The following is a 68,031-nucleotide window of genomic DNA, read 5'->3' as shown; positions in this document are numbered from 1 at the left end:
CTTTAGCGATCATATCAGAGAGGTGAGCACACGATATGATTTTTTTGTTTTTTGATGCCTGATAACTGATCCCTTTGGTACCTCATGATCACGCAGGATGGTGTGATTCTTCCATGTGGGCTTTGTTGCTTCTGAGCTAGATGGCCGCTTGTTTACCTTCAAGCTTTTAAGACCCCAGACGCTATATCTTTTGAGAGCCGGGCACCATCAGCTTTCTTCACCTCATTTGCTTATTTACCTGCTTTGCCTTCAGTGATTGTGTCAGGAAGGTGAGTATCATAGAATGCCAATTTAATAGAACAAAGTGTTCTTGCATTGAGGGAGAACCTGAGTAGAGGCCCAATGTCCATCTGCTACCTTAATACTAAACCTATAAATATATGCACATAGATCTATTTCCCCATCCTCATATATAAATATAGTTACATATGTACATGCCTTTATTTAGACCTCTATCAATGCCCTTTACCTCCTAGTTCTTTCCTCTATTTCCTTGGACTTTCTTCTTGTCCCACTATCATGTTCAGTCTTCATTTGGGTTTCAGTAATTTCTCTCGGTTACATTACCCTAGATCACGCCCTACCAGGCCTCCTACACCCTCCTCACCACCGATTTGGATCACTTGTTGTTCCCTTGTCCCTGGGTTTGTTAACACCACTTCCTTCCCCGCCCCCACCTCCTCCTCTCCCATGTGCCTCCAGAGGTGTTGGTCCCTTGTTTTCTCCACCAGATTGTTCATCTGAGGCAACGCTCCCTGAATGGAGAAAAGGGAGTCTATCACTTGGAGAATCCAGGGAGCAGTGTGTCTGTGCTGTGGGAGGGACGGCCCGAGGCCAGAGAGAGAGAAGAGTGGGTCAGAGAAGCAATGGATCCCGCCAGAGGGCCTGGTCGACCATTACAAGGGCCCTGGCTTTCACTCTTAGGGAGATGAGACGCCTTTGGAATGCTGACCACAGAAGCTGGGGAAGGGGAGGGGCTTGCAGGTGCTCTAACTGCGAATGCTCCTCCCCCAAATCAATATGCGAGTGGCCTGTTCACCATTCTTGGGAGACGTGCTCAGGAGCAAAGTGGTGACACATTTGAGTTGTGTAATGTGTCCTCGTTCCCAACTGAGAGCAAACGAGGCCACTGGGGGAGGTGGTCACCATGCGCAGGAGAACAAAGAAAATGTTCAAGAAAGAAAGAAGGTTGTGGTGATGATTGTACAAGTCTTCGTGACATGATGAAACTATTCAATTGTGGGGAGCTGGAGGAGAGGGGAAAATGTGGAGCTGATGCCAGGGGCTTAAGTGGAGAGCAAATATTGTGAGAATGATGAAGGCAACGAATGTACAAATATGCTTGACACAATTGATGGATGTATGGATTGTGATAAGAGTTGTATGAGTCCCCAGTAAAATGATTAGAAAAAAAAGAAACTATTCAATTGCAGGATATGTGGATAATCTGCATATATATATATATATATATGTGATGCTCTGCCTTCTGGGCTCTTTAACCCTGTAAACAAGGGCCCTTTTCTTGATCTATTTTGAGTGACATTTTTCACGTTTTTGTGGGTTTCTTGCTGGTGACTGAGCTGTTTAAAATGGCCTCGCTGTTAAACTAGCCTTTGCGTGTGGTGAGAAGCTACAACGTGCTCAGAGAACATGATTCCAGGACAAAGGCGCAGATTCCAGCACTGCTGGCGGCGGAGTCATGTTCCTGAGTCAACACAATGGATTGGGTCACCCAAACCCAGCCCTGCATCATCGGCCAGGACAGACTCTAAGACTGGAACCCTTGGCAGGAACAGACAGCTTCCAAGCAGTGGCTGGTAGCTTTGAACCACCACCTTGGCAGCTAACAGCCCCGTGCCTAGACTGCCATGGCCCCAGGGCGCCTCTAGATGAGATGAAGGGTTTTTTTAAACACAGATGCACTGAAAACAAGGTTACGTCACAACCAGTCAGTGGAAATCCACAGGAGCAGACGCTTGCTGGACTCTAACCTGCATTTTCCCTGGGAGCAGCAAACAGTTCAGTCTCAGCGGATGTCGCGTCTGCCGTGACTTTGTAGAGGGGCCCTGGTGGGATAGTGGGTGACGATTGGGCCCGTCCCTGCAAGGGTCCTGGTTGAACCCACCAGCCTGCTCTGCGGGAGGAGGGGCTTCCTGCCCCTGTAAAAGCTGACAGCCTTGAAAAGCCAACTCAAAAAGCAGTTCTACTGGGTGCTGCGGGGCTGTAGGGTCACTGTGAGTCAGAACTGACTCAGACAGTGCATTTGTTTGTGTGTGTGTGTATTTGGGGTTTGTTTGTTTATTTGTTTGTTGGGGGGAAGGATACGGGAGTGACTTTGTAGACCACAGGGGAGAAACACAAGATCTTTCTACTCCCATAAGTGGTCACCTTCTCTGAAACTGACCCGGGCAGTTCTTCCCTGACCGACAGAGTTGCTGTGAGTCAGAATCGACTCAGTGGCCATGTGTTTGGGTTTGGGTTTTTGGTTGGTTTGGGGTTTTTTTTGAGAAGCTTTCATTTTCAATTTTTTTAAATCATTGTGATCGGGACTTGTTCCACTCTTATCACAATCCATACACACATCCACCGTGTCGAGCACATGTGTATGTTTGTTGCCATCATCGTTCTCAAAACATTTTCTTTCGACTTGAGCCCTTGGTATCAGCTCCTCATTTTCCCCCTCCCTCCTCAGGAACCCTTGATAATTTATAAATTATTATTATTTTGTCATGTCTTACACTGTCCGACATCTCCCTTCACCCACGTTTCTGTTTGTCCATCCCCCCAGGGAGGGGCTTATATGTAGATCATTGTGATCAATTCTGCCTTTCTACCCCACCTCTGCTCCACCCTTGGCTTATATGTAGATCATTGTGATCAATTCCGCCTTTCTACCCCACCTCTGCTCCACCCTTCCGGTATGGCCACTCTCACCACTGGTCCTGAAGGGATCATCTGTCCTGTACTCCCTGTGTTTCCAGTTCCTATCTGTACCAGAGTACATGCTCTGGTCTAGCCAGATTTGTAAGGTAGAATTGGGATCATGATAGTCAGGGGAGGAAGCATTAAAGAACTAGAGGAAAGTTGTATGTTTGATCTGTGCTATACTGAATCCTGACTGGCTCATCTTCTCCCCGAAACCCTTCTGTAAGGGGATGTCCAGGTGCCTACAGATGGGCTTTGTTCAGTTGCCTACAGATGGGCTTTGGGTCCCCACTCTGCACTCCCCCTCGTTGACAAGGATATGTTTGTTTGGGTTTTTTTGATGTCTGATACCTGATCCCTTCGACACCTCGTGATCACACAGGCTGGTGTGCTACTTCCATGTGAGCTTTGTTGTTTCTCAGCGAGATGGCCACTTGTTTATCTTCAGTCCTTTAAGACCCAAGACATTCTTTCTTTTGATAGCTGGGCACCATCAGCTCTCTTCACCACATTTGCTTATGAACCTGCTTTGTCTTCAGCGATCTTGTCGGGAAGGTGAGCATCATGGAATGCCAGTTTAATAGAACAAAGTGGTCTTTCATTGAGGGAGTACTTGAGTGGAGGTCCAATGTCCATCTGCTACCTTAATACTAAACCTATAAATATATGCACATGGATCTGTTTCCCCATTCTCATATATAAATATAGTTACATTTGTACATGACTGTATTTAGACCTCTATAAATGCCCTTTACCTCCTAGTGCTTTCCTCTATTTCCTTTTACTTTCCTCTTGTCCCATTATCATGCTCAGTTTTCATTTGGGTTTCAGTAATTCCTCTCAGTTACATTGTCCTTGATGAAACCCTACCAGGCTTCCTACACTCTCCTCACCACCGATTTTGCATCACTTGTTGTTCCTTTGTCCCTGGGTTTGTTAACACTCACTTCCTTTCCCCCACCTCCTCCTCTCCCATGTCCCCCATCAGTTCTGTTATTTTTGCCTCCAGATTGTTTATCCAGCCTATCTTATCTAGATAGACCTGAAGATAATAATATGCACAAAATCAAGATAGAGCAAAACAAAGCAACAAAACAGAACAACAAATCAATGACAAAGAAAGAAAAGCCTATAAATACTTCAAGGTCTGTTTGTTGACCTTTAGGAATGCTTGCAGTTGAGTCTGATGGGGTGCCATGTCCTGGTCCCAAAATCTATTTTTGGCATTCCCTCAGGACTTCCTTGCTCTGCTCCCCTTGCTGTTCTGTTGCACGCCCTTAATGTTTTGCCTTGAGGTGGTGGGATCAGATAGTGCGCAGTTCCCGCACCCTGTAGGACTATGGGTCAGTGAGGGACGTTGCGTTTCATAGTGGGACTGGCCATATGGTCCTCTGTGTATTGGCCGCTCTGAGCAGGGATATCATCCTCAAGGCTTAGTGGACCAGGATGTGCTCCACTCTCTCTTCCTCCCCTTCATTTGCTCCTGTGTGCTCTGATCAGACATGTCCTTCTCCCTGAGCTGTAGCTTCAGTGCTGTCCTCTGAAGTAAACTCTTTTGGGGGGAAGGGCGGCTGTCCATGTAGTTTGGATGGGGGCTGGTCCCTCTGGGTTTGGTTTTGTAGCACCTAAGTTCCGTGGTTAATGAGAATGGGCTCTCTGCTGTATGTATTCTTCTATCCAAATCAGATCGCGCACATACATGTAAGCAGTGTGTGTGTGTGTGTGTGTGTGTGTGTGTGTGTTGCTGGGTGTGTCCCATTCCTGAAAAGTAGCCTGTCCATCACCCGTGAATTCCATACACACAGGCAGGACCAGTGAGGGGCATGGTGGCTGAGGCCCCTGGATGCAGGCCGGGGAAGGGTCTCAGGAGCAGCTTGGGGCTGCTTGAGGTTCTGGTGTGTCTTCCCAGCCCATGCCCTCGATCTCCCAGGCCTCTACCATCCTGAGGCTTCTCCAGTCCTAGGCCCCCCTGGCCTTGCTCAGCATTGTTCTGGGGCTCAGCCAGGACCCGAATCCACTCTGAGTCCTCTTCACCGGGAGGCTGGAGAGGAGCCTATCAGAGACACTGGTTGTGATATACAGTGAGGGATTCTGAGCACAGGCGTCCCCTGGGGCAGAGCCCCATCCATCTGGCCTGGGAGCCATGCCCCCCCCTCCCAAGAGCCCCTTAGATCAGAGACTTCCCAGTCCCTGACCAGGGCAGGGGTCCCTTGGCTGCCTCCTTGAGATGTCTGCTTCTGGTTTGCATTCTACTCTGGTTCATGCTCACCAGGTCCCTCCACCTACGATCCTCTGTGCCCCCCACCCTAGCTCATGTATTCTTTCTCTACCTTCCCTCGGCTAGCCCATGTTTTCTGGCCAGCGGTAACCATCTCCCGTGCAGTTGTTCATGATAGCTAACGTTCTCTGAGCTTCCTGTGGGCCAGACACTGGACTGCTAAGAATAGCCAAACCATCGATTCTCACCACAAGCCGGGCCGGCGCTGCTGTACACAGCGTAGCTCGATGACTCCTCCAGCTGGCCTTTGAGGTTGTCCTAGTTTCATTGTTTTATGAAGTGTGAAGCCAGAACGCACAGAGAGAAGGACACAGCACCTCCATGGCTCAAAGCAAACTCACTGCCACCGAGTTGGGGCCGACTCATAGAACTATCGGTTGTCTGTGCACACTTCTGACCAGAGCCCTGGCTGACTGGTGTGAGGAGCGTTTCTACCTTGTGCATACAAGGAGCCCTGGTGGCATAGTGGTTTTGAGCTGAACTGCTAACCGCAAGGTCAGCAGTTTGAAACAACCAGCTGCTCCTCAGGAGAAAGAGGAGGCTTTCTACTCCCATAAAGAGTTACAGTCAAAAGAATTAATATTTTTAAAAAGAGTTATAGTCCCAGAAAGCGATCGAGGCAGTTTGATCTAAAGGGTCTCTACGAGTCGGGATTGACTAGATGGCAGTGAGTTTGGGTAGCGCTTAGATGGTGGCATAGTGGGTATGTTGGACTGCTCAACACAAGGTCGCCAGTTCAAAACCACCAGCCCCTCGCCGAGAGAAAGATGAGGCTTTCTAGTATCTTTATTTTTAACTTTTTTTGTTTCTAAAATAATAAATCGATATATTTTTTAATCATTTTATCAGGTGTTCTTACAAATCTTGTGACAAACCATACATCAACTGTATCCAACATATTTGTACATACATCCAACATATTTGTACACACATCCAACATATTTGTACATACATTCCCTTGTTCTTTTATACATTTACTTTCCATTGAGCCCTTGGGATCAGCTCCTCTTTTTTTCCCCTCCCTCCTCCCTGCCCCCCCGCCCCGCCCAGTATCTCTTTAAGGGGAGTAGAAACCAAGGCACAGAAGGACAAAGATGCAGCTACTCAGTGATCAATAACCAAACGCATTGCCACACAGTCTTGGAAACCCACAAGGGTGATTCTCTTCTGTTCTATAGGGTTGCTATGATTTGGAATTGACTAGATGACAGTGAGAGTGAGAGATGAGCCAAAGGCGCTCTGCTGGCATCGTGGTTACATGTTGGGCTGCTAATCAGATGAGCAGTTCAAAGGCACCAGCTGCTCCTAGGGAGAAAGATGAGGCTTTCTACTCCCATAAAGAATTAGAGCCTCGGAAACCCACAGGGGCAGTTCTACCCCATCCCATGGGGTGGCTGTGAGTCGGTGTGGACTCAACAGTAGTGAGCTGAGCTGAGCCACGCCCAGGCAGCTTCCGTGCGCCTTAACTGAAGTCCCACCGAGGCTGCCCGGGCAATCTCACTCTCGCTAGCCCCATGGGTGTCACATGAGAACCGTGTCCCTTGGAGTTTCCCGGGTTGAGATTGCCAGGCCTCACCTCCTAGAGGCCTCTGGGTGGCCTTGAATGTCCAACCTTTGGGTTAGGAGTCAAGCCCACCCACCTTTTGGGCCACCCAGGGACGCCGGACTGAAGTCCCCCAACTGCTGCGTGCTGGAGCCATGGACGGAGTGTGATTGGTCTGGCTCCCAACCTGGGCCATATGCCCCCCATCCACCCAAGTCTGTTTTCATTTCAGCTGAGCAGGGTGCGGGCCTGGGGTCACGGGCACACAAGGAAAGGTCAAAGTGCAGCCGGGACTTGAGCGGGGCTTTTTATGGCCAGCCTGGAGTTTTCCTCCACAACCCCTGCCTCCTAGCTGTGAACGCTTCCTCCCCCCCTCTACCCCCCCCACACACACATGGGGTTCCACTGCTCAGCCATCTGCTCTCTCGTGTCATTTACATAGGATGCCAGCCATGACCGTGCCGCCCCTTGCCCTCAACCCTCCCCAGACACCTGCCCTGCCTGTGAGAGTAACTCCAACACACAGCCCACCTCTGGGGGGACAAGAGGGGACGGGGAAGGAAGCCTAGTTCCCTTTGCCGCTTTCAATTCTAGGAGACGCTGCAGCTAGGGGACTGACACCCAAGGCCCTTATAACATGGCTCTGCACCATGGGGGCCCTGGGCCGCGGTGGGGTGTGGGGAGAAAGGCCCTTCAGTCAGGACTGGGAATTTGGGGCTCAACCCCTGTGCTCCCTTGGGACCAGGGGCGTGGCCCCCCCAGCCTCACCCCTGGGCTTGGGAGCCTCACCTGCCCCCCAGCTCCTGTCCTCTCCCTTCCCCACCTTCAGACACCTGGTTGGTTTCACTCAAGGGCTGGTTCCCGGCCAAGCTGACCTCACGGTTTCAGGGATTTCCCCCTCACCAGCCAAGCCCCAATGGCCCTGGAGTGGAGCTCCAGCCTCCAGCTCGTCACGGACTTGCTGTCTGACCTTGAACACGACTTCCCCTCTCGGATTCCATTCTGACGTCACCCCAATGCATGTATCGGACGGTGCCAGGTTCCCATCAGCCCTATGGAGTGCCCCGCAGGGCAGGGGAGGGGTGCACCTCGGAAAATCTGTTAGTTTTGTTTTGTTTTGCCATGTCACGGCATCATCTAGGTTTTTGCTGCTCGACCCGATGACAGTGCTGCGTTCGAAAACGGCTGTAGCTATTCCGGGGAGAAGGCGCCCCGGGCGCGTCCTGGTTACGCACTGGGCTGCGCACTGCAAGGTCCCCAGCTCAAAACCACCACCCGCTCCTCGGGAGAAAGGCGAGGTTTCCTACGTGGTAAAGGTGTATGGTCATGGACACTGACGGGGGCAGTCCTACCCGGTCCTGTGGGGTCGCTGTGAATTTGGTGACAGTGAGTTTGTTTTTGTTTGTTGATCATTCGCTCCAAAGTTGCAGGGCGGTTACAAGCAAGGTGTACTCGGCTGCGACCTGAATGGCGGGTTGGTTCATAGTTACCGGGATGTGCCGCAGAAGAAAGGCCTGGAAATCTACGTTGGAAAAATGACCATCGCAGCCACTGAGAGCACCCATGGGGCACAGGGCGCCCTGGCATACTGAGGACACTCTACGTGGGAATCCACTGGCCGGAGGCGAGGAGCGCCTGGGTGGGGCTCAGGTATGAGCCCACCCAGAGACCCGCAGAAGGAGGGCCCAGCGATTTACTTTAGGAAAACAAGTCATCAAAACCCAATGGATTGGGGCAGGGAATGTATGGATGTGCTTTATACAATTGATGTATGTATATGTATGGATTGTGATAAGAGTTGTATGAGTCCCTAATAAAATGTAAAAAAAGAAAAGAGGAGAAAAAATGATTAGGGCAAAGACTGTACAGATGTGCTTTATACAATTGATGTATGTATATGTATGAACTGTGATAAGAACTGTATGAGCCCCAATAAATTGTTAAAAAAAAAAAAACAAACCCAATGGAAACACACCAGCCTGTGTGATCATGGCCTGTAGAAGGGATCAGGCACCAGGTATTGGAAGATCAAAAACAAACACCTGTATCTATGCAAAAGAGCCCATCTGTAGACAATTGGATATGCCCCACAGAAGGCTTATAAGGAAGGGATGATTCAACCAAGGTGCAGTCTGGCACCAACACATCGTTCCTCTAGTTCCTCAAAGCCTCCTTCCCCCACCCGCACCCCACTACCATGTCCCAGTTCTATCTTACATATCTGGATAGCCCGGAGAACACGTATTGGTACAGATAAGAACTCTTGACACATGGAATTCAGAATAGATAAACCCCTCTGGAACAGTAATGGGAGCAGCGATATCATGAGGGTAGGGAGATGGCCAGGGCGGGGGGAGGGGGAGAAAGGGAGAATCCATCACAAGATTGGATATACAGCCCCCCACCCCAAAGGGATGACTAACATAAATGTGGGTAAAGGGAGGCAGGGGACAGTGTAAGATATGAAATCGCAAAAACAATATATAATTAATCAAGGATACACAAGGGTGGAAGGGTGATGGGGAGAGGGAGGCGGAAAATGAGGAGTTTATATCAAGGGATCATGTAGGAAATGTTTTGGAAACGATGACAACAAATATGCTTGATGTATGGAATGCTATAAGAGCTGAAAGAGCCCCCAATAAAATGATGTATTCAAAAAAACAAATAAAAGGAAGCCCCACAGAGCAGATTTTTATTCAGACACACGCGGAGTTGGAAGAGGCCTGACTCTTCTTGTGGCCTGGGGTTATGTCATACAAGACGAGGGAGCATCCCAGCCGTGCAGAATGCCGCCTCCGGCCTAGACAGGCCACACAGCCACAGAGTGTCACACGCTCAATCCCAACCGAGCTCACTGCCCTGCGATGGATTCTGGCTCACGGACACTGGAGGGCAGGACAGAACGGCCCCGAGACAGCGACTCTTTACAGCAGTACAAAGCCTCATCTTTCTCCCTCGGAGTGGCTGGTGGTTTCGAACAGTGCGGGCCTCGCAGGCAAAGGCCCGACACCAGACCCACGCAGCCACCAGAGCTCCACAGACTCAGGCCTCAAATAGCTCAGTGCCACGAAGGAAAGCAGGGGTGGGGGTGCCAGTGGCAGGATTGCATCTTTCTGTGGTGGTGGGGGGCAGTCAGGAAGGCCCCATTTGAGAAGGTGCCCCTTGTGCAGCGTTGCTCAGGGGAGAATGGGTGCTGAGACCGATATCCGGGAGAGCATTTTGGACAACCTCTCTGCCGCGGTCAGTCGAGGTGACTCTGACCCATGGCGAACCCAGAGGACCGAGTGGGTTTCCGAGACTGTGGACCTTCACGAAAGTGGAAAGTCTTTCTCCCTCAAGGGGCTGCTGCTTTCAATCGGCCCACTGCCTAGGGCTCCTTTCCACGTGGCAGCAAGTGCAAAGGCCCAGAGGCAACAGGGTGCCTGGCCCGTCCGGGAGCAGCAAGGAGGCCGGCGTACTGGAATAGGATGAATCAGAGTCAAGTGGAAAAAGACAGAACGAGCTAGCAGGAAAACCTTTCAGACAAGATGGGTGACTGCAGGGATACACTCCCCTCAAGGGGGACCCAGTGACGATGGGGTTCTGGGTGCAGAGAGGACTTCTTTGAAAGCCCACACACAAGCCGCTATTGAGTCAGAGCGACCAGAGAGGACACAGTGGAACGGCCCCGTTGGGTCTCCGAGACTGGAAATCTCCACGGAAGGATTTTGAAAGGAGACGCCGAGGGAACTGCTGGCAGAGGGAATGAGCTTTGCGGAGCCGAGGCAGTCTGTCCAACCATGGAGGGAAAGTTGCCGGAGCAGGAATAGGGTGGGAAGGAGGAAGCAGAGGAGCAGCAGGGGCAGGAGGCATCCCAGTCCCTGAAAAGATGCCAGGGGAGCAGGTAGATGATGCTGAAGGGCCAGGGGGATGGGGGTGGAGGGGATGGGCAGAAAGCAGGCTGAGCAGTTGGCACAGCAGTGTCAGGTGAGAGCGTGCTTGCGTGGCTGGGCAGAGGGTCACTGAAGGGACCGCTGTGGCTCCTCGCCAACCGTCTCAGAACGTACGGGGACCTCCCTCATGGGGTATCCCAGCTGTGGTATGATGTACTACCACCTGGACAGGTGGCCAGCTTCAGCCAGGGAGGCCCCAGCCCCCTCTCCTCCTCCTCTTCCTCGTCCTCCTCCCGCAACTCTCTGAGACAGTTCCCTGGCCAGATAGGGGTACTTCCCTAGGAGTGGGTCCCAGGCAGACTTGGTGGGCATTGCCCTGGCAGGGCTTGGCGGGGAGGGTCAGGGGGGAGGGCGGAGGACAGGAAGGGGAAGCCCCTTTGGTTTCTATATCACAGAAGGGAATCAATAGGGAAACCCCACAAGTCCAAGCAAAAGGAAAGTGGCCCCCTGGACGTCGGGGAAGACCGAGAAACCCCCATCCTTTCCCTGCAGATGGGAAATCCAGGGAGGGGCTTTGCCGGGAGCGAGGCAGCTCTGCAGCCCAGCCCTGACAGGGGTCTCTACAGAGCAGAAGCTTAGATCAGTGGCTCTCCGGGGTTAATCAGTGCCTGGACTGATCGCTGAGCCCGGACTCATGCAACCCGAATCTGGCTACAGGCTGAGCCCCACCGACTGGACTGCGCATCTCAGCATCACATCTGAGTCGTGACAGCTGGTCAGACTCGTGGTCACAGGCAAAGCCCCACCTGGACCCACCACCACGGAGAATGCAGGCCACCGACTAGCTCTTGCCCCAGACAGAGAGAGACATTGCAAGTCCAGCCCTAGAGCAAACCCTGAGCTGAGTTCTAACCCGGGCTCTGAAAGACCTCAGCCCTAGAGGGAGCTTAGACCCAGATTGAATTCTTCAAACCTCAGGCACGGCCTTGGACTTGATCCCATCCGGCCTCAGAGCCTAATCACAAACGAAGCTCCCGGTGCCTGATGCTATCGGGTTGAACCTTGACACCATGCAGGGGTCAGCGCAGGGGTCCCATCGCACCACTCACAGAGGAAAGGGGCCTCCTTCCTCGGGCCGTGGGGTGTACCAGAGGAGGACAGAGGTGACTCAAAACTCTTAGACCCTTTTGATGGTCAGCTCCCTGACCTGGCCGCCCACCTTTCCACCGAGCGCTCCAGGAAGACCCTAGGCTGGTGGTGAGAGGGCAAAGAGGTGAGAACTCCCATCTGGGGGGCAGACGACCCAGGGAAGAGAGTCCAGTCATTCATTCAGGAGAGCAGGGGAGGGAGGGAGGGAGGTCAGGGTGGGATCCTAGAGCTTCTCAGGGACTCAGGAATTTGGATTGCCCCAAACTCCAGCTTCCCGCTACCGCCCACCCCACCCCCTCTGGGAAGGGAAATTACATTTCCCCATTTCAGCAAGAGGGGTTACAGTGTGGAGGGAAGACTGAATGCAAAGCTGAAAGCGCAAGCAGGAGGGAAAGTGAAACCGGGCAGGCGCAGCCCCCAGTATAAGACGCCCCCACCCAGGAGATGGCTGGTCAAAGAGGCTGGGCCCCAGCATGGGCCAGATGACAGGAGACCTTGGCTGGCGTGAGTTTGAGACCAGGGCTGGAGGCAAAGGGGCGGGGGTGGGTGAACCTGGGCAGAGGATGGAAATGGTGATCTGAGGTAGATGGAAGAGGTCCGGGGCAAGGGCCAAGGATGAGACTACAGCTGAGTGGTGGACGGGAAACTTGGGCTGACATGAATGGGGTGGGATGCCTGGGGAGAAGAGTGGGTGGTTTGGCCAGAGCTGGGCCAAGGATGGGACCTTTTGACTGGCAGGGATGGGGAGGGAGGCACAGGGAAGTTAAAGCCAGAGCTGAGCAGATGAATCAAGAGTTTGGTTGGAATGAGTGACAGGGGGTCAGGCAGCCTGTCTGAGACTGAGCACGGGGGTGGGCTGGGGTGGGGTGGGGGGGTGCTGACTAGAGAAGAACAACCAGAGGAGTTGGCAGCCATGAGGGGCTGCTGTCAAGGAGTCCACAGCCAGACGAGGTTAACGGGCTGGGTGGACGGTCTCGGGCTAGAACCAGAGCTTGGGCAGAGGAACCAGTTGCAGGGCCAGGTGGAAGCCACAGGCAAGGGAACAGAGAGAGCCCTGGTGCGTGATGCTTAGCTTATGCGTTGGGCTGCTTAACCACAAGGTTAGCAGTTCGAACCTACCCGCCACTCCGGGGGAAAGAAGGATGGGGCTTTCTACTCCGGTAAAGAGCTGTCGTCTCGGAAACCCTGAGGGGCAGTTCTACTGTCCTCTAGACTCACTCTGGGTCAGAAACGACCTGATAGCAGTGAGAGAATAGATAGAGAACCTTCAAGGATCGGGAACAAGGCCCCAGAATGGACTGTTGTGCAGAGAAATGAGAAGAGCCCAGGGGCTACAGGGCTCAGGCGGGAAGGGAAGGGGCGGTAGATGGCTGGTGACACAACTCAGTCCTTGGTGGGCAACATCCACCAGGGGTTGAGAGCACCTGTCTAGTTCCTCCAAAGAATTAGGAAGAACCCTGCCCAGCCTGGAGTTTCTAGGAAGCCTCTGGGAGCTTGTGGGGAAGTAGAAGCCCGGAGAAGATTCCCTTAACCTTCACTGATAGGATGTTACAAGAAGCAGAGCCCAGGGCTTGGGGGCCGAGAATGGAGAGGAAAGAGGGAGAGCAGTTTTGGTTTGTGTTTCGAAGGAGGGTTATGTAACTGTTCTGTGGGAGAAACTGCTGGCCACAGGCTGCATCCAGAGCTTTCCCCCCTTCCATCCCCCCCCACCACCATCCCTTCCACCCTTGGCCCGCTTCCCTCTGTCCAAGAAACACAGGGCAGGAAGCTCCCTCAGGAACCAGACATGAAACTCCTCCGTTTTAGAGATGGGAGCCTGACTTGCTCGATGGAAGAAACACCTTCCTAGAAGCACCACCTCCCACCCCACCCCACCCCGTACACACACACCCATGCATGCTCTCACGGTGCTGGTGAGGGTCTGGTCTCACCAGGTTCCCCTCCAGAGGGAATCCACCTGCCTCGGTAGAGACTGGGCCAACCTGTCCTTTTGCCTATGTGGAGCCAGAGCCTCTGGCATGGCCAGCCCACCCCTGGCAGCCTCGTGGCCAGTCCAGCCCATTAGAGCCACCTGGCTGAGCCCAAGGAATCCTTGACGGAACAGAATGTTCCACTCTGGGGCCAGGTGGCTGCCTCCTCTGAGGTCCCCAGGGGAGGCCCACAGGCTCTGCATTTGACTCCTGGAATCCAGGCTCAGCCCTCCACCCTCTGGCTATACCACCTTGGGCGAGTCACCCTATTGAGCCTCACTCCCCTCAGCTGCAGAATGGGGACAATAAGTCATGCCCAGGTCACTGCACACAGCTACGCAGGTCGGTCGCTGAAAAGGGTACTCGGCTAGAGGAGTTTGTGTATCGTGGAGCTGCTTGGAAAGGGCAAAGGTAGGCGTCCCGGCCAGGCTGTGTCTGCCTGGGGTGGAAACGCCTTCCTCTCATTCATACTGAGACACCCCAGGACACCTGGTTCCACTGATGCTTTGCCGTGTCAGTGAGACCAGGCCTGCGAAGGTGCTGGCAAAATGCAACCTCAGAAGAGGTGCCTTTTATACCTCCACCTGAATCTCCCAGCCCCCCTCATCTGGCTCGCCCTCTCCCCACCTCTCCAGGGCTCGGCCTCTTGCTGCTCTCCTTGCTCCTGGCCCGAGCTGGTGTCTGGGGATTCCCAAGGCCCCCGGGGAGGCCACCCCTGAGCCTGCAGGAGCTGCGGAGGGAGTTCACGGTCAGCCTGCATCTGGCCAGAAAACTACTCTCTGAAGTCCAGGAGCTGGCTCACGGCTTTGTGAGTTCCCGGATGCAGCCGGCTCTGGGAATGGGCAGACCCCAAAGCTCCTCTGACCCCCATGCTAACAGATCTTGCCCCATAGGCTGAGTATCACCTGCCTGGAGTGAACCTGGACTTCCTGCCCCTTGGAGGGCAGCTCCCCGACATTGCTCTGACCTTCAGGGCCTGGCGCCGCCTCTCTGTGAGTAAGGACTCCTGGGGTGTGGGGGAGTCACCCCTGGATCCTGGTGACCAGGATCTGGTGACCAGGAGTCACCAGGAAGGCTGGGATGTGTGTTGGGGAGTAAAGTTGAGGGATTGAATTGAAGAGGGACTTGGGGATGGGGCTGAGCTTGTCCATGGATCTGAAGAAACTGGAACAAGATGCAATAAGGAAGGAGGTTGGGGAGAGTGGAGAGTAGTGGGAGATGAGTGGAGAAGGGGGATGGAGTTGATGTTGGGAATGAGAAGGGGATGGATGAGGTGTGGGAAGATGAGGGCTGACATTGAAAAGGCCGTGGAGGATGGGGAAGGGGGATGGAACTGGAATGGTGGGGTCCTCCAGTTGGAGATGGGATGGAGAGCTGGTGAGAAATCGGCTGGAGTCGGGGAATGAGGGATGGGACCGAGAAGGGGAAAGGGTCAGGACCCAAGATGGGAGATAGGAGATGAGCTGAGATGGGGGGTGGGAATGGAATGGGTTGCAGGTGGGGGTGAAACCAAAGCTGGTATGAGCTGCTCTGCAGATGGAAAGGAGCTATGGGGATGGCAACATGGGTAGGATTGGAGATGGGTTTAGAACAGAGATTCTCCACCTTCCTCATGCCGTGACCCTTTCATACAGTTCCTCATGTGGTGGTGACCCCAAACATAAAATTATTTTCATTGCTACTTCATCACTGTCATTTTGCTACTGTGATGAATCGTCATATAAATAAATATCTGATAGGCAGGATGCATTTTCATTGTTACAAATTGAACACAATTCAAGCATTGTGATGAATCACAAAAACAATAGGTCATTCTATATTGTGAAATATTTATTTCTAATGACAAATAAATGACATTTGTCTTGAAGCATGGCGTAGCATGGGTAACAGTCTTCATGGCAGGTACTCCTAGGTGGGTGTGTCTGCATGTGGGCAGACCTACCTGAAACGGATAGAGCAGTGTCTCGATTCTTAAGAGTAGACCATTGGAAAGATGTGTTTTCCGATGGTCTCAGGAGACCCCCGTGAAAAGGGTCGTTTGACCCCCCCCAAAAGGGTCGCGACCCACAGGTTGAGAACCGCTGCTCTGGAAAGTGCCACTGGGAACATTGCTCAAGGACAGCAGCATGGGAGCAGGGGTGGGTGTGAGATTGGGGATGCAGAGTGTGATGGCTTTGAACTTGAAGTGTGTGGTCGCCCTTGGCCTGGAGAACTTCTGTGGACCCTTCCCCTCCCTTTTCCTAGGACTCAGAGCGGTTGTGCCTCCTCTTTACCACACTCCGCCCCTTCCACGTCCTGCTGCTGCGAGGCCTGGGGCCTCAAAGTGGCTGGACACGCTCAGAGAGGGCGCAGTTGTGGGACCTCAGACTAAACCTCCGGGACCTGCAGCAGCACCTCCGCTTCCAGGTAGGACGCCCACACTCCCTGCCCACTTCCAGAGGCCAGTGCTTCTGACAGCCCCGCCCATAGGGCTACGCAAGTGTGGTGGGAGATGGGCCAGGAGCCAACCCAATGGCCCAGTGGTTCCCTTTCCCTCTCTGACCTCACCCCAGTCCTCCTGAGCTTGTCCTAGGGAGATTGGAACATTACCCTTCATCTAGGCAGAAGAGCAATTCTCTGGGGACACTCTTGAAGCAGGGAGGAAGTTACTGAGCCCGGATTCCCCAAGGCCATCCTAGGGAGTGACCCTGACGCCTGGCCTGGGTGTCAGCTCCTGGTCCCGTGGCTTCTATGTCCTTGACCGAAAGGTCAGGCAGGATGCACGAGGGGGTGACTCAATGGATGACCTACAGAGGGGTTGTCCGTGACCCTGCAGCCCTGCAGCCCCGATGCCATTAGGAACTAACGGGGTACAAAAGAAATCCAGGGTGTCTTCTCAAGTTCCCAGCCTGGCCCTACTCTGACCCCTGCCCTCCCCTCACAGGTGCTGGCTGCAGGATTCAGCCTCCCAGAAGAGGAGGAAGAGGAAGAGGAGAAAGGACGGCCCACAGGGACCCCGGAGAGCCCCTCACAGCTGTCTGCCCAGGCGTCTTGGCCCCAGCTCCTCTCCACCTACCAGTTCCTGCATTCCTTAGAGCTTGTCCTGTCTCGGGCCATGCGGGACCTGCTGCTGCTCTCTCAGGCTGAGGACCCGACCCTGGGGGTCTTGGGTTCCCACTGCCCAGTGCTCAGCTCTGACCTAGGGACCTCTGAGCCCTCCCTCACCTCCAACCTCACCCCCACCCACTGGGACTAGGCTCCCCACCACTAAGGCAGGCTCTGGCTTGCTTGCCCCAGCCCCCCCTACCCGGTAACTTAAAGCCCGTCCGACCCTTGACAGATATTTATTTCAGGAATATTTATTTATTGTCCAGGGAGAGGATGGTTTATTTATTGTCTTCCTGCCTGGGGCTGAGCCGCGATGCTGGGTGCCTAATAAAGCACTCCCACGCTTCTTTCAGCCTCGACTTCTTTCCAGAGAAGGAGTCCAAAGGATCGCAAGGCCTGGAATGGGGTCCATCGCCCCGGCTACTTAGGACCCTTCTTTGCCCCAGCAGTGTGGGGGTGCCCCATTCCAGCCCGGCAGCCCGGGAGTTGCCATCACCACCAGCAGGGTTTGAAAAGCGGGGTGGGAGGGTGCTGTTGGCGTGGGGAGGCTGAGCTACCATTCTGGAAACTCAAGGCAGCTGGCCTGCTACCCACCCACCTTGGATTGCAAGGGGCATTCCCTAAACCCTCCAAAGCCCCTTCCTCTGGGGCTGGCTCCGTCTCGGAAGTGGGCAGTGGGGGGTGGGAGGGGGCACTGTGTAGAAAAGGAAGAGTCTGAGAGGGGAGATCATTGTCCTGTCTCTTCCAAGTCTTTTCAAGGCTCCAGACAGTTGAGGTGAGCCGGGGAGAGATTCAGGACAGGGCCTGGGAGAGATGGTCCCCACTCCTCCGTGGGGTATGTGATCCAACAGCCTCCGCAAGTCCACGGTCCGTGGGAGACGGCAGGCTTTCTCAGCTCCGTGACCAACACGCCAAGAATGTGAGGTCTCCATGGCAGAATGGTGTGTCTGCGGTGGCATGGGGGAGCGGCGGGCGCAGGGCCTTCCCTCGGGGCCTGGCTCCCAGTCACTGGGGTTTCGGCTGGCCCAGCCGGGCTTGTAGCTCCTGCATCATACCAGCATGTGCAAGACCAAACCTGGTGGTGGAAGGCAGGCTGAGAGAGCTGGTCCCCAGTCCCGCCACCTCCCCAACCAGGCCCGGCCCCCTCACCCCAGGCCTACCCGTGTCCCAGGGGCCTTCTCCTGGCCGGCACCGGGGTCCCTTCAGGCTTTGGGGGGCTTGGTGCAGGGGGTGTCTCAGCCTGGAGGGATATCTGCGGTGGGGCTGACAGCTCAGCCTCCGGCGGCAGGATGGGGGGCTCCTCCAGGGCCCCAGGTGCTGGGGTCCGACGGAAAGAGGGCCGGGAGCGGCGCTGTGAGGAGCTCCGGGACAGAAGGGCGCGGCTCCTGGAGACAGAGACGTCCAGGCGGGACCCCGGGAGCAGGGCCTGCAGAGAAGGGAGTGGTGAGGCCGGTTCCTGGGGTCCCCCCTGTGTCTGCCACCGCTGGGCCCTGCCCCTGGTCCTCACCTCCTGCCAGCTGCTGCGGTCCTCCCCGCAGGCGTGTCCTGGGGCCTCTGAGACCTCGGCTTCTCCTCCCAGCACAGGCTCAGTCTCTGTAGGCCCCTGGCGTGTGGGCTGCGCCTTCTGTCCCTTGACAGCCTCTGGGCCTTCTAGATCGGCCTCCCCGGCCGCCTCCGTCTCCCCAGCCGGCTCAGCCTCCTCGGCCTGTTCAGCCTCCTCGTTCTGCACGGCCTCCAGGGCTTCCCTGACCTCCTGGACTTCACCTACTTCCTGGGCCTCCCCAGTGTCTCCCCCCTCCCCATCTTCCTCAGCCTCCTCAGCTGTTGCCCCGGCCTCCCCCATCCTAGCCTTTCCAACATGCTCTGCTTCCTGGGCCTCCTCTGTGTCTCGGCCTTCCTCAGTTACCCCAGCCTCCTCCTCTTCCTTCTCTCTGCTGTCCTCCACCCCCTTGGCCTCCTCCTCCCTCTCCCTGGCTTCCTCTGCCTCCCCAGCTACCCCAGCCTCCTCAGCCTCCTCAGCCTGCCCCCCTTCCTCAGCCTCCCTCGACTCTTCATCCCCCTCAACCTCCTCAGCCTCTCCAGCTCCCACAGCCCCCTGGGCCTCCTCAGTCGTCCCCACATTATCCGCTTCCCTCGCCTCCCCGGCCTCTGCAGCCTCCACAGCCTCTTCTGCCTCCTGGGCCTCCTCTGTGTCTCGGGCTTCCTCAGTTTCCCCAGCTGACACCGACTCCTCTTCCCTGCTGTCCTCCACCTCCTTCTCTTCCTCTGCTGCCCCTGTATCTTTGGCCACCCCATCCTCTCTGGCTCCCCCAGTCTCCTCGGCCTCCTCAGTCTCCCTCCACTCTTCATCCCCCTCAGCCTCTCTGGCTCCCACTGCCCCCTGAGACCCCTCAGCCGTCCCCACATCATCTGCTTCCCTCGCCTCCCCGGCCTCTGCAGCCTCCACAGCCTCTCCTGCCTCCTGGGCCTCCTCTGTGTCTCTGGTTTCCTCAGTTTCCCCAGCCAACTCCTCCTCTCTGCTGTCCTCAACCACCCTGTCTTCCTCTACTTCCCCTGCTTCTTCGGCCTCCTCACCCTCTCTGGCTCCCCCAATCTCCTTGGCCTCCTCAGCCTGGCCCCCTTCCTCTGCTTCCCTCCACTCTGTGGCCTCCTCAGCCTCCACAGCCTCTGGCTTCTGGTCTCCAGCCTCCTCAACATCCTCCAGTTCAAAGCTCCTTGGGGCTCCTCCCTTGAGGTGGGGGTCCCCATGCTGCCCCTCACACTCGGGCCCCTGCCCCACTGCTTGCCACACCCCAGCCTCTGTTCTCGACCCTGCCCACTCTCTTGGGAGCCCCTCGGCCTCCCCGGTGGGCTCAGCCCCCTCTACTGTCACCTCTGAGGAGCCTGGCGTGAAGCTTTCCATCCCCCAGTGACCTTCGGCCTCTGCAGATCCCCCCACCATGCCCTCCTCTCCCCCAGACCCTACTGCCTGGGCCTCTTCTTGGTGGCTTTTGCCGGTCACCTCTGAGGAGTTCTCCAGGCTGTCCTCCCCCTGGATGGCCTCCCTGCACAGGACCTTGGGCAGCTCCTCACCAGCCACAGCCTGTGCCAGCTCATCTGAGCCCCAGCCTCTCTCCAATTCCCTCTCCCCGGCCTCCCCAGCTCCCCTTCTGAGCCCAGACTCCTTTACATCCTGGACTGCCTGAGCCTCCACGGTCTCCGTAGCCATAGGGCTCCTGGGATGTGCCTCCTCCTCACTGTCCTGGAAGCTTGGTGGCACTTCCTCGGCCCCCCACGGCCCTGAAGCTTCTCCTTCCCCGTCCTTGGCTGCCGACTCTTCCAGTGGCCCACCTGTCTCTGCTTCGACCTCCAGGTCTCCGCCTGGCTCCTGGGGCTCTGTCTCTGGGGCCTCTTCCTCCTCTGTCCCCAGCCCAGAGCCCTCTGCCTCCCCACACTGCCCCGCTACCTCCTGGTTCTGCAGGACCTGGCCTCCTGCAGCCCCCTCCCCCAGCCCCTCTGTGGCCACCTGCAGCTGGAGAGCAGCCCCCTCCATGGTCCTTCCCCTCCCACTTTGCCAGGCTTCTGCCCCAGAGAACTGGACATCATAACCTAAGGACTGGGGGTCATCCCTCAGGACCTCCTCTGCTGCCTCTCCACCCGGTGCTGGCTCCCATAGGGGCTCTTCCTCCACCCACTGGCTGCCCTCAGGTTTCTTGGTTGGGGACTGGGGCCCTCCCATCTGCTCAGGTTCCTGGCCTTCTGTGATCCCCTGTCCCAAGCCTCCCCACTCAGCGCTCAGTGCTCCCTGGCCTGGCTGAGCACCCTCACCACTCCACTGGCCTGTGAACACCTTCTGGGGCCCAGCTTCTGGGGCGCTCTCTGTGTCTGCGTCACCTCCAGCCCCCCTAGCCTCTGAGTCCTGGGGCAGCCCGGCCTCTGCGCCCCAGCCACCCGCCTTCTCCTCCTCGGCCTCTTCTGCCTGAACTTCACCGCCCAGCCCAATCTGGTCAGCCCCATCCTCCGAACATGGCCTCTCCTCGCTCTCTTTCCTGTCCTGCTCTGCCTGGCCCTCACAGCTGTCCCCTGCATCTTCCTCCGACCCTGCATCTCCTGCAGCCTCTATCCCTGACCCCTGATCCCCAGCCCCTTCTTTCACTCCCTGGGTCCCCAGGGCCTGAGTCTGTCTGCACATAGGGATCTCTTCAGCCTGACTCTGCTCCTGCTCCCCCTCATCCTCCCCAGCTCTCCTGGAAGCCTCCTCTCGCACCCAGATGTGCTCCCAACCCACGGGGGTCCCTTCTCCTGGGAAGATGGCCCCCTGGCTGAGCGCCCTGACCTCCTCCCTGCCTGAGGCTGTGCAGGCCTCGGGCTCGGTCACTAGTCCTGGTGGCTCCTGTGCGACCGTGAGTTGGACACCACTCGCCACAACTATCTCCTCCTCTTCTGTCCCAAGCTCCCTGACCTCAGGCCCCCAGGTGTCCTCGGCCAGTGGCCCCTCGCCTGCCTGTTCTGTCTCCTCCTCGCCATTGTCATCCCCGGCCGCGTCTGGCCAGCCCACACCAGCCTTGCCCACAGGCTCCCTGTGCCAGGCCCACTCCGACTCCACCCCTTTGGCCACCCCTGGCTCCTCTGCCCTGACCTCTTCCTCCACCTCCTCCTGCTCCTCCCATTTCCAGATTCTCAGCGTCTCTCCTTGGTTCACTTCCGGCTCCGGCCTCTCCTGGGTTTGATTGCTCCCGTCTCTGTCCATCGCAGACCCGGCCGCAGGAGCCTCCGTCTCCAAGGGCCCCTGGTCCTTGGCAGCCTTAGCTGCCTCCGGGGCTCCAGCGTCATGTCTTTCTGCTTGGGACCCATAGGAGCTGCCTTCTCCCCAACCCCAGGTGTGTTCGGCAGCTGAGTTCCCTTCCCGGTGTCTCTTGGCGCCCCCAGACCCTCTCGGCCCTCCGCTCCCCTGATTTTGGCTGCTTCCCAGCCCCTCCTGTGCCTCCTGAGCGGCCTCCTCCACAGCCTTCCTTGGCCTTTCTGGCCCCACCTCAAGTCCTTCAGCTACCTGAGCCTCTCTCTCCCCTGTCGTGGGGACCTCATCTCCCACAAGATAGGAGATGAAGGTGCTGAAGGAGTCCTAGGAAAGAAACATCAGAGGAGGGAAAGAACAATCAGGGGACACCCAGATCTCACTCTTGGGCTCTGGGCCCGGAGGAGGAGGGGCCAAGGAGTCCAAGAGAGGGGACTCTGGGATCTCAGAAAGGGAAACAGATCTGCAGAAGGGAGAGGAACAGGTCCAGGTATGTGGACATGTTGACGGAAGTGGGGAGCTGACACCCAGAAAAGGTCCAGGCGAGGAGGCTGCCTGACCTGGGGAAAGACTCCCCAGTCCTGAGAAAGGCTCAAAGGGAAAGGGAAGGTGTAGCCCCCCCTAGCGCACCCCCAGCTCCCCGCAGAACAGAGCAGAACATCTTTGTCACCCCGTGCCCCTCTCCTCACCAGTGCCCCCCTCAAGGCCTGATGCAGCCCAGGGAGGTGTAACCGGAGGAAGTTCATCTTGTCTGTCTGTCCAGAAAGCCAACAATGACCGTCCCCACACACCGAGACAAGTCACTTGCCTGGACCAGAAGACACTTCCTCTTCCCCTGTCTCTCCCTGACGTGTCCCCAGCCATGGTTGGTTCAGCCCCCTCCTGCCCCAACCCCCACAGTAGCCTCTGCCCCCAGGCTGTGAGCAAGAAGTGTATTGCCCCTGGGCCCTTGGGTGCACAGTTGGAGCTAAAGGGCAAGGGGATGGAGGTAAGAAAGGAAAATAAGAGCAGGGGGACCTCAGAACTGGGTGTGGGGGAGGGGCACATGGAAATTACAGCTAAAGTGACTCAGGTCTTGTATTCATACCTCAGCCATTTCCGCCTCCCCCCACCAAAAAAAAACAAAACCACAACCACTCTGTGAGGAAACTGGGGTTTGTGGTTCCTGTTTTGCTCTGGAACAAGGAGTGGAAGTGAGGAGGGGGCTCCCAGGCTGGTGGGGAGCCCCCCACCACGACTTCCCATTTCTCCATTTCAGGTTCAGGATTGCATGCCTTAAGGCCAAGAAAGGGGTCTGGCTGGTGTCTCCCTTGGTGGTGATTCCGGTTTGAAAGAGCATTTGTGTGCATTGGTGCCTCCCTCCCATCCTCCTGTGAGTTCCTGAGGGCAGGGGCCCTCGGGGGTGGGTGCAGTGGCCACCAGGTGTTCATTCAGTAGGAGAAAGATCTTCCTCAAAGATTTATAGCCTTGCAGTCCTCAGGGACATTTCTACTTGGTCTTCCCATCACGGCTGTGCCAGTCAACAGCAGTGGGCTTGGTTTGGGTTTGATACTGCCTGAGGAGGAGCCCAATTTTCATTGGGAAGCCCACCCTAAGGGACTCCAGTAGTCCTCCCAGCCTGGAGATGGGAAAGGGCTGGCAGAGTGGTCCCAAACTGCTGCTGGGAGCCCACAGCACACATCCACAGGGGCTGAATGAAGAGAATTGGTGAGGCTGCGGGGGGGGGGGGGGGGATGAGAATCGCTCCATATTTGGGGATTTGTGAAGTGATCTCTCTCCCCGCCAACCTCATTTTTGTTGTGTGTGGGTGTGTGTTTGAGAAATTGGGGAAGTTGGATTCAGCGTCAGAATACTAGACAGTAGACTAATCTGATCTAGGGACCCCGGAAGCTGGCGGGATCCAGCAGCAGCAGCAGTCTGTAAAGGGCTCCCTGCTGCTAGCACGTGGTTTCTGATTGCTGACGGGCTCTCTGAGAGTCGCCTTTAGAGCCACTGTTCCAGGCCTGGCGCTCACTTCCCTTCTGGGTACGTCACTGTTCTCACTTGCTGCTTTTGGGTTCCAGGCTCCGCTGGAAAAGTGTCTTACTCTTGCACGCCTAGGATTCCGCTAAGAGTTATCGATCCAACCCCTAGGTGAGTGTGATCGCCCCTTCGTGTTTCCAAAGCGATTTTTAGGGGCAACAAGGAGCAAAAAGAATGACTTAAAAAAAAAAAAAAGAATGTTCCGGGTCAGAAGGAACTGGCAGGCGGCCATGTCTGTTCCTGGCAAGTGAGGGACGCGAACAGCCGACCTGGCGGACACGGTCACGGCCCGGCCGCCGCCCGTCTTACGTCACCGCAGCTCTCGCGGAGCCCGCTCGCTCCGCGTCCAATGGGGCGGTCCCGAAGTTCTCCCGGCCCCGCCCCTTCCCACGCCCCGACCCGGGGCAAGCGCCACGGCGCCGACGAGGGGCGTGCCCGGAAGTGGCGGAAGCCGCCGAGCACGTGATGGGCGGTGCCGGCGCGGTCACGTGACGCGCCCCCGTCGCGCCGGCCGCGGGCGTCTCGGCGGCTCTTAAAGGTACAGGCCTCGGGCTCCGCGTATCGGGGAGGGCGGAGGGGAGTCCGCGGGGCGGGGCGGCCGCGAGCCGGAGTCCGGGGAATGTCCGCGCTTGATCGCCCGGCGCAGCCGGAGGCGAGCCGGCCATGGGGCGTTGATCCGTGTCCTCGGTTGCAGACGGGGATCCGCACGGCCAGCGGCCAGGCTGAGCGCTCGCTGACCGGAGCCTCCTTGGGGGGCACTTGAACTTGACGCCATGCCTTGCTGCCCGCGCTCGTGGCAGCGCCTTTCGGATTCCGAGGGTGAGTATTTGGACCCGGCCCTCACCGGGGCCACTACCTGTGCCGGGCCACCTGCTCGAGGGGCTGCGGAGCCACGTCGTCGCCGTGCACCTGCGAGAGGGGTGGGAATCTCGCTCCTCTCTCCCTCCCAGGAGAGGAACCCGCCCGCGAACGCCGGGCCCCTCGGTGGCACAGTCCCGGCAGCTCTTGGAAGAACGCCCTGGGCTTCTGGTGAGTGGTCTCTGCAGGTTAGCAGCCTGGGTGCAAAACTGTCTGTGAGAGAAAGAATGGGAAGAAAGGGTTGACTTGCGGAAAAGAAGCAAGATCCACAAATATTTGCAGAGGCAGCAGTTTCACCTCCAGGCTGTGTGTAGTTTCCCGGAGTCCTTTGTTTGTTGTTTAACTTTTGGCCAGGCTCTCAAAAGTAAGCAATGTTTCTCCTCCAATCAATTCAGCCTTCCGAAGATGTTCATACAGGTCTTTGGAGAAAGAAATCATGAACTCACTACTTTGAAATGGGAAGCCAATCTTTGGCTCACGCCCATTTAGACAAAGGCACCACTCCCAAAATGTTTCGTGAAGGAACATCGACCTGCGAAAATCATGCCGATCAGGATGAAGACCTTTAGCAGAAGCCTAAAGAGCAGGGACAAACTGAGCACAAATTGCTAAGAGTCACCTAACTTCTCCGAGGCTCCCCTTTCTCCGGAGTCCAATGGGGATAGTCCACCGTGGGGGACCGTGCTGGTACTTAAAATATGGGTGTCATTGCTGCCAGTATCACCGCGTCATGCAATCTACCGCGGTAGGACAAACTGACAGACAGGTGGCGGGTGCTACTTCATGGGCTCCAGAAAATGACTTGGATGAAGGCCGTTTCCTTCCTATGGGTAGCTCAGATTGCGCCGAGATGAGACAAGCCAAGCCTGTGGATCGTAAGGGGACGTCTGTGTTACTGAGTTCTGATCCTTACAGCACAGAGGGGTAATCTGGAAAGGGATGCCTATCCCCATTTTCCACATGACGAGAGACGGACCATTCAAGTAACACTTCCAGGCTGGGGACCTGGGCTTTGCATCTTGGGATCTTCCTGCTGTACCACAGTGCACCGGAAGCAGTAGATCAGTGGATGCCCCAGGACTGAACAGTGGAGGAAACTCAGCAGCGAGGTCTTGGAGCTTGGATGTGAACACTAAGGGACCCCAGGCTCCTATTTTTTCCCCGTACTTTTATTGGAGGCTCTTACAACTCTTATCACAATTCATACGCTCATTCAGTGTGTCAAGCACATTTGCACATAGGCCGCCAACATCATTTTCAAAGCATTCTCTTCCCACTTGACCCTTATATCAGCTCCCTAATTCTTCCCCCTCCCTCCCCGCCCGCACTCACGAACCCTTGATAAGCTATACAGTATTATTTTCGTATCTTATATTGTCCTCCGTCGCCCCTCACCCACTTTTCTGTTGGGAGGGGGTTTTAGGTTGATCCTTGTGATTGATTCCCCCTTTCTCCCCTCACCCTCCCTTAATCCTCCTGGTGTCTCTACTCTCATTGAGGGGTTTATCTGTCCTGGATTCCCTGTGTTTCGGGCTCTTATCTGTAGCAGTGGGCATGCTCTGGTCTAATCTGATTTGTAAGGTAGAATTGAAGTCATGATAGTGGTGGAAGGAGGCACCACAGAGCTAGAGCAAAGCTGTGTGTTTCATCGGTGCTGTACTGCACCCTGACTGGCTCATCTCTTCCCCATGATCCCTCTGTAAGGGGATGTCCAGTTGTCTACAGATGGGCATTGGGTCTCCACTCCATGCCCCTTCACCACCACCCCTCCATTCACCTGGTTTTGTTCTGGGTCTCAGATGCCTGATCCCATCAACACCTCATGATCACACAGGCTGATATGCTGCTTCCATGTGGATTGTATTGCGTCTGAGTCGGGCTCCTATTTCTGATCCCAGTGCTGAGTGGAGATGGAGTGGTGATATGAGGGGGAGAAGAGGGAGCCCACTAGAAGCACGAGTGATGGGGAGGTTGGGTGCTAGGGCTGCGGTGACGGCCGGTCTGAAAGGTAGACTGAGGTCTGCCCTGCTCTCTGCAGGCTCCTGGGTCTCTGCAACAATTTTTCTTACGTGGTGATGCTCAGCGCGGCCCATGACATCCTCAAACACCAGAGGGCTCCTGGAAACCAGAGCCACGTAAGTGTTCTCCACCTCTGGCCACCGCCACCAAGGTCCCACCCACTGCCGCCACGCCAGACTGCTGTAGAAAGGCCGTGGACTCGCCCTGGAGCAAAGGTCCCCTTGAGAAACTCAGAATAGGGTGGCCAAGACATAGGACGAGGGGGCTAGAATTCTCTCTCCTAGACTCTCCAGGGAGGCAGGAGCACCCTGATGTGGGATGGTGGGGGATCATCTGGGATCTGCAAGGTCAGCAGTTCAAAACCACCAGCCGCTCCTTGGGAGAAAGATGGGGCTTTCGACTCCCAGGGGTCTCTATGAGTCCATATTGACTCCTTGGTGGCGAGCCTTTGATTGGGTTGCTACGAACCACGCAGGGTATGGGATTTGCAAACTCTTCCTCAGCTGGGTGGGCCTGTGGTCTCTAGTGGGGTTTCACAGCCATGCTGGGTCCTTCTCCGTACTACAGGTGGCACCATCCCTGCACTACCCACTGAATGCCAGTACGCATCACCCTGTCTGTCTCTTGTCCCCAGCCCACCCCTGTTAGGACAACCAAGAATGCTTCCAGACATTGTCAAATCATCCCTGAAGGATGAGCTGACCCCTGGTTAAGAACTGCTGGAATGTGGTGAAAACCTAAAGGCACATGGCCCCTCTTGTGGGAGCAGCTGCCAACTTTGCAGGCCCAAGACTCAGCGTCTGGGAATTCGGATATCCATAGACAAGCTCCTGAGTGTCTGGACCAGACACGGTCCGCTTGCAGGGCCACATTTGGCCTGTGAGTCTTTTCAAAAAAATGTTCTACAGTTGTGTCGGCACATAATCCACCTATCATAGAGTTCAGTCGTTCAAGCAACTCAAGAAGAATTGTACAATCATAAGCACAATCCATTTTAGAGCATCTTCCCCACCCCCACCCCGATGATTAATCGCCTTTAAAATGAGTTGTGTCATCACATTCAGTTGTAGTGCTCCCTACTCCTCCTACCTTCTGTTGTTAACTTCCGAAATTCCCTCCTCCTCCCCATCCTCCCCATCCCCTACCAATCCTCACCTCCCTTATTACCTCCATGCTTCCTCTCCTGTGCTTCACAAACTGGTCAACTCACAGAAACAATAAAGAACAAAAAAGAGATACAGTGGCAAGGACAAAACAATAGGCATATGAACTATAAGCCATGATTAAGAAACAAAAGGCCACTTCAGTGTTTTAAAATGCCAGGGAAGAGAGAGTGGTTATTTTTCAGACTTCCCTGGGCTCCCTCCCTCCACGTCAGACAGAAAAGCTGCCGTTTTGAGGAGCTACCATGGCCTGAGGCCTCCTTGAAGTCTGAGCAGAGCTGGGACTGCAGCTGGTCCTGTCGGCCTGCTTCCTGCCTTCCTGGGTAAGGACGCTTTCCTTGTCTCCCACCAGGTGGACCCAGACCCAACACCAGCCCCCCACAATGGCTCCTCTCGTTTTGACTGCAACTCGGTCTCTACAGCTGTGAGTGCCCTCGGCTTCTCTCCCCCCCCCCCCCCGCCCACCCCGGCCCCCTTGTTCCACAGGCCACACTCCCAGGCCCTCCGCGCTGTTCTGATTGGAATACTACTGCCCCCACGCTCCAAGGCCTTCGGCACACCACACTTAGTGTGGCTAGCAGGCCCCCGGGCCACGCCACGTGTGGGATTCCCCTCCCCCAGACCAGGAAGCTTGGGCTCAGTGTGCGTAAGGGCCTAAGCGTCTCAGCCTCCAGTCTAAGACAGCTTGAGCGCAGGGCTGTCCGCTGCGGAGCCTGTGTCTGGAGCAGGTCTGGAGAGCAGGCTCTTTCTCTTCTTAACCCCTTGGGTGGGAGGAGTGTCCCTGCCAAAGCCTGGACTCTCTCCTGCCCTCTTGTCCCAGGCGGTGCTCCTGGCTGACATCCTCCCCACGCTGCTCATCAAGGTGCTGGCTCCCTTCGGCCTTCATCTGCTGCCCTACAGGTCTGAGCAGGGGTGGTGGGGGGAGGAAGGGCCCGTGGGCTCTGCGAGGTGCAGGCTGGCAGCAGAGCAGAGGCCTGACCTGCCTGCCCCCCCACCTGCCCCTCAGCCCGCGGGTTCTCGTCAGTGGGGTTTGTGCTGCTGGAAGCTTCATCCTGGTGGCCTTTTCGCAATCCGTGGGGACCAGCCTGTGTGGTAAGCGTGCGATCCTGCGTCAGGGGTGGGTCCCAGAGGAACCTCCACAGAGTGTGGGAGGTGACGGGGTGGTGGTGGGCGGGGGGGGGGTGTCTTCTTAACTTCCGAGTAGAGGCAGCCTCCGGCCTCCGAAGGGCTGTGAGGCTGTCGGGAGTCAGAGACAGTGATCCATCAGGACACTTTGAGGCTGAGGTGGTGCTGGCGATGGGCGGAAATGGGTGGGGCCACACAGCTTGAGATGATGGACAGAGGCACCGGGACTCTGGGCGGGGCTTGGAGGAGCCATGCAGAGTGTGCCCCCCCCCCCATCCTGAGCAGGCAGATGAGCAGCAGGTGGCTGCTGGCCTGGGGCACAGCCTGTCTCCTGAGCAGCAGAGGAGACTGGGCTCCGGCTGAGCCAGGAAAGGCTACGTGAGGTCACCTCCGTGCTTGCACCCCACCCATCCCCACCAGGTGTGGTCTTGGCCAGCATCTCATCGGGCCTGGGGGAGATCACCTTCCTGTCACTCACCGCCTTCTACCCCAGGTACACGGGCAGATCTGGGAGGGAGGGCGGGAGGGAGGGAGGGAGGAGGAGGAGCCCAGCCGGGGCCTTCGGAGCAATCCCATGTTCTCTCCACAGGGCTGTGATCTCCTGGTGGTCCTCGGGCACAGGGGGCGCAGGGCTGCTGGGAGCATTGTCCTACCTGGGCCTCACCCAGGCTGGCCTCTCCCCACAGCAGACCCTGCTGTCCATGCTGGGCATTCCCGCGCTCCTGCTGGCCAGGTGAGTAGCTCTGGGCATGGAGGCTCGCTATCCTGGTCCTCAGCTGCCCACAGCTGTGCTACTGAGTGGACATGGCATCTGGATCCCGACAGCCCTCTCTTTGTGCCCTCTGGTGCCACTGGCTAGCTGGTGCCCCGGCCAGTGACATCACTTCCTGTCACAGATGATGGTCATTGTCCCCAGGCCTCCCGGTGGTGACGAGCTTGAAGGGGCTAGCACCATGGGGTTCTCCAGGGAGGGACCAGGGGGTGGGTGGCATTAATTATCTTGTGTGTGTGTGTTCACGTGGATTACCTGTGACTCCCTAGGTTCGAGAGTAGGGCAGGCCATATAGGAGACCCCTTTTATAAAGTAACCAAGCCAGACTCTGCCCCGGAGGCAATGCGGACGCCCTGCAGGGCGGGGCCACCTTGTGAGTTGGGGAGACAAGAGTTCTTCACTGCTGGCGTAGAACACCTTGTCTTTCTCACGCGGAGCAGCTCCTGGTTTCGAACCGCTGACCCTGCCCTTGGCCGCCCAACCGGTCACTAGGCTGCCGCGGGGCTCCTGACTAAAGTCTGAGGTGGAAAAGCACAGACATTCAGGAAGGTGAACCTTCCCGACCTGGGGAACTCCCGCCCAGCAGGCTGAACCCCCGACAAAGGTAGCCAGGTTAATGAGTACAAGGGAGCTGAGCTGGCCCCTGCCGTGTGTGACTGAGGCGCTGACTGTGAGTGTCGGCAGACAGGTAGAAAGACTGGGTGTCAGCAGACGGGTAGAAACAGGAAGGAAACGCACTTGGGTGGAAAGAAGACAGAGTTTTCTCTTTGCTTTCCCACCCCACCTCCCACCCCTATTGGTGGCTCTCCACCCCCGGGGAGCTGGTGCCTGAGAGCGAGTGATCACTCAGTGTACCCCTGAGGGACTGAGCTGATGGCCTCTGAGAGCCTGTCCACCCCACCCAAGAGACTCTTTGACCCCCGTCAACATTCACCCCGCTCCTAGCTATTTCTTGTTGCTCACATCCCCGGCACCCCACGATCCTGGAGGGGAAGAAGAGTCAGAGACGGCGGCAGCCCGGCAGCCCCTGATGAGTCCTGAGACTCCCAGGACGCAACCAGGTAGGAGACGCAGGGGTCCCAGGCCCGTCCGCCGCCAGGTCCTTTTGAGTGGAATCCTTTCCAGGGGTCAGCCGGGGGAATGGGGTGGGTATGCTGGCACTGAAGAGAGCCAGGTGCACCTTCCCCAGGTGTACACTGAGCATGTGTGTCAGGTGGTTCACATCCTAGGCCAACAGGTCCTGGCAGCAGAAGAGCAGGTGCAAAGGCCCCGAGCTAGGGACAAACCTGGGTGGTCAAGGAACAGAGAGAAGGGGCCCCCGTATAGCTGCCTGGGACACCCCCATGGGCAGCCATCCCAGTACCCCCTGGGGTGGGGGTGGGGTGCTCACTGGCGCCCTCTGCTGAGCCCTCAGCCTGCTGGCCTGCCTTTCTTACCCCCTTCAGACTCTGCCCCCAGTCTCTCCCTTCAAGAACGGTGGACGGTGTTCCAGGTATGCCTGGTGGCTGGGGGGTGTGCCCTGTGGGCGGGGCCGTCTCTCAGCCTCTGCCCTCTCTTGACCCCCAGTACCTGCTGCCGCACATCCTGCCCTTGGTGCTGGTTTACTTCGCAGAGTACTTCATCAATCAGGGCCTGGTGAGAGTGGGCGTTGGGTGGTGGGAGGGAAGACGGGATTATTGGAGTGCCGGCCCACACGCTCCCCTCCTCTCCCTCTCCCCCGCTGCTGCAGTTCGAGCTCCTCTTCTTCCGGAACACGTCTCTGAGTCACGCTGAGCAGTACCGCTGGTGAGAGGGCTGAGGGCCGGCCACAGACTGGGCAGGCATTGGACTGGAGGGGTCCCTGGGTGGTGAGCTGCCCTGCTAGGACGCTCCCCCTACTGCCTGCTCCCTCCTTCAGGTACCAGATGCTGTACCAGGCGGGTGTCTTTGCCTCCCGCTCTTCCCTCCAGTGCTGTCACATCCGCCACACGTGGGCCTTGGCTCTGCTCCAGGTAATGGCACCAGGCCCTCACTCCAGCCCGGCCTCGGCTCCTAACTTCTCCAGTCGCTCCAGTCCCTGTATTTACTGGGGTACAGTCATTCCAAGCAGTGGGGAGGGGGGGGGTCCCACAACGAGGGGGTGGTCCTGATCGACTGGGGGACATGCAGGATGACTCAAAGGCCCCAGGTGAGGGGTGGTGGAAGAACGTTACTGCCAAACAAAGGCAGGGGAGTGAGTTGGGATGTCAGGGAAAGGCCCGCTGCCTCCCGTCTGAGGCCCTGGTTAGCCAGGCTGGGGTTTGAAGTTTTATGGAATCCCATCCGGTCCTCTTCCTCGCCAGGACCAGGAGGCCCAGCCTCATCCTTCCCCTCTGACCCCCTCCCACAGTGCCTCAACCTGGCCTTCCTGATGGCCGACGTGTGGTTCAGCTTCCTGCCAAGCATCTACCTCGTCTTTCTGGTCGTTCTGTATGAGGGGCTTCTGGGGGGCGCGGCCTACGTGAACACCTTCCACAACATTGCCCTGAAGGTCAGCCCCCGCCGAGTTAGGGTTACGGAGGGCACTTCCCTGGGGCAGCCCAGGGCAGGCTTTTCAGACCCAGGCCTGACCCCCACATACCCCCACTCCACCTCCCCTCCACAGACCAGCGACGAACACCGGGAGTTCGCCATGGCTACTGCCTGTATCTCGGACACCTTGGGGATCTCCTTGTCAGGAGCCCTGGCCTTGCCGCTGCACGACTTCCTCTGCCACCTCTCCTGATCCCCGAGCGCCCCAGGACCTGGATGCACTGCCCGTGAGCCAGCAGGCGGGTCAGCCAGGCCCAGAGCCCAGAGCCCACCCACGAACTCCACCATAGGAAGTCCCCACAGGCCCGGGAGGGACGGAAGTGCCAGGGCCCGCTTTCTCTGAGCGTGGGGGACACCCGAGGGCCGCCACAGCCTCCCACCCCCAAGCTGGTCTCGGGGAGTTTCTTAGTGACTTTATGGTTCTCTGAATAAATGCCTATTTTATCAACTGACTGCCTTGTATTATAGTCTCTCTGGGTGGGGGGGGGGTTGTTATTAAAGTAATTAAAGCTCACTTTGGAATCTATGTATGTGTACATATGTGAGAAGGCTTCAAGAAGCCTGTGGGGAAATTCTAGTCTTTTAATTCAATTAAATGTGTTGACCCTCTTGTGTATATGAATATATATGTGTGTGTAAATATGTATATAATTAAAAACAAAACCCCAAACTCTACTGCTATCGAATCAATGCCCCCTCGTTGCAACCCCACAGGTCAGGGGAGGGCTGCCCCTGAGTTTCTGAGGTCGTGACTCTTCACCGGACTAGAAGCCTCATCTTTCTCCCGCAGAGCAGCCGGCGGCTTCAAACTGCCGACCTTGAGGTTAGCAGCCTAACGTATACCCGACAAGTAGCTAGATTAGGGACAAAGTGGGTGTGTGAGTGTGGGTCAATTAAAGAAACAAGTCCACAGAAACATGTATATGAGAGAGTTTTATATAAAGGGTAAGCGTACATTCAGAAAGCATCCCGACCCAGTGCTGCCCAAGCCCATAGGTCTAACATTAGCCCATCTGTCCGACACGATCTGCAGACTCTCTCAGTCCCTGCAGCGAGGAAGTATTGCTTTCTTAACAATTTTAAGTCTTCCAGTCGATGAACAAATACATCGATTTAACGGTTGTTGTTACTGTTACATGTTGTCAGGTTGCGACCCCACGCACAACAGATAAAAGGGCTGCCCCATCCCAGGACGCCCCCGCCGTCACTGCTACCTTTGAGCCCATCCTTGGAGCCACTGGGCCGTTCCATCTCCTTCACGGCCTTTCTCTCTTGTGCCGACCTCATCGCGTACCAAGCACGATCTCCTTCTGCAGGCCTGGTGCCTCCTGGTACCGTGCCCGAAGTACATGAGACACACTTGTGCCGTCCTTGCTTCTAAGGCGTATTCTGGCCATACTCCTCCCAAGACAAATTGGTCGGTTCTTCCGTCAGTCCATGATGTAGATGCAATATTGTTGCCGACACCATCATTTCAATGCGCCCGTTCTTCTGTGGCCTTCTTCATGTTTTGGTTGCCATTTTTCTTTAAAAGTTCATTTTATCGGGGTTTCTTACAGCTCCTGTAACAATCCATACGTCAGTTGCATCGAGCATATTTGTACATGTGCTGCCAACATTATTTTCTAGACATTTACTTTGTAACGAGCCCTTGGTATCAGCTCTTTTTCCCTCCCTCCCACTGCCCTCATGACCCCTTGATAAATTATAAATTATTATTTTCATATCTTACACCGACCGCTGTCTCTCTTCACCCACGGTATCTGTTGTTTGGCCCCCTGGATGGGGGTGTGTGGTTACGTCTCAATCGTTGTGACCAGTTCCCCCTTCCTCCCTGCCTCTCCTTCCCTTCCCCCTGCCCTTCTGGTATCGCTACTCCCATCCCTGCTCCTGGAAAACAGTACTCTGGTCTTCTTTATTCATGGCCCAGCTTTTACGCACATGAAGGTGATGGAAAATACCATGGGTTGAGTCGGATGAACCTCAGTCTTCAGAGTGACATCTTTGGTTTTTACGTAACTTTTAAAGAGTTCTTCTGCAGCAGATGTGCTCAGTGCAATTTCCTTTGATTTCGTGAAGTCCACTTTCATGGGTGTGGATCCTGAATCTAATGGAAACTAAATGACTGACTACTCCAGTACGTTCTCCACTTATCCGGATGTTGATTGTTGGCCTGGTGTTAGGATTTCTTTATTCTTTATGTTACGGTCTCATTCCGACTTCGTCAGTAACTACGACCAGGCCTCTTCCCTTCCAGGAAGTAAGTTTGCGTCATCTGCGTATCACGGGTCCTTGAAGTCTTCCCCGAGTCCTGACGCTGCATCCTTCTCCACGCAATCCAGTTTCTCAGATCATTTGCTCGGCCTACAGATCGAATCAGTTTTATGATTTATACTTGTCCTAATTTTAGACCAGGCAGTACCCCCTTGTTCTGTTTGAACGGCCACCTGTTGGTCTATGTGCATGTTTCGCACGGACAAATAGGCCCAATCAAGTGATTCTCAAATTCCCATTCTTCATAATGATAACATAGTTTGTTATGATACACCCAGTTGAATGCCAGCACATGGTCAGGAAAGCATCTTTCTGGTGTTACCTCCTTCCGATCAGGATCCAGCTGATATCAGCAATATCTCCTGTTCCATCACCGCTTCTGAATCTGGCTTGAATTTCTAGCAGCTCCCTGTTCATGTGCAACCATTTTTGGAATGTCTTTAACCAAAATTTACTCGCCCGTGATGCTGATTCCACTCTTCAGTAATGCCCATGCTTTGTGGGATCGCTTTACTGTGGGATGAGCATGACTATAAATCTCTTCTGGTTGGCTGGCTAGGTGGCTGGTTGGGCATAGATACGTGAACGTCCTCAGTGCCTTGTTTGTGGAAACATTTCAGCCGGTGTTCCTTTGAGTCCTGGAGCTTGGTTTTTTCCTGAAGGCCTTCAGTGCAGGTCGGACTTCCTTCTTCGGTACAGTTGGGTCTTGTTCCTAGGGTTGGTCTTGGCTGTTCCTGATAGACTTGACCGCCAACCAATCCTTGCTGGCACAGTGACCCTGTATACTCCTTCCACCCCTGTTGGCTGCCTCCTGTGTCACCCTTTTATTTTTTCCCCATAGAATTCTTTGCTCTTGCAACTCAAGACATGGGTTTTCCCTCAGTTCTCTCAGCTGGAGAACCATCAAGCATGTTCTGTGTGGGCTTTCTCTCTGGTCGGCATGCTAATGCTTTATCTTTCTAGCTGCCCTTTGAAAGCTTCTGCTCACCTCTCACGTCATCGTTTCTCTCAGACACGTAAGCTACCCAAGAGCAAGTTACAATCTCTCCTCCTCCTCCTTTTAACAGATTGACCGGCATATCATTCACATACTATACAATCCAGTGGCTTAAATATATTGAAAATAAGTTGTGCCATCATCACTACAATCAATTTTAGATCCGTGTCTTTATCCTTGTACCCATTGCTGTAAGCTTCCCATCATCCCCCAACTCCCTCTGCTATAACCCTAAGGAAGTCTTCATCTCCTTACTGTCTCTATGAATTACCTACCCTGGGCTTCAGGTAAAGACAATCATACAAAAAGCCCCAACTATGGCAATAAAACAGCACAGAAAAACCAAACCTCGAAAGAAAGCAGAGGATAACAGAAACTAGAACAAATTAAAAATAGGTCAAAGGAGAAAACAAGTAAGGCTATTAAATCAGGCTACATTTTAGCCTCACTTCGTCTGCAGTAAAACCCACGTTCCAATGCGCTGTACCTGAGGGCAGGTCTATTCACATCCCTGGTCGAGGTCTGAGGGAGTTCAGTGGAAGCTTAAACGGCCTGGGGACCCTGCAAATGGATCATGGGCTGTCACTGTCATCCATCGCCTTCTGCACACTGGGTGCACAGTTTCTTCTTGATGCCCGTCTCAGAGGGCCTCTGCATTCAGGTGGAATATGCTCAAGGTTGCATTTCGGCTCTTGTGGACTGGTTTTCATTTTCTCCAGCTTCAACTTGAACGTGCACATGAGCAGACGATCGCCCCGTTAGCCTCTGCTCTGAATCCCACTGATTACATGAAGTTTCTCCATCCACCCTGGATTCCTGTGCATTCCATCTGGCGAGGTCCTCGTGTGCAGGCGGCTGTTCATACTGTGGGGAAAACGCTGTTTCCAATGAGTAAGCCATAGATCTCGCAAAACTCTATCACGTAGTCTCTGGCCATTGTCTCTATCATCAAGATGATCTTTTTTTTTTCTTCCAAAAATTTTTTTAATTTTAACAATTTATTAGGGGCTGATACAATTCTTTTCACAGTTCATACATATACATACATCAATTGTATAAAGCACATTTGTACAGTCTTTGCCCTAATCATTTTTTTCTCCTCTTTTCTTTTTTTACTTTTTATTAGGGACTCTTACAACTCTTATCACCATCCATACATATACATACATCAATTGTATAAGGCACATCCATACATTCCCTGCCCCAATCATTCTCAAGGCATTTGCTCTCCACTTAAGCCCCTTGCATCAGGTCCTCTTTTTTTTCCCCCTCCCTCCATCAAGATGATCTTTTTCCAGACTCTGGTCCTTCTTTATTTCCAACTTTTGCTTTCCAACTACCAATAATTATCAATTCATCATGATGATATGTTTAATCAAGTTCAGACTGCTGAAACTGGTAAAAAAATAAAATAAAAATCTTCACTCTCTAGATCAGTGGTTCTCAACCTGTGGGTCACGACCCCTTTGGGGGTTAAAGGACCCTTTCACAGGGGTGGCCTGATTCTCAACAGTAGCAAGATGACAGTAATGAAGTAACAACGAAAATGATTTTGTGGTTGGGGTGTCACCACAACATGAGGAACTGCATGAAAGGGTTGACGCATTAGAAAGGTTGAGAACCCCTGGCCTAGATGGTTGGCATTCAGGGTTGGTGCGTAAACCTGAATAGTTGTCAGATTAGCTGGTCTTTGCTTTTGTCCCCAGTTAAACTTTAACTTTACCTTTTGCAATCGTATCTACATTTCTTTGTTCTTTCTTTTCTACAAATCTGACAAGTCAGCTTTATATCTGATTCTGCAGATCTAATGATATCTGATCAGCAATTGTGCTGTGCACTCCCTGATGCAGGGGGTGCTCTGGCAGTTCTTTCAATGGCACCAACAAGGGGGCTTCAGAGGCCTGGCCGGAGCGAGCACTTCCTATGGTCCCCGTCGCCTTTCCACCGCAGCCTTCCCCAGCTCACGCCTACGGTCTGAAGACTCATTCTGCGAACTTCCTTTAGCTTGCCCAAAGCATTCTGGGACTCTTCAAGCTGTCTTCGTGCAATGCAAAATCCAACTTCAGCTTAAACGTGGCTTACTATTTTCTTAGTAAGCTATTTTCTTCGTACGTTCCATGTTCCGATTATGGATGGGTGTTTGCAGCCGCTTCTCATGGTGAACGACGCCCCTGCAGCATGGGAAGGTCCCAGAACCTTTCCTCCTCCTGCACCATCAACGGTGACTCTAGTTCCGTGGTTCTCAACCTGTGGGTCGTGACCCCTTTGGGAGTCGAATGACCCTTTCACAGGAGTCACCCGATTCATCACAGTAGCAAAATGACAGTGATGAAGTAGCAACGAAAATAATCTTATGGTTGTGGGGGTCACCACCACATGAGGAACTATATGAAAGGGTCGCGGCATGAGGAAGGTTGGGAACCCCTGCTCTAGTTCGAGGAGGCTGCCCTTCCCTGGTCGTATTTTAAGTGCTTTCCCATCGGAGGGGTTCACCTTCTGCGTGGTATCAGACAAGGAACTGGTGGTGGGCGGGGAGATTTCTTTTTCCTGGTATATTCTTTTGTGTTATTTATATTTTGTAATCATGTATTTTCATGTACAGTTTCATTCATAAAAGCCATACATATGAAAGGACTTTATATGCATACGCATTCTAGATGCATTAAAAATGTTTGTGGCTGGCAGCCCCAGCACTGGTGTTGTGAGACCTGGCTGGTTCAGGGCTCTTGAAGACCTGGTCCCAGGGCTACAGGGACTCACAGCCAGATCAGAAGCACTCTCGAATTCCCACGCCACAGGTCCCCCCACCTCTACCCCTGTCTCTCTCACGCACACCCCACGCCCACCACCACCTGCCTGTCTGGACCCACAGAGGCCCGGACCTACACCTCCTGCATTATCAATGCAAGGTTGGGACCTGGTTCCTAGATGTGACGGACCAGCCCAGCTGCCCAGGCCCAAGTCCTTCCCCTCTCCTGTGTGCATCAGGGGCTCTCCCTGCCTCATGGTGCCAGGTCTCACAGGACCACCTTCTCGGGACCCCATATGCAATAGGACCTATGTTGTAGATTCCAGAGGGGAAGGTGAGCACCGCTATTTAAACACTAATATTCTTGAATGCCTTAGAAGAGGTCCAGGGGGTCCTGGTGGGGTAATGGTTGCCATTGGGCTGCTAACCACAAGTCAGCACATCGAAACCACCTGGCGGCTCCAAGGGAGAAAGACGAGGCTCGCTACACCTGTGAATAGTTACCGTCTCAGCAGCTCACAGGGTCAGTTCTAGTCTGCCTTATAGGGTCGCTCTGAGTGAAAATAGACTCAGTGGCAGTGAGCTTTTGAGTTTCAGAAGAGGCCAGACTGGCTTAGCACCTTGGTGGCCGGTGGCCCCGCAGAACCTCGAAACTTTTGCTGCCGCCAACAAAGCAAAACAAAAACCAAACCAAATCGGGTGGCTGTCTAGGGACTCATGTTCGTGACTCATTCACTGGCTGAATGGAGTCCATTCTGGTTGTGACCCTCTAGGACAGGGTAGAACTGCCCCTGTGGGTTTCTGAGACTGTAACTCTTTACAGGAGTAGAAAGTCTTGTCTTTCTTCCACAGAGCGTCTTGTGTTTGAAAAGGCACTGGGAGACCAGAAGGGTTTCATCATGAACCAGATGAAGGAGGACGGCGCCTGACTCTTCCGCGCTGTAGCTAACCAAGCGTATGGTGGCCAGGACATGCACGAGGTTGCGAGAAAGCACTGCATGGACTATGGGATGAAGAATGCAGACTACTTCTCCAACTACGTCAGAGGACTTTGCCACCTATAGAAACCGGAAGCGGAAAAAGTACTGCCATGGCAACCACACTAAGATGCAGGCCATGGCAGAAATGTACAACCGCCCTGTAGAGGTGTATCAATACAGCGTCAATACACTCCATGGGATTCATCAAAAGGACGAACCCCTCCATGTCAGCTACCCTCGGAATATCTACTACAACTCAGTGGTGAATCCCAATAAGGCCACCATTGGCGTGGGGTTGGGCCGACCATCATTCCACCTGGGGTTTGCGGAGCAATCCCTCATGAAAACTGCCACAAAAACATCAGAGGGATCATGGATTGAGCAGCAGATGTTGGAAGACAAGAAGCGGGTCACAGACTGGGAGGCTCGGGAATCCTACTTGCAGTGACTCCCGGATCAGGAGAAACAGGCCCGCCAGGTCCGTGGCCCCACCCAGCCCCAGAAAGCCAGCGTCACATGCAGTTTGGCCACAGCTCAGCCTCCAGTGGCCTGGAGAAGTGGACCAACCGGTCCCCGCGGCGGCAGCGGAGTTCACCCTCATCTCCTGAGAACCCTGAGCTGCATGCTGAGCGGGGCATTAAGCCCCCATCTCCAGATACTGCCTTAGCTCTTGCCAAACCTCCTTCACCCTGTGCACCAGGTACAAGCGGCCAGTTGTCTGCAGGGACCTACCCGGCCAACTCTCCTCTCGTGTCCCTCTACCCTGCTCTGGAGTGCCGGGCTCTCATTCAGCAGATGTCCCCCTCCGCCTTTGGTCTGCATGACTGGGACGATGATCAGATCCTAGCATCGGTGCTGGCAGTGTCCCAGCAGGAATACCTAGACAGTATGAAGGAAAACAAAGTGCTCAGAGACCCACCCCCAGACAAGAGTTGATGTGGACACCCAGGGACTGGAGGCCGCCTCCCAACCCCACCACTCCTACCCTTTGGTGCCACCCCACCTTCTTTGGCTTTCTTCCTGGGCCATCTTCCCTTTGCCCTCTTGAGAGCCCCTCCTTTGCCTCACTCTCACTTCCCCCTGGCTGGCCCACCTGTGCCACCACCACCACTGTCTCCGCCAGCTAATGTGCCCTGTTGCCCCCCCCTGCCCCCCGCACAGCATCCTCCATACGCTCCACAGGGAACTTGGGCAAGGGTGCCGAATGTAGGCGAGAGGCACATGGAGAAACCATCTGGCAGCCAGGCAGCCCAGAGGAGAGACATTCAGAGCAAAGATCTCACTGTTCATTCCTTTCACGATCAGAGAAAAACTTGTTCCTCTTACCCAAATGATACCAGGGAGGTGGGGGAGAGAAGCGAAGAATCCCCTTCCCATTACCCCAAGAATGTCAGAGCCTTCAATGTTGAATTTTTCTTTATTAACATTTACTTTTATCTTTAAAAAAGAAGAAAATAATAATAATATAAAGCTAAAAATAAAAAGTAAGAAAGAAAAGACCAACAATATTTTAAAAGCTAGAAAAAAAATTTCTGTCGTGGAATGGGTGAGGAATATTTGAGCCTAGGGCAAATTCAGGTTGGATCAGGAGGGAGGTCAACTGATCAAGTACATGGTTCAATCCACCATAATCAAGTTTATAGTAATCTCTAAGAGTAAAGCTGTTCCCGTCCCTCTTCTGTGGCCCGAGGGGATCTGCCAGAGGCTTCACCTGACTAGAGACTCTGCAGATGGATTTTGGGGCCCCACTGTCCTCGATAGCCGTCTACAAATTGGGTATTCACAATTTAATTTATCCTTCCTTCTATTTGTATTCTGTCATCATCTTTGGATCACGCAAGCCATGGTATTTTCAGTCACCTCATAAGCATGTGAAAGTTGCACATTGGATAAGGAAGACAAGAGAATAGACGCATTTGAATTGTGGTGCTGGAGAAGAATATTGAAGGCATCATAGATTGCCAGAAAGACCAACCGATCTGTCTTGGAAGAAGTACAGCCAGAATACACTTTAGAGGCAAGGATGGCAGAAGGGACCAGAAACCAAGGTGAAGCTGGGGCAGGACGGAGCAGCGTTTCGTTCTGTTGTGCACCTAACAAAAACAAGGAGCGAAGATGCCCTTGGCTCAGGTGTTCCTACCCTGTCACTCCAGCCGGACCCTCGCGCCTCGGAGGCGCAAGGCCTGCTGGGAGTTGTAGTCATCCCGCCGGGCTTGCCGTCGCTTCCCGGAAGTGACGTCAGGGAACCGCCTGTTCCCTCTCTGCGATTGCGCGCTTTCAACGCCGGCCTGCGACTCGCGACCTCAGCTGGTGCGCACTCCTGGGGCCTCGTGTTCGGAGGAGGGGGACCCGGGCGGGGGGCGTGTGGGGCGGAGAGTGGCAGGAGGGTCCGGCGGGGGCGGCCTAGGACCCTCCTCGTGGCCCGTGACGCCCCGGCTCCCCGGTTCTCTCCTCAGCGCCGTCGCCATGTCGCGTTTCTTCACCACCGGGTCCGACAGCGAGTCCGAGTCGTCGGCGTCTGGGGAGGAGCTGGTCTCCAAGCCCTCCGGGGGCAATTTCGGCAAACAGTGAGAGGGGCCTGCGGCGGGGCTGGGGGCCGGCCAGGGCGGGGGGCCGGCCAGGGCGGGGGGCCGGCCAGGGCGGGGGGCCGGCCAGGGCGGGGGGCCGGCCAGGGCAGGGGGCCGGGGCCCGCAGGCCGCGGAGGCCATGCGTGTCGGCGGAGGGAGCGGGCCGAGGCCCGTGGCAGGTCCCGAAGGACAGGGCTAGAGCGGGTTCTGAGCTGTTGGCACCGGACCAGCTCGGGAGGGGCACCCATCATGCCCAAGAGGGCTGGGAGCCACCGCGTACGAGAAGGGGCCCCGAGAAGACGGGACCCCGTTGTGTTGCGGGTCTGTTGCATCAGCCCCGGAACTAGGCTCTGTGCCCTCCCCTCCCCTCTGCTCACGACGCCCCACACGCGAAGGGTCATTGCCCGGAGCACCAAGCAGCCCTCCCCAGTCTCTTGCTCATCGGGGACTCGGGGGCGTAGTCCTGGTGTGGGGTCTGTGGGCCTTTGGGGGCGTCCCCTGGGCTTCGCAGTGGGGATGGCGCAGGAAGGCCTGGTGACCGGCTTTCGTGGAAATTCCCGTCCGGAAAATCCTGGAGCTGGTGGAGTGACATCCCCACAACAGGGTGTATTTGGTGTGTTTTGTTTTGCGTTATCTCAGAGGGAGCTCCAAAAGCATTTGTAGGGAACATGGAATGAAAAGGGGGTACTTTTTCCATCGACTTCTTGAAGCCCTCCTGCACATATGCATATTCGTACAAGTAGCATTTCATGTCACTGCCACAAGTGGGAATGCAGTATCGTTTTATTAAGTAGGACATGGTTGGAAAAAAATAAACATGAGCGTGATGGGCTGGAGACATGATTGCCTGCTGAATTCTGTCTGTAGCATGTTTTCTCAGTCTTAAGGAACAGTGTTAGCAGTGGAGGTCTTGAAAGCTTTTTCAAGTTCTTAGCAGTTGGCCGCCTACTCTTTGGGAAAGAAGTTTTATTGTTTCATAAGCCCCAGTTGAGATGCCACCTCCTTGAGGCCCCCCATTCCCTCCACCCAAAGGTTTCCTTCAGCAATGTGTGTTTCGTGTCAGTGGTTTTCTCACCATGTGATCAAGTGCTACTACTGTGGGTTTAATTTTCAGAGCCTAGAGACTGCCGTTGATGTATAGTCTCAACATTTGACCCAAAAGTCCTATCTGATGAGACTAGGGAGAGTTGAGAGGAAGACAGATGTGTTAGTGTGTCACCTGAGTTACAGTTTCAATTGGCTTATCTAAGAGAATTTGGGATCCCTTGGAAAGACTAGAACTATTAATGACCTTTGTTTCTTTCAAAAAGGGCACTATTGCTGAGTGAGGATGAAGAAGATACCAAGAGGGTCGTCCGAAGTGCTAAGGACAAGAGGTAAGGCTGGAGTTTTTATTGATTGATTGTTTGAGTGTTTTAAATTGTAGCAAGGCCATGGAGGAGGTGAATTTTAGGAAAGCTTGGACGCAGTATGATAGACGTTATTTTATGGCAGTGGAATGGGCATGCCTAATGTGCATGGACTTCTGATTCAGATTTGAGGAGCTGACCAATCTTATCCGGACCATCCGGAATGCCATGAAGATTCGAGATGTCACCAAGTGCCTGGAAGAATTTGAGCTCCTGGGGAAAGCATATGGAAAGGCCAAGAGCATTGTGGACAAAGAAGGGGTTCCCCGGTTCTATATTCGGATCTTGGCTGACCTGGAGGAGTACCTTAATGAGGTATGACGTCAGTGGGTAAGAAGAGGTTAGGCTTCTAAAATTGGAGGAAAAAAAAGGTTAGGCTGGGAGGGGGTGAAATCAGGGCCCATCCCTAACCCACTTCTCAAGATGGTGTTTCTTTGGGATTGTTTGCCTGATCTTCAGTGTTTCTAGAGCACAAGAAATTGTGTGTGTGTGTGTGTGTGTGTGTGTGTGACAAGAAGAACCTTTTTTTTAAATACTTTTACTGGGACTCTTACATCTCTTGTCACAATCCATACATTCATCCAGTGTGGCAAGCACATTTGCACATATGCTGCCATCATTTTCAAAGCATTCTCTTCCCACTTGGAGAGGAACCTTTTTTAAGGCCAAGAATCTTGCATTTGTTTTTACTGTTACCTCTTCATTGCATTCTCCACTTTTAGCAGTGAGACCTGAAGTGTCTTTTAAAATTAAGTCCACAGTTGTTAATACGTTGCACAAACTGTCTACAACATAGCAAGACTCATTGAGTGGTGGCGGATACCACTTAGGTTTCTTGTCTCCTGTCCTCCTTCCCTCCTTTAGCTCTGGGAGGACAAGGAAGGGAAAAAGAAGATGAACAAGAACAATGCCAAGGCCCTGAGCACTCTGCGCCAGAAGATCCGCAAATACAACCGGGATTTTGAGTCCCACATCACAAATTACAAGCAGGTGCGGTGGGACAGTGACTCCATGACTAAGGCTGAACGAAGCCTTTGCAGATGGGAGGTGTGATAGGAGAAGGAAATTAATGAAAGTGGGATGGGGTGGTGGCTGGCAGGCAGGCACCTCTAATTCTTCTCCCCTTGTCCAGAACCCTGAGCAGTCTGCAGATGAAGATGCTGAGAAGAATGAAGATTCAGAAGGTGAAGAGCAAACCCTTCATGCGAAGCATTTCTCCTCTCTCTCTCTCTCTCTCTCTCTCTCTCTCTCTCTCTCTCTCTCTCTCTCTCTCTCTCTCTCTCTCTCTCCTCTGCCACAGAGTCAGTTCCAACTCCAAGTAGCTCTAAAGGACAGAATAAAACTGCCCTTGTGGGTTTCTAAGACTAACAGGAGTAGAATGCCTCATCTTCCTCCCTCTGAGTGGCTGTTGGTTTTGGACCGCTGACTGGTTAACAACCCAACTCATAGCTCACTAGGCCATCAGGACTCGCTCATGCACACAGTGAGTCTAGAAGTCAGGGTTTCCCTTTGCTCTAGGCTCTTCAGATGAGGACGAGGATGAGGATGGGATGAGTGCTGCAACCTTCCTGAAGAAGAAGTCAGAAGCTCCTTCTGGTGACAGCCGCAAGTTCCTTAAAAAAATGGAGGTAAGAGCCATGTCTGGACCCAACGTCCGATAACCCAGAGTTGTTTGCCTGCCAAAGACCATTCCTTGGTCTAGTGAGAAGGATGGGCTTTCCTGAAGTCTACTGTGAGAACGGGGTTCTGTTGTATTAGAGCTCTAAGCAACCTAAAGTTTAGAAAACTATGTTTCGAACCTAGCTGTTCTTTGGGAGCTATGTATCCTTGGGGCAAGTTGTCCTTTTTCTCCAGGTCTGGGTGGTCCATTTGAGCGCTTGAATAACTTGCTTTTATTGGGTCATGTGATAGCAGAGAGACTAATCCGTCTGCCAGTCTCCCTACTGAGTCTTTCTTTCTGAGGATGAAGATGAGGACTCCGAAGATTCCGAAGATGATGAAGATTGGGACACCGGCTCCACATCGTCTGATTCAGACTCGGAGGAGGAGGAAGGGAAGCAGACTGCACCGGCCTCAAGATTTCTTAAAAAGTAGGGAAACTAGCGGGACCTAGAGCTACGGTAGAAAGTCACTGCCAAGAGTCAGTTCCAACATGCAGTGAACCCTGGTGGCATAGTAGGTTACATAGTGGGCTGCTAAACATGAGGTCAGCAGCTCGAAGCCACCTACTGTTCTATAGGAGAAAGATGCGATGCCGGTCTGCCCTATAGGGTTGCTGAGAGTTTTGAGTTGAAAGGGTAGGAGACCTTTCATCATCTCAAGGATTGTTCTTGCTTCTGGGGAGTTCTTTCAAGTTGAGGCCAACAGCTCCATTTTATAGGATCTCCAGAGAGTTGAGTGTTTTTTTTGTCAAAGGTCGCAAAGCAAATGTGCCCTTGAGATAGGATTTGAGGACCGCATAGTTAAAAGTTTGAGCATGACGATAGTCGCGGGGTGTGGATGGTGCAGAGCTCACTTTAAGACAATTATCTGTGTGGTACAAACAAGTTACTTAACCTTTTCTTCAGATTTCTCGTTGTAAAATGGGATTGTGGGTGATCCTACCGCAAGGAGCAGTTTTGTTGTTAACCAAAAAGGAAGAACCAACTCATTGGCATCGAGTCCATGCTGATTCATAGGGACCCTGTAGGATAGTGTAAAACGTCCCTGTCCGTTTCTGAGCCCGAGAAACTTGACTGAAGTAGAAAACGGCTTCTTTCTCTACAGAGCAACTGATGGTTTCAAACTACTGACCTTGAGGCACACAGACTTCGTAGCACCTGTTTCTTACTGTTGCCACCGTCCTAAGACCTTCTTAGTCTATAGTATATGGATTGACAGCAGTTTCCTGAACCTTGCAGGGATACCATCAAGAAGTTCAGGGGAAAACAATTTTTAAATGAAAAGATAACTCACTAGATAAGTGAAAAAACAGACCACCCAATTTTAAAATGTACTAAGCATCTCAGTAGACAGCTCATCAAAGCTGTAAAAAAATAGTAAGTACACGAAAAGATGCCCAATGTTATGAGCTGACCAAACCCGCTGCTATGGGAGTCATCAGACTCAGAGCCTCTCTGTGCACAGAGTAGAACTGCTCCATGCGCTTTTGACAGAGACTCCACCTGCTTGGCCCATGGTGGGCCAACAACAGTGCTTAACTACGGTGCCACCAGACCGTGCGTCATCTCGTTAATTCCACCTCAGCAACGGGGCAGCTGCCCCTTGGGGGTTTTCAGGTTGTACATCTTCCAAGGAGCAGATCGCCTCCTCTTTGTCCTACAGGCGTCGTGTGGGTTTGAATCACCCTTCCTACCATGGGATACTACAAATCAAAGCCACAGTGAGAAACACTGGAATGGTTAGAATAAAAAAGACAGATGTGTGGAGTAATTAAATGTAAAATTATTTAACAGTTTTTTAAAACAGCCTAGCATATGCCCCAGAAGTTAAGCATAATTACTATATGATTCAAGAGTTTCCCTCTTAGGTATGTACCCAAGATAAATGCAAATATGTGTCTGCATTAAAATTTACATTATTCATAATAGCCCCTAAATGGAAACATCACAAGTGTCCATCAGTATATTTGAGAATGTAGTAAGTGCATACGATGGATGATTATTTAACAGTGGAAAGAAAGTAATTAAATACTCATCTGCAGCCCAAAAGGTTGGTCGGTAGTTTAAACCCATGTGTTGCTCTGTGGGATAAAAGTGTGACCGTCTGCGTCTGTGAAGATTTATCGCCCTGGAAACCCTATGGGACAGTCTAATCCATGTCCATAGTGACGCACTATGAATGAGGACTTTTAGGACTTCGTGCTAAGTTTAAAGTTACAAAAGGCGACATGATTAAATTTGTGTGAACTCTTCAGAAGAGGCAAATGCAAAGACAGAAAGTGGATGAGTGGTTGCCTAGGCTTTGTGCTTTGGGGACATGAGTAGGAGGTTTCTATCTGAGATGAACATGTTCAAAATTGAAGATGCTGGTTGCACAGTTGGTGCATTTGTCAGCATGGTCGTCCTTTCTGACAGTGTGTGCAGAGTGCGTGAGAAGTCTTGCCATCCCTGCCTCTGAGGAGCATGGTGGCTGTAATTCTTCAAAGACAGGTGGAGTTCATCTTTGGGTAGTCCATAGCTGTCAACACTCTATAGTCCGTCTGATTCATGGTGTAGCGCTCACAGCATATAAGGCCAGATACAGTTTAGTCTTCAGAATAACAGCTTTCCTTTTTGTAAAACTTGAAGGAAGAATTGTGCAGCAGAACTGCCTGATGTGATAAGTGCATCTTGACGTCTTGGTTGCTGCTGCCATGGGCGCGTTGACTGGCTCCCACTGAAATGAAGTCCTCCACAACTTCCATGTCTTCTTTTACCTTGATGCTACTTATGGGCCCAATTGTCAGAATTTTCTGTTTTCTTTATGTTGAGGCATAATGCCGAGGAAGTCGATTGTTTCTTCTTTTGTGGGGATATTTTGCCGTATTGTACAATTTTTAAAAACTTCTAAATCAATTGATGAAGAGAGAAAGGCTAACAGCACTGTTTGGATCGGTAATTTTTTTTAATTTACTTTTTTACTGTGTGCTGCTTTTTTGGGTGGGGCTGGTAAATTGGTTAGTGTCGAAGAAAAGTTATTGAACCAAACTGGTATCACAATGTAGTTGTTTGGGATTCTCTAGGAAACTTGGGGCTAGCTGAGGAGCATTATTAGAGGGGATTGATTGTGTTAACCCCTTCGTAAGACTGTCTTAGCGGGTAGAGTGTTACCTCTCAGTAGGTAACCTAGCACATTCCAATACTTAATGGCTCTTGCTGTGGTTGTGGTTAATTCTCATCTGTAGGTCAACTTTGCATAGTGTAACTCAGACCCAGAACTTGATGGAGGAAAAGAATAAGTTACGGGAGAAAGAAACCTCCGAGATGAGAGTGGACTGGTCTTAAAATGTCTCTGTCTCCATCAGGGCCCCCACCACAGAGGAGGACAAGAAGGCGGCTGAGAAGAAGCGGGAGGACAAGGCCAAGAAGAAGCATGATAGGAAATCTAAGCGCTTGGATGAGGAGGAGGAGGACAACGAAGGCGGGGAGTGGGAGCGGGTCCGGGGTGGAGTGCCCCTGGTTAAGGTGAGGATATGTGGGTTGAAATGAATTGGGAGTGCGTACAACAGCTCTCCTAGTCTAGTTAAGGGAAACATAAAGCTACACGCGGGTAGTGTTCGCCTGTGTATGATGGGCTATTTTGCCTAGGAGAAGCCGAAAATGTTTGCCAAGGGAACTGAGATCACCCATGCTGTTGTTATCAAGAAACTGAATGAGATCCTGCAGGCACGAGGCAAGAAGGGGACTGATCGGTAAGACTGTGGCTCTAGATTGTAGAATTACTAGGTAAAGATGGATGGGAGGTTGTCCTGCAGTGGGAAGTCCTGCTGTCTGTGTAACCACAGTAGAACAACCAAGTGTCCAGCTTACACCAGCCCAGTGTCTACCATTTGCTCTCATTGTGACCCTAGAGACCTTTGGGGCTGATTTGCTCCCAAAGCCTTACCCAGTGCTCCATCTCTCTACAGTGCAGCACAGATTGAGCTGCTGCAGCTGCTGGTTCAGATTGCTTCAGAAAACAACCTGGGGGAGGGTGTCACCGTGAAGATCAAGTTCAATATCATCGCCTCTCTCTATGACTACAACCCCAACCTGGCCACGTACATGAAGGTGAGGGCACTGAAGGACACCTGAGGGCTGCTGTGCTATGGAGTGGGTCAGGGGAAAGTTCCTAATGTCTTAAAACTAGGGGGCTGTGGGATGGTCTTAGGAGTTTCTGGCCCATGGATTCCCAGGAAAGAGACTCTTGGGAGGCCTCTGCTAATCTCATTGCCACACCGCTGACTGTTGTCTAATTCCATGGCAGCCGGAAATGTGGCAGAAGTGCCTGGACTGCATTAATGAGCTGATGGACATCCTGTTTGCAAACCCCAACATCTTTGTTGGAGAGAACATTCTGGAAGAGAGTGAGAACCTGAGCAATGCTGACCAGGTAAAGGGAGGGATGAGCTGGCTCCTTAGAGGTACAGGCGGGTGGGTGCGGGGACCACAGGACGGGTTAAATGGGATGTTCACTCGGTAGAGACGGGGATTTGGAAGGATTCGGAACTAAGTTGCTTATTATGCTTTCCTCAGCCATTGCGAGTCCGCGGCTGTATCCTGACTCTTGTGGAGCGAATGGATGAGGAGTTTACCAAGATATTGCAAAATACTGATCCCCACTCCCAAGGTGAGCCTGAGGAGAAGGCTAGGGTTGTGTGGGGGTTATTCTCAGGGAGCGTGTTGGGAAAACCAGCTGATAGCCCAGCATTCAGAGGCAGGTTGCTGGGCCCCACCCCCGATTCTCACTCAGTACGTCTGGGTAGGGCCAGAGGTTCTATTTGCTCCCCAGTTCCCATGCCGCGATGTTGTTGCTCTGGGGACCATGCTTGGAAAACCACTGGAGCAAAGCATCTCTTCATCCTGCTCCTTTCGCTCGGCGTCATTGGAATGGGAGATGAGAGTGCCTGTCGTGCCCACTGCGCCGATGCAACAGTGATGAACCAGCAGCCAGAGGCCTCCATGCTCACGGAGCCTCCATGTTGCTGCTGAAGAAAGGCAGGGCAGCTCAGTAAAAATGTGTGCAAGATCATCTTAGATAACGTGCGGCGCTGGTTACACGTTAACATCAGAACGCAGTGCTGGGGAAAGACTAGACTCGTGGTTGCTTGGGAGGGAAGCCTTTTACAATGAGATTGGAACAAAGGGGAGAGGGTTACATAGGAAGAATCCTCAGAAGCGGGTACCTGATGGGATCTAAAAGTGAGGTTAGCACGCCCCAAAAGTGATGGGCGCAGTGAGAGAGGAGCTCGTTGCTCATGGAGTGGGGTTTTGTCTAAGCGGGGAGGGCAGGGTGTTTTCTGAGGGGGGCACGGGACACACATGAGAGTGCGTGCTGGCTTTCGGTGGGGTGGACATGTGGTTGGATAGGAAGCCTGGCCGCTGAAGGGGGTGCTCTCCCGTCCAGAGTACGTGGAGCATCTGAAGGATGAGGCGAAGGTGTGTGCCATCATCGAGCGAGTGCAGTGCTACCTGGAGGAGAAGGGAACCACCGAGGAGATCTGCCGCGTCTACCTGCGGCGCATCCTCCACACCTACTACAAGTTTGATTACAAGGCCCACCAGCGGCAGCTTACCCCCCCAGAGGGGTCCTCCAAGGTGAGCATGCTCAGCCCTGGTGTGTGGAGGGGGGGAGGGGAGCAGTCTGTCCTTCCTGATGTCCAAATGGAGCAGGAAGGGATTAAAATGAAGTTACATGGAGGCTCAGCCTTGGTTGCTAGAGTCCTGAGTGTCTAGGGCAGCGGTTCTCACCTTCCTCATGCCGAGACCCTCTCATGCAGTTCTTCATGGCGCCCAACCATAACATCATTTTTGTCGCAACTTCATCACTGTAATTTTGCTGCTGTTATGGATCATCGTGTAAATATCTGATAGGATGTATTTTCATTGTTCCATTGTGAAATATTTATTTCTAATTACAGATAAATGAAATTTTGTCTTGAAGCATGGTGTAGGCTGGGTAACAGTCTTCACGCCGGGTCCTCGTAGGTGGTTGTGTCTGCATGTTGTGGACCAGCCTGGAGACGGATAGAGGAGCGGTGTCTTGGTTCTTAAGATCATGGGATATGTCTTTTCTGCTGGTCTTCTGTGACCCCTGTGAAAGGGTCGTTCCACCCCCAAAGGGGTGGTGACCCACAGGTTGAGAACTGCTGATATAGAGCCATTGTCTCTGCTGCATCTCTTCCCTGACTACCTCGGCTCTCCCCCAGTCTGAGCAGGACCAAGCAGAAAACGAAGGGGAGGACTCGGCTGTGCTGATGGAGAGACTGTGCAAGTACATCTACGCCAAAGACCGCACGGACCGGATCCGCACCTGCGCCATCCTCTGCCACATCTACCACCACGCTCTGCACTCCCGCTGGTACCAGGCCCGTGACCTCATGCTCATGAGCCATCTTCAGGACAACATCCAGCATGCGGACCCCCCAGTACAGGTAGGGTGGGAAGGATAGGGAAAAGAAATAGGCCCAGCCCTGTCCTGTTCAACCAGCATCATCACCTGTCTGACTAGTGAGAGTCTTGGTCTTTCCTGGTGGCCAGCATTCCTTGACTCTTTGGCAGGTATTTTGTACTGACTCATTGACAGTATTAGATTCCTCTGGGTTGCAGGTTTAGATTCCATCATTTGTTATATCTCCTGTATATCTGGTTCTGAACATAACGAGCTCATTGTACTATCAAAATACGATAAAGACCTATTCCTGTCTTTAAAAACTGTTAACGTGGAGGCATCCCAGAGCAGTGTGATTGGTCGGAGCAGAGAGCTAAAGTGGTTGGGGCGCATCAGCTAAGCATGACGGGATCATTGGATGAGGATGTAGATCACCTGGGTTGACAGCATGGACTCAGTGACAGTGAGTTGCTACTTCAGTTCTCTTACCTACAAAATGAAGCTGAGAAGTTACCTCCCAAAGAGTTGTTGAGCTGTCACAGTGGGCTTGACACACCAGCCATCGTGTGGGCAGCCAGGGCTGGGCAGTGTTTCCTTCTGTTAGAAGATGACTGGCCAGAAGCCAGCCAACAGCAGAGCGCTCAGACCTGTGGTCCTGCGACCTAAAGTTACTGGGCACCAGCCCTTTTCTTCACTTGTTTACCCTGCTCTGCCCCTTAGGTCGCTTGCTGTTTTCCCTTCCTTAGTCATACCCCAGGAGTGCTGGCTGTCAATTAACCCAAACATCATCGGCGCTCCCCTGAATACCGTGCTTATGTATCTAGCTGCCTCCTGGACACCTTGGCTTGGATCCTGGGACCGTCTCGAAACAGCTAGTCCAAACTGGGTCCTTTCCCCCCAACATCTTTGACATTTCAAGAATATAGAAAATAGGAAGAAATCTATAGCAAACAGTCAGCTCCCTACCACCAAAATTTTGCTGTTCACATTTACGAGCCCTGGTGGCATAGTGGTTTGGAGGTGGGCTGCAATCCACAAGGTCAGCAGTTCAAAGCCACCAGTGCCCACAGGAGAAAGATGGGACTACTCCGCAAAGAATTCCACAGGGACAGTTCCACCTTGTCCTACAGGGTCACGATGAGTTGGATGAGTTGGCGTCAACTCGATGGCATTGAGTTGGTTTGAGTTTGGTACTTTGGGAGCTTCTGGGTGGTACAAAGCACTGAACCTCTAATCAAAAGGTTAGCTGTTTGGACCCACCCATAGGTGCCTCAGAAGAGAAAGGTGTGGCGATGTGCTCCTGAAACGTCAGAGTGGGAAGCCCTGTCGAGCGCTGTGCGGCACATGGAGTCACCAGGAGTCAGTCAGCTCACCAGCTGCTGGCCCATGGTTACTGCCACAGAGCTATCCGTCTGATGCTCTGTGTTACATCGCAGTCAACTGCAGATAGCAGTACACTTCCTAAGGACTTGAACACGAGTGTTTGTCTGCTACCCTCTTCTCTGCTCGCTGCCCCGGAGTCAGTGCCGACTCAGTCCCCCTGCAGGGCAGCGTAGCACAGTCCCTGGGGGTTCCGAGGCTGACTTTTCACAGCAGGCAACCTTGCCCAAGTGGTTAGCCTAGAGCCCATTGGTTGCTTTCCTTTTGAGATGGACATTGCAGAGAGATGTACCGATCTTATTGTGTGTATCAAGTTTGCTTCGTTTTATTTTGCTTCTGTTGAATGAATGTATCAGATTTTGTACTCATTCTTCTCTTGTTGACACCGATCTTGTCCCAGTCTAGTAGAACTGCTGCATCATGTGCTGGCTTACTGTTGAGGCACCAGCCAGACTGTTTTCCCAAAGCAGTTGCAGGATTTTAAACCACATATATACTCATGTGTAAGCTGAGTTTTTTAGCACACTTTTAATGCAGTTTTGTGGTAAAATTAGGTGCTTTGGCTGATACTTGGGTTGGCTTATACTCAAGTATGTGCGGTACTTTTGTTTTTACACATTTTAGCTATTTTTTGGCCTGTGTTCATGAACAAGGTAGTTCAGTGGTTTATATGTATTTAAAAGGGTTGTGCATGCATTACAATCAACGTTTGATCTTTTCTCCAAAACCTTTTTATTGGGAGCTTACAGGCATATTCTATAGTTCTGTCACATCCATCTGTGCCGTACAATTGCCACCACGACCATTATTTCCTGTGCCCTGAGAACCCGTGTTCACCAACGCCCAACTCAGTGACGGGGTGTTCTTTCACCTGTTACCTTCAACGTTTTTTGTGATTCCAGCTCTTATATTTTGGTTTGTGATTCATCTCAATTTAGCTGATAGGAGGTTGGGATTAAGGATGTTCCCCCCACCCACCCACTAGGATATCTAGCTGTTACAGCCCCGTTTGTGGAAAAGAAGTTCCCCTGCGATTGCTCTAGAGCTCTGGGGAAAGCGCGGCTGCGTTTCTGGGCACTCTCTTCCGTCTGTTCACTCTTGGACCCTAAGCCGCACCGTGCAGTGGCCTCGATGTCAGTGTGAGCGGTGCTCAGATGTGTCTGGTGCCCGCATTGTGCTGTGTAACGCTCCACCCCTGGGCTGGCCAACGTTCTTTCCGTCTAATAGCGTCCAGCGCCCAAGGCAGACCTTTTGCTTTAGTTCATCTACGTTTTAGTTTGGAACAGACTTTTGGAAATTGTTTTCATTTCAAGGTTCAGAAATTTTCTTGGCAACAGATTCACAAGTTCCTCTAGTCTGACAGTCCAGTAAGTATGAATTCTAAACAAAATCCTCCTTAACAACAGACCCCCACCCACCCTTAATCAGGACTCAGCTGTTGAGTCCCTCAGGAAATCATCCCGTGAAGGTAGCTGGGCACTGTCTCGGTCTTTGCGCAAAGGAGGCCTGGTGCACGGAGACCGCTGGGTCTCTTCCGCCGCAGCCACTGTCCACGTTCTTCAGTGACCTTGACGTGCTGCCGTCCCCATGGTTCACTTCTAGGGGTGCCAAACTTGGTTCTTCAACAGTACGAGGGGGCTTAGCCCTAGTGATCTTTGCACACACTGCGCAATCCCCCTCAGAGCTGCCATCCCTTCCTGCCCTCGGCCCAGGGATCAGCAGTAAACGTGTCAGTGCTGCCCTTCTCTGTCTAGTTCATCACGTGTTCCTAGTGATCTCCGCTTTTGAGCATGTCTTACTGGCACTGGCCACGGGGCCTTCCCCTGGCATGCTTCTTCCGCACACCTTCTGCATTTACATTTCCTTTTTCTAGGATGGTCTTCCTTCTCCAGATGTCTGCATGACTTGCTCTCTTTCTTTAGTTACGAGTTTAAGCTCTTTCAAAACTTGAAGCTGCCTCTACCCTTACCACAGCATAAACTCTTCTCCCAAATCCCTTCTGGTTTATTTTCCTGCCAGACAGGATCCTGATGTGTGACTTCTCCGTGGGGAACTTCAGGGCATTTCAAACTAAATTATCTCTAGTTTCTCCATAAACGTTATGTTCTTTTCAAAATTTTTTCTTATTTTGAGTTCAGTGAGCATTTACCTATCAGATCATCATTTTTGCATTTGAAACAACTTATCAACACCCCCCCCCAATGGCTTGCTGTTATGTCCCCCCAGCTCTTTTTTGGCCCTGTTTTCCTCTTGTAGCACCTTCTTAACTTTCCCTTCACCAAAAGTAACTCCCTTCCACCCCCGGTAACCAGCCAACCACCAAAGAGAACCTTTTCTGGATTTCCTTTAAATAAAATTTAAACAAGATGTGTCCACTTGTCTTTAATTTCACTCAGCATAATGTCTTCTAAGTCCACCCATGTCATGGACTGTTTGTTTCATTGTCATTCATTAATGGTGTGTAACAGTTCATTGTGTACATGTGCCCAAGTCTGTGTATCCAGTTGTCTCTTCTTGCCATGTGAGCAACGCTGCAGGGGCATGGGTGTGCACACACCAGTCCTTGCTGTGCTCTTTATTGCTGTGGGGGCGTTACCCAGTAGCGCTATTGCTGGGTCACGTGGGACTTGTATTCCCAATTATTAGAGGATGCGCCATATCACTTCCCACGATAGTTGTGCTGTTTTAGCATCCAGCGGCAGACTGGGAGGGTCCCTGTCCCGCATTTGTTGTTTCCTGCCAGTTTGAGTGTTGCCGTCAAACCTGGGTTGGGTGGTATTTCGTCGTTGTCTTGATTTGCGTCTTCTCTGGGATGGCCAGGGCTCTGGAGCATGTCTTCACATTAAACACCGCCTCCCCGGGAGTTGTTCTGCATCCACTCACCGACCCTGAGATGAGCCCCATGCAAGGCAGGGACTTGTCTGCTTCCCTCTCTGCCCCAGAGTGTCGCCTAGTGCTGAGCACCTAGAAGCTGCTCATTGTGTTTGTTGAGTAAGTGTATGGCCTGCCTTAAACCACATTACCCTCCTGCCCTCAGATCCTGTACAACCGCACCATGGTGCAGCTGGGCATCTGTGCCTTCCGCCAAGGCCTGACCAAGGACGCGCACAATGCCCTGTTGGACATCCAGTCAAGTGGCCGTGCCAAGGAGCTTCTGGGCCAGGGTCTGCTGCTGCGCAGCCTGCAGGAGCGCAACCAAGAGCAGGAGAAGGTGGAGCGGCGCCGACAGGTACCTTTCCACTTGCACATCAACCTGGAACTGCTGGAATGTGTCTACCTGGTGTCAGCCATGCTCCTGGAGATCCCTTACATGGCTGCTCACGAGAGTGACGCCCGCCGACGCATGATCAGCAAGCAGTTCCATCACCAGCTGCGTGTGGGCGAGCGGCAGCCCCTGCTGGGTGAGTGGGGGCTCTGCAGGGTGGCCAGCTGGCTTCGTTTCTTGATTACTCGTTATTGCCAAGGAGTTACAGGAAATAATCTTGTCACTATCTGACTGAATTCATTTATTGCTGTCATGGTCAATGGACCTGCGAGAAGTTTGTGGGGGAAAATTCTGTCATCATTTCATTTTATCTTTCTGGGAACTTTTTGAAGTGCCCCCTTGTAACCTGAAGGCACCTGTGTGTTCTGGAGCGCTCTGTCCTCTGCACTGAGCTCACTGCTCTCACCCCCCTCTGTTCGTCCCTTCATACGTGTGATGCCACCCACACGTCTCCTGAGCACCTTTGGTTTTTGGTTGCTCGACTCCTTGGTTGTTTAAGTGCTCTGACCTGCACTGTGACTTGATTGGTTTGTGTACATGGGGAGGAACTAGTCCACAATGGGTTACATGCATTTGCTGGCACCTAGCCTAAACTACACCTTTCTCTTGGCCTGGTCTCGGTATTGCACTTGCACTGCTGCCTCCATTCTGGAGTCTGCCTCCCGGTTGCCGCCTTTCTGTAGACGTATTTCCAGTATCCAGCATTCGCACTTTACTGCATGGGCAGTTTCCGAGATTCACATACCACCTGTGGTTACAAACCAACCCGCCTCAAGACTTAGATGAAAAATTCTGGAAACATGGTGGTCGATCATAGCACAATGCTACTTTGCGACTCGTGTCAAAGTATTACTACTGTATTATCAAAGATGCCTTATGTATTGCAGTGTTTGTTCGGTAGTTTTAAACATAGAAAAATATGCTTTACTTGCATACAGAAATTAACATCTGACTCGCTGGCATTGGCTACGAACTGGACCTGACAGCTGTTTACTGCAGTATTGTGGCTAAAGCACCCAAATTTTTTTTTTTACCAATTTGGCAACAATTTAAAAATATTTGCACACACAAAAAGGAATACTTGCACTCAGCAAAAATGAATTCCCGCTGAAACACTGCACAAACCTTCCGTGGCTGTTGGTGTCACCCTCCTGACAGTGTTAGCTGATGCTCTCCACTCACCGCTACTGACACAACCCTGATCCCAGGTTTCCTGCCCCATTCTAAACCTTTCAGGCCCCCCCGAGTCAATGAGGGAGCATGTGGTTGCTGCTTCCAAAGCCATGAAGATGGGTGACTGGAAGACCTGCCACAGTTTTATCATCAACGAAAAGATGAATGGCAAAGTGTGGGACCTTTTCCCGGAGGCCGAGAAAGTCCGTACCATGCTTGTTAGGTGAGCAGAGAAGAGGGCTCTCTAGTAGGTGGGAGGAGGAAAAGACTGGCTGGTGCCCTCCGCAATGCCCTGCCTTGCTCTCTTCCCATAGGAAAATCCAGGAGGAGTCTCTTCGGACCTACCTCTTCACCTACAGCAGTGTCTATGACTCCATCAGGTAAGATGGGCCTTGGGAAGGAAGCAGAACCCCAGCTTTGTGGTGGAGGGTCCTAATTACCCCTGCCTCTGCCTTCTCCCCCTGCCCCCGCCCTCAGCATGGAGACTCTGTCTGACATGTTTGAGCTGGACCTGCCCACTGTACACTCCATCATCAGCAAGATGATCATTAACGAGGAGCTGATGGTAAGGACTCAGGCAATGATGGGAACATGGGACCTGTAGAGAGTGAAATGAGGGGCTGTCTGACCCATTCCGTGCCTTTTCCTTCAGGCCTCCCTGGACCAGCCCACACAGACCGTGGTGATGCACCGCACGGAGCCCACGGCCCAGCAGAACCTGGCCCTGCAGCTGGCTGAGAAACTGGGCAGCCTGGTAGAGAATAACGAGCGTGTGTTTGACCACAAGCAGGGCACCTATGGTGGCTACTTCCGAGGTGAGGGTTTTCATCCCCAGGACCTGGCCCCCTTGTTTCCTTCCCGTGGTACTGACCTCTGTTCCCTTGCCCGTTTTTCTCCTACAGATCAGAAGGATGGTTACCGCAAAAATGAGGGCTACATGCGGCGTGGTGGCTACCGCCAGCAGCAGTCCCAGACAGCCTACTAAGCCCACCAGTTGTGACTCTGCAGCCCAGACCACTCAGTGTTCTAGTCCTAAACCATACCCAGTCATTAAAGTCCACTGAGAGGAGCTGCAGTGGTTAAAGATCCGCGTTGCACCACGGCTATATTAGACTCATTGATTTGCACAGGACCCAAAGATGACTCGGGGTGAATCCTACTATCCCTGTGGAAGCCTGGTTTTTCCTACCAGAGGACTGGGAAATGTGCCCCTGTGGAACTTGAGGGTATTTGTGAGAGCCCCAGAGCTGAAAGAGCAGGAAAATGGCTGCTCTTGATTCTGCAAGAGCAAGTGCTGGGGTACCCACTGATTCCCGAGTGGGGGGGGGGACTGGCGGTGTGAGAGAGACAAACCAGGTCGGATGGAGCCACTGCTCACAGAAAGCGAGGAGAAACATGAGTTCTGAGCCTCGGCCACCACATCCAGGAGAGTTTCACAGACTGCTTAAATTGCCTCTGGCAGTTTCAAGGGGGAAGTGCTTTGATAGGCAGGGTCTTATAGAAGACTCCAGAACAGCTGTTTCACAGTGCTCCAGGAGAAGGTGTGCATGGGGGGGGGGGGGAGGATTACACGCGCTCCAAGCCCTCTTTCAGAAACCAAGTGAAATCGCTGTGAGGGGCAATCCTGAGACTGGAGCTTCAAAGCAAAGGATGAAGCAATAGATCAAATACTGATGAGAAGCAGCAGGCAAATGAAAATGGCACACCGCACACAGTGATGACCTGCTCCCTATCCCCACCAGTCACTTCACTCCCCAACGGATAGAAGTCCGTACTGTGCCATGCCATTTCCTCTGCTGCCCCCCTTTCAGCATCTCAGGAGCCAGCAAGCCACTCTACCCAGCCATACACAGGACACCTTCCAGCCCACCCTCAAGAGTCACCACCCACTCCACGGGAATGACTGCATTTCCAGCCTAAACCTAGCCTGCCCTCAGCTGCTCTACACTCTAACCCATTCATACGATGCCCACCCCAGTGCTAGCTTGACTAGTGACGAGAATAGCAGGCCCACTGCCTGGATATTATTAAAACGGTGAGCCAACTGACATTGAGACAGAGTAGCCACAGTGCCTCAGAGACAGCACATGATCCCTGAGCTCAAACAAGACCAAATGGCCAGAACATCTGGAGGAAGAAATCAATCATTGGAATTACCTGAGAAGGAAATTGGGCTGGGGGGGGGGGGGGCAGATGGGATGACACCAGGAAAAGACAAAGCTCCAAGCTGTGGAGTTCAGGGAGACCCTACAAGAACAAAATTGACATATAGAAACCTCCAAAGATTGGGGGGGCGGGGGAGAGGATAGAACTAATTGGTGATTTTGGCAATGTGATAGGCGATAAAATCAACAGCAGAAATCATTAGGATTCTTGTACATTAAAAGAAATCATTTACAATTGCCACTCAAAAGGCGAAGTACTAGGAATAAACCTAATTACATGAATAAAAGACAAAGAATACAAGAAAGCAAAAGATACAATTCATACAACTTAACCTCAATTCATCTAGCAGAAACCACTTCATATCTTGCAAGAAGTTGGACTTGGGTCAGGGATTACACTTTAAGAAATTTCATAAGAATTGTTTAGGCTACAGTAACAGCATCTATACCTTTTAAAAATACTGAACTTGCTTTGGCAGCACATACACTAAAACTGGAATGATAGATAACCATGGCCCCAGCGCAAGGATGACACATTCATGAAGCCTTACATACTTAAAAATACACACATATACATATTTACTGAAGGAACATTCAATGTGTTCTGCCCAAGAGAAAATACTTTGGGAATGTATAGTTCTGTGTGAGAGAATATTTGCTAATGGACACCAGCCTGTAAAAATCTAGTGAAAATTAATGGATCTAAAGTGATGGTGTGCATTTATGTGTGTGTGTGTGTGTGTGTGTGTGTGTGTGTGTGTGTGTGAAAAAGCAAATGGAATAATGTTTCCTGCTGATGGAGGATAGGATGACTAGTGAAAGTGTTGGCATCACTGAAGGCAATGCAGAACTACAGTGCGATCTGGTCCAGCACAATTCTTGTTTAAAGATAGCGAAAATTGGTACCTATATGTGGAAAGGTAAACCCAGGATAAGCGAAACACTCCTGAAAAAGAAGTGGGACGCTGCTCACCTTATTTCAAAACCTGTTTCACAGCTTGGGATTGATACTATAATAGACCAAAAGATAGATCAGAGCCTCTAAACTACAGACCTGATACAAATTAAGCAGCTAAGAGATACCACTTCATAATGGCACTGAGCACAATTTTTTTTTAATGCTGGAGAGGATGAGGGGAGATTAGAACACCCATACACTGCTGGTGGGGTTGCCGAATTGCATCGCCACTATGAAAAATAGTAAGGTGCATCCTTAAATGGGTATAGAAACCACAAAACCCAGCAACCTCACTAGTTGGCATATACACCAAGAAAATAATGAAGCGGGCAGATAAGTGCACACCTGTGTGTATCACAGTGCTTGCTGTCTACACGAGGGGAAGCACCCGTGTGAGTGTGGAAGGACGGCTAAGTCAACGGGGCATGCATGCAACGGAATACTGGGCCTCTGAAAAACGATGAAACTCGGGCCCTTCCTGACATGGACGCATTTGGAAGGCATTAAAGCTCAGCAAAGTTAGTCAATCTCATAAATCCTGCTGGAGAGCACTAAAACGAAAGAAAAAAAATCACTTTTCATTCCAAAAGAAGCAGACTTTGAAAGCTAGAGGGAAAAGAAAAATCACTCTAAAATGTTCTAAATAAAAAATGGGAGGGAATAAAAGGAAACTGAGCTGATTCCAGGAATCCAAGTGGAAGGTGAATTTTGAGAATGACGAAGGCGACGATTGTATAAGGGGGTTTTACTCGATTGATGTATGTATGGATTGTGATAAGTTGCATGAGCCCCAATAAAATGATTTATTTAAAAAAACAAGGGATAACATTCCTGATGTCTGATGGATCTTGACTGAAAGCAGATAATACAGTAAAAGATTTTTCCTTGTGGAAAAAAAACAAACGGGGAAAATGAGTAAGACAACAAATGAACACACACACACCCACAGAAGAAAAAGACCAGCATGGAACTCCGTGACAGAAAAAGTGATACCGAAAGTCAATGGAACAACGCCTTTATGTTGTTGAGATTTTACACGAGCCCACGTGAAGGAACCTTGGCGCAGTGGATTAAGCATGGGATGCTGTGGGTGCCCACCAGTCGTTCCGGGGAGAAAGCTGTCTCAGCCGTGGACGGCATCAGAAACCCCGTGAACCAGTTCCTTCTACAGGCGCGGGGCAACCTGACCAACTTTATTAGGTTTGGATTCGGTGTCTGTATTACCTGTATAATTAAAACCGGTGATAGAAAAAGCTAAAGCGGACAGTGGACACACCCACCTGAGATACTATCCGTGACCCTCCCTGCAGGGGAAGCGCACCTGGTCTGGGCCAGCCTCCAGAGCTTGTCTGGAAGGGGTTGAGGGGAGCAGAACCCAAACCTCCAGGTCGAGCCCCTCCCTCCAACCGGGGATCCCTGGTGGAGGCCCATGCAGGTGTGGTGAGTGACAGGGTGAGCTCACAAGGGGAACAAGTACCTTATGGAAAGAAGAGGAGCTAAGGACAGATCCAGGGGAATCCATCTGTGACCTGGCAGGAGGTGGGGGGGACAAGTGAGTGCTGTGTTTTGACAAAGCACCCTGCTTTGGGAAGGGGTACATGCCTCGCAGCCCCAAGGAAGAAAGGGCGGGCGAGCTGTTTCTGAAGACCCTGTGGGAAAGATCTACCCGCTAACACGTGTTGAACCCAGGAGAAATGTTATTTTTCCGGGAGGGAGAGAAGGCTAAAAACCAAACTTCGGAAACGGCTTGGATGCGATCCCGCCAGTGACCAGCAGAGGGACTGCTCCACTAGGGAAATCGATCGAGGGGCGGGGAAAAGGTGACACCCAGGAAATCAGACAAAAAACAAGGAAAAAGACAAAGCTCTAAAATCATCCAGGAAAATGCTACAAGAACAAATTGCCCATGTGGAAACCTCCAAAGATTTGGACCAGGAAGCCGACCTGTCACTGTCTTACAGTCTTTCCCATCGTCTCTGTGCAGCCAACAGTCTGGAGCGCCTGGTCTCAGCCTCTGCCGCTCAGGACAGATAGGGAATGTGCTCCTCCCGTGGTCCTGCTCTCTCTCTCTCTCTCTCTCTCTCTCTCTCTCTCTCTCTCTCTCTCTCTCTCTCTCTCTCTCTCTCTCTCTCTCTCTCCCTCCCTTCCTCCCTCCTTTCTCTCTCTCTCTCTCTCTCTCTCTCTCTCTCTCTCTCTCTCTCTCTCTCTCTCTCTCTCCCTCCCTCCCTTCCTCCCTCCTTTCCTCTCTCTCTCTCTCTCTCTCTCTCTCTCTCTCTCTCTCTCCCTCCCTCCCTTCCTCCCTCCTTTCCTCTCTCTCTCTCTCTCTCTCTCTCTCTCTCTCTCTCTCTCTCTCTCTCTCCCTCCCTCCCTTCCTCCCTCCTTTCCTCTCTCTCTCTCTCTCTCTCTCTCTCTCTCTCTCTCTCTCTCTCTCTCTCTCTCTCTCTCTCTCTCCCTCCCTCCCTTCCTCCCTCCTTTCCTCTCTCTCTCTCTCTCTCTCTCTCTCTCTCTCTCTCTCTCTCTCTCTCTCTCTCTCTCCCTCCCTCCCTTCCTCCCTCCTTTCCTCCCTCTCTCTCTCTCTCCCCCCACCCTCTCCCTTTCCACCACCCCGCCCCCAGTTGGCTCTTACATACAGAGGAAGGGCTCTGATGGAGGTGTGGTTTTTGGTCTTTTAGCAGATGATAGCTCCAGGAAAACAAAGGATGGCGAGTAAAAACACAGCCTCTCCTGGAGTCTAAGGATACATCTACCCTAATCCTGTCGCAGAGAACGCCCTCCAAAATGGATTCGTAGTCGCAGGCACAGAGTCCAGAGTTTGAATACATCGCATACCGAATTCTGCCCAGAAGGGCCTTATTAGCCGACTACATCTCAGTATCTGTTGAGTATACATACAAGGGGAGGCTTCAACACATCCATGGAAAATGGAATCCAAAGAGAATAAAATGTTCTGTGAACTTTTTAAAGCTCCCTCAGATGCAGCGCTAGCAACGTGCATACCTAAGCCCACAGACCTAGATGTATGTCTACATGTACTTCCATACCACTTCCCCTCCTCATGCAGCACACGTGTCTACCTATGTAACCCTTCACACTGAACGAGCACACGGAATAAGGGAGACCGAAGAAGAATCGGTGTGTTTGGATGTTTTTATTAAATACTTCTGTTGGGGGCTCTCACAGCTCTGCTCACAATCCATACATTCATCCATTGTGCCCAGCACATTGTACACACGTTGCCGTCATCGTTTTCAAGATGCATTTGAATCCTGGTGCTATCAGAAGTGCCACGGGCTCCGAGAAAACAACTCCGTCTTGGAAGAAGTGCAGCCGGCATGCGGCTTAGAAGCGAAGATGGCAAAAGATGCGCCCACGTGCTTTGGAGGTGCGTGGGAAACTGGCACTGAGGGAAATGTGCCTGGGACTTACTCCCTAACTTACAAGAGAGGGAATCTGGAAAGCTGGGATTCCACGGAAGGAAAGCCACCGCTTTGGTAAGTTAGAGATAAAGCCCAAGTACATGATCCTGCTTTAAATATCATTCCCACAGATTCTCCCCTCACAGCTGTGCTGCCTTAAAGCAAGCACATGGTTGATTCTGTCTCCCTACGGAAGCAGCCATCCTGTGATCTCCTCCTTCCTCAGCACCCAGCCTCCCTCATGCCTTCCCCCAATGAGGCATTAGGTTTCCTCAGCTGTGAGCTCAGGGACTTTACTGTGGTGACCACTCACCTTGTGACCCATGTAACTCCTGAATATGCATGTCTTATGGCTACCTACAAAAATCCCAAGACAGTAAAGATCCTCTGTCTACGCTGACCTGGCTGCTGCGATCATGGCCATCCCGGAGGTGAGCATGCTACCGTGAAATGTGTCTGACTCCTTCATTTTACCTTCTCTCTGACCTCTCCCTCCTCTCTTCTCTGACGTCATTATCATCCTTATATATTATTGTACAGTTGATGCCTGCCGACCCTGCGGGTGTCAGAGGCTGGTTTACTCTGATAACGGCCTTAGCAGGAGAGACCAGCCCCTGGAGAAGGACTCCATGCTCGGTGGAGGGCAGCCCCAAAGAGGGAGGCTTTCACCAGGAAAGATGGACGCAGCATCTGCCACAAGGGGCTCAGGCACCAGCTCGGTGCTGAGGACGGCATCTCCTGGTGGACAGAGAAGTGCTAGGTCAGACTGTCTGACGGTACCTAGCCACACTCACTCACGTTTTGGGGTTTGTTTTTGCCAAAATTGTACCTGTCGTGGCCCTTACCATAAACCCAAACCAAACCCACGGGCATCAAGTCAATGCTGAGTCATAGAGACCCTCAGGACAGGGTTTCCCAGACTGTCACTTCCTGCGGGAGTGGAAAGCCTCCTCTTTCTTCCCAACAGCAAACAGTGGCTGGTGGTTTCCGACTGCTGACCTTGGCTCCAGAGTAGACACTCAGAAATGTGCAGGTGAGCGGATGACCGGATGAAGGTTTATGTACAGGGAGCGCAGGCCCCAGTACCTCCCACGTGTACAGATGGTGGAGGGACATCTAGAGTAAGATGACCAGATTTTAGCATTGGTAAAGTGGGACACCGTTGATGGGGGGTGGGGGTAGGAGGGGGGTGTTCTTGATAAAAAATTTGGTCTATATGGAGCAACAAAAAGTGTCATAGAAAGCAAAAATAGTATTGTAATATTTTAAAATTTCAACATAAGTGCAATTTACAAATATAATACATTTTTAAAAATTATGTATAGTATTTTATTCTTTGGCATATTTCTTATTTGAGTGAATTGTTTTTAGTAGATTGCTGTCGTTGTTTAAAAGGTCATGGAATTTTTCACAAGAATTTGTTAAATTATATTTCACACACAAAATGGCTTTCAAAGTCTCAAGAGTTAATTGTGATTTTTCTGATGTCCACACTTTATTTACTATAAAAAAAACACATTCAGTCGCAGCATTAGTTCCTGGTAAGGACAGCGTGTATTCCACAATTTTTAGTGCATTATTGTATGAAACATGGTTTGTTTCAAAATGATGAAATAGTTCTAACCATTTGTTCTCTATTGTGATTTTTGCTGATGCCCAAGATTTAACCTTTTCCTTATCAATATATTTTTAATAATGATAACTCATTAAAAAGATTATTTTCAGAAATATTACTATATGGGAAATTTTGAGTAATATGATTGAATGATTTTTTCACATCATTCCAATTAAGTTCTTATTTTAATGTAACCCAATGAAAATGTTCAATATCATTGTAATGTACCGTCCACTCTTCTAAATAATCTATGCTGTTATTATAGAACTTTTTAACGTAATTCATGATATCTGCACAATTTATTGCACCTTGTTCTTCTAGCTGGCTTATACTACTACAGATAGTTAATGGAAGAAAATTATTTTCTAACTGCTCTTGACACTGAAATTTTAAATTATTAACTTCATTTGCTACTTCGATTACTGAAATTTTGTCACCTTCAATAAGTTTTATAGCATTTTGAAAAAGAGCTGCTTGATTGTGTGCAAACGCTAGCCAAATTTTTGAAGATTCTTTTTCAAAAAACTCTTCTAAAATTCTAGGACATTTATCCTGTGATAGAAAATAGGATTTCAAAGGATCGTATATTTTCAAAATTCTTTCGACAGCTGGCAAAAGAGCTAACCAGCACGTTTTACTGTATCCAAGTATTTTCTGATATTCGATTTCCAGTTTCACAAAATTCTTTAAGCATTTCAATGCGCACAGTGTATATATATAAATAAGAATATATTTTAATAACAATGTTTTCCACATCTACGGGCAACAAATCAACAGCTGTTTGAATGGCATTATGCATTATGTGTGCTGCACAACCAACACCAATAATGTTTTGATTAAGGTTTTTGTTTAATTTACAAAAAATAGTATTTGTACCTCTTCTCGCTTTTCCTCCAAAATTTGCGTTCATGTTGTTTGCACAATATGCAATCATTTTATGTTTTTAATAGTTTTTTTAACAAAATATTAATAATGAAAAAACTATTTCAGAAGTTTCGTTGGGCACAGAAATGAAATCTAAAATTCTAATTTTTATTCCAGTTTCCGAATCAAAAACTCTAACAATGGTTGGAAATAACTTTATATCCTTATGATTAGATGCGTCAGAATATAGGGATATAAAATTAATTTTTTCTAGATTTTTGTTTAATTCTGAAAATGCATCTGGGGAAAGCACATCACACACAATTGCCTTGGATTTTGTTCTAGCACAGGCACATTTTTTGTTGATTAACTTTTTGACAACTTGTGATGTACAGTCCATAGATATGAAGGAATTATTGTGATTAATAGCATGAAAAGACATAAGTCCTTGTGCTAATGCTAATTTATTTTCTTCATCTCCATAAGTTGTTTTCTGAAAAAATTCCCGTACTTTGGAGGAAGATGTAGCAGTATTTAAATCTCTTTTATGTTTCTGTGTCGCCAGGTGCTTTGAAATATCATTCTTCCCGCCATGCGAATTAGAAAATTCACCATTACATTTCTCACATTTTACCATGTAATAGCTTTTGTTTTTTTTAATAAAAGGAAATTCACTTCTTAGATCGTCATTGAATTTTCATCCTCTTTTCTTACTCATTATGTTAAAAAATCTAAAAAAAAAATTTAAAATCATATTATAAATTATTATATACATATTGCTTAAAAACACAGCAAGTAGGTCCATAATGACATCAACATATTTTGTTAGTTTATAAATTAAATTAATTTGATTGTTATAAAGTAACTATATATTTAAAATTATTTAAATTTTAATCCTATATTCTTTCTAAATAATAACAATACTAACTTGTATTATTTTTTTTCTCTGAATTTGCCATACTGTAAGTCGTAAGTGTCACTTTCAAGGCCGGCACTAGATGTCTTGCCGCCACTGTAGAATATAAATAATACGAGTACTGGCTGCTAAATTCAAGAACACTTATGTATTTATGAAATAAATCACCTAAATGATCAGAGTAGCTGATTTGTTGCCATCACTCGTCTAACCAGCACGAGCACGCAGTACCATGTGTATCGTCTGAGAGACAGTTACACGATGTTTTCGTCGTTGCCAATGCCAAAAAATGTCATTGTTCGTTAAGTCCAAACAATGGTGGTCGAATTCTAACAACTGATCAACAATGCGAACTTTGCTAAGCAGTTCTCAATAATCAGTTCTCAACAATTATTTATTATTAAAATTTAACATTATAAAGTTAACCAAAATAATATAAAACTCATATCCTGGCGAAATAGCCACATGGCAGCCGAAAACCGTATACTCCCTTCCCGCTCTCCAGCCGTCCCCTAGCTTGTGCATTCTTTCCAAACATCGGGACTTTTAAAAATGCCGCGGGACGTGGAACAGATTGTTCTAAAGCAGGAAGTCTGGTCACCTTAAATTTTAGCAGCTGCAGGTCAGAAGCGGCAAGGCTGGAGCTGCCCGGAAATGCTTCAGCACGTCACCAGCGCTCCTGGCGTTTCCCATGGTTGTCCTTTGGACCTCGGTGAGGGGTTGCCAGCTCGGCCCACCCTGTGCATCACCCGTCCCACGCCCAGAGGAACCGGTGTCCACTGTGTAGCTCAGTGAGTTCGCCTGCCCCAGTCCCGAGTGGCTCTCCGTGTGGACACGTTTTCTTGCCTTTTTATAAAAGGGTGATGATGCTTTATTTGTCGCTTTGTCACGCAGCACGAGGTCCTGCAGACTCACCCGTGAGATAGGATGTTTTGTGGACTCTCCGTTATGCTTTATCCTTACAGAGCATTGCTTTGTGTGTCGGTTATCCCTGTGTCTGCTGATGGCACCTAGGTGGTTGCTACCTTTGTGCTGTTGTGAATGACGGTGCAGTGGACCATGTGACCGTGCAATGTCCATTTGTGTTCTACACTCTTACATCTCTAGTGTATATGGTGGTGTG

The 68,031-nt window shown here is 51.9% G+C and overlaps 4 protein-coding genes and 2 pseudogenes across 8 annotated transcripts; 5 read left to right on the top strand and 1 right to left on the bottom strand.

Moving 5' to 3' along the window:
* Positions 1-12,243: 12,243 nt before the first annotated feature.
* IL27 (interleukin 27) lies at positions 12,244-16,975 on the top strand. Its single transcript, XM_075528127.1, has 5 exons — positions 12,244-12,274; positions 14,376-14,548; positions 14,634-14,732; positions 15,985-16,146; positions 16,664-16,975. Exons 1-5 carry the CDS (start codon positions 12,244-12,246, stop codon positions 16,973-16,975), a joined length of 777 nt encoding a protein of 258 aa, XP_075384242.1.
* A 56-nt stretch (positions 16,976-17,031) lies between these two features.
* On the bottom strand, positions 17,032-25,456 carry APOBR (apolipoprotein B receptor). Its single transcript, XM_075564694.1, has 9 exons — positions 24,779-25,456; positions 22,291-24,694; positions 19,376-21,928; positions 19,232-19,285; positions 18,947-19,009; positions 18,824-18,865; positions 18,335-18,643; positions 17,988-18,253; positions 17,032-17,902 (listed from the first exon to the last, which is right to left on the bottom strand). The coding sequence occupies exons 2-9, from the start codon at positions 22,345-22,347 to the stop codon at positions 17,833-17,835; spliced, it is 3,414 nt and encodes a 1,137-aa protein (XP_075420809.1). The 5' UTR covers positions 22,348-24,694; positions 24,779-25,456; the 3' UTR covers positions 17,032-17,832.
* CLN3 (CLN3 lysosomal/endosomal transmembrane protein, battenin) lies at positions 24,013-32,562 on the top strand. 3 transcript variants are annotated; one of them, XM_075564692.1, is made up of 16 exons: positions 24,013-24,161; positions 24,318-24,442; positions 24,574-24,652; positions 26,520-26,616; positions 28,016-28,087; positions 28,484-28,563; positions 28,670-28,755; positions 29,209-29,281; positions 29,378-29,521; positions 30,506-30,621; positions 31,006-31,052; positions 31,127-31,195; positions 31,290-31,345; positions 31,458-31,551; positions 31,929-32,069; positions 32,184-32,562. In XM_075564692.1, exons 2-16 carry the CDS (start codon positions 24,397-24,399, stop codon positions 32,301-32,303), a joined length of 1,320 nt encoding a protein of 439 aa, XP_075420807.1. In that variant the 5' UTR covers positions 24,013-24,161; positions 24,318-24,396; the 3' UTR covers positions 32,304-32,562. The 3 variants fall into 3 exon arrangements, with proteins under 3 accessions (XP_075420807.1, XP_075420808.1, XP_075420805.1); XM_075564690.1 differs by lacking the exon at positions 24,013-24,161 and having other exon boundaries at positions 24,193-24,442; XM_075564693.1 differs by lacking the exons at positions 24,013-24,161; positions 24,574-24,652 and having other exon boundaries at positions 24,192-24,442.
* Positions 32,563-38,999: 6,437 nt separating this feature from the next.
* LOC142423199 (OTU domain-containing protein 5 pseudogene) lies at positions 39,000-40,101 on the top strand (annotated as a pseudogene).
* A 1,226-nt stretch (positions 40,102-41,327) lies between these two features.
* LOC142462632 (eukaryotic translation initiation factor 3 subunit C) lies at positions 41,328-58,062 on the top strand. Of its 3 annotated transcripts, none has more exons than XM_075564689.1 (21): positions 41,328-41,420; positions 41,567-41,677; positions 42,988-43,053; positions 43,212-43,401; positions 43,951-44,076; positions 44,219-44,270; positions 44,605-44,714; positions 45,049-45,176; positions 48,092-48,251; positions 48,381-48,478; positions 48,695-48,836; positions 49,033-49,158; positions 49,302-49,395; positions 50,173-50,363; positions 50,975-51,199; positions 55,574-55,937; positions 57,038-57,197; positions 57,289-57,354; positions 57,452-57,539; positions 57,627-57,789; positions 57,877-58,062. In XM_075564689.1, exons 2-21 carry the CDS (start codon positions 41,577-41,579, stop codon positions 57,957-57,959), a joined length of 2,733 nt encoding a protein of 910 aa, XP_075420804.1. In that variant the 5' UTR covers positions 41,328-41,420; positions 41,567-41,576; the 3' UTR covers positions 57,960-58,062. The 3 variants fall into 3 exon arrangements, with proteins under 3 accessions (XP_075420804.1, XP_075420803.1, XP_075420802.1); XM_075564688.1 differs by having other exon boundaries at positions 48,378-48,478; XM_075564687.1 differs by having other exon boundaries at positions 48,375-48,478.
* Positions 58,063-59,606: 1,544 nt separating this feature from the next.
* LOC142423573 (U6 spliceosomal RNA) lies at positions 59,607-59,698 on the top strand (annotated as a pseudogene).
* Positions 59,699-68,031: the final 8,333 nt, after the last annotated feature.

This window comes from Tenrec ecaudatus, chromosome 12 (genome assembly GCF_050624435.1).
Source record: "Tenrec ecaudatus isolate mTenEca1 chromosome 12, mTenEca1.hap1, whole genome shotgun sequence".
NCBI classification, from domain to species: Eukaryota; Metazoa; Chordata; class Mammalia; order Afrosoricida; family Tenrecidae; genus Tenrec; species Tenrec ecaudatus.
The sequence above is the reverse complement of the archived record's forward strand: the minus strand, read 5'-3'. Positions and strand labels throughout refer to the sequence as shown.

What these genes read in the sequence shown, in the direction of transcription:
- IL27 (XM_075528127.1), top strand. Translation starts at nt 12,244, where the DNA reads ATGGGCCAGATGACAGGAGACCTTGGCTGGC. An exon ending in GACAGGAGACCTTGGCTGGC is followed by an intron (nt 12,275 to 14,375) that starts GTGAGTTTGAGA and finishes CCACCTCTCCAG; the next exon opens with GGCTCGGCCTCTTGCTGCTC. An exon ending in AGGAGCTGGCTCACGGCTTT is followed by an intron (nt 14,549 to 14,633) that starts GTGAGTTCCCGG and finishes CTTGCCCCATAG; the next exon opens with GCTGAGTATCACCTGCCTGG.
- APOBR (XM_075564694.1), bottom strand. Translation starts at nt 22,347, where the DNA reads ATGAACTTCCTCCGGTTACACCTCCCTGGGCTGCATCAGGCCTTGAGG. An exon ending in AGGCGAGGGAAGCGGATAAT is followed by an intron (nt 18,866 to 18,946) that starts GTGGGGACGACT and finishes GAGTCGAGGGAG; the next exon opens with GCTGAGGAAGGGGGGCAGGC. An exon ending in AGGAGGCTGAGGAGGCTGGG is followed by an intron (nt 18,644 to 18,823) that starts GTAGCTGGGGAG and finishes GCAACAGCTGAG; the next exon opens with GAGGCTGAGGAAGATGGGGA.
- CLN3 (XM_075564692.1), top strand. Translation starts at nt 24,397, where the DNA reads ATGCCTTGCTGCCCGCGCTCGTGGCAGCGCCTTTCGGATTCCGAGG. An exon ending in CTTCATCTGCTGCCCTACAG is followed by an intron (nt 28,564 to 28,669) that starts GTCTGAGCAGGG and finishes CCTGCCCCTCAG; the next exon opens with CCCGCGGGTTCTCGTCAGTG. An exon ending in GACTCCCAGGACGCAACCAG is followed by an intron (nt 30,622 to 31,005) that starts GTAGGAGACGCA and finishes TACCCCCTTCAG; the next exon opens with ACTCTGCCCCCAGTCTCTCC.
- LOC142462632 (XM_075564687.1), top strand. Translation starts at nt 41,577, where the DNA reads ATGTCGCGTTTCTTCACCACCGGGTCCGACAGCGAGTCCGAGTCGTCG. An exon ending in GGGGGCAATTTCGGCAAACA is followed by an intron (nt 41,678 to 42,987) that starts GTGAGAGGGGCC and finishes TCTTTCAAAAAG; the next exon opens with GGCACTATTGCTGAGTGAGG. An exon ending in TGGAGGAGTACCTTAATGAG is followed by an intron (nt 43,402 to 43,950) that starts GTATGACGTCAG and finishes TCCCTCCTTTAG; the next exon opens with CTCTGGGAGGACAAGGAAGG.